This window comes from Stegodyphus dumicola, chromosome 9 (genome assembly GCF_044657685.1).
Source record: "Stegodyphus dumicola isolate Sdum_Otavi_A_Nest chromosome 9, ASM4465768v1".
NCBI classification, from domain to species: Eukaryota; Metazoa; Arthropoda; class Arachnida; order Araneae; family Eresidae; genus Stegodyphus; species Stegodyphus dumicola.
Genome location: NC_140776.1, coordinates 148,760,253 through 148,832,341, shown reverse-complemented (window position 1 = coordinate 148,832,341; position 72,089 = coordinate 148,760,253). Strand labels below are relative to the sequence as shown.

At 32.0% G+C, this 72,089-nt stretch overlaps 1 protein-coding gene across 3 annotated transcripts; it reads right to left on the bottom strand.

Annotated features, from left to right (window-relative positions):
- Nucleotides 1-24,201: 24,201 nt before the first annotated feature.
- Rap1 (RAS oncogene family member Rap1) lies at nucleotides 24,202-68,325 on the bottom strand. Of its 3 annotated transcripts, XM_035361647.2 has the most exons (9): nucleotides 68,187-68,279; nucleotides 67,991-68,052; nucleotides 67,362-67,448; nucleotides 52,752-52,820; nucleotides 46,928-46,984; nucleotides 44,023-44,163; nucleotides 36,933-37,076; nucleotides 31,321-31,414; nucleotides 24,202-25,428 (listed from the first exon to the last, which is right to left on the bottom strand). In XM_035361647.2, exons 3-8 carry the CDS (start codon nucleotides 67,416-67,418, stop codon nucleotides 31,325-31,327), a joined length of 558 nt encoding a protein of 185 aa, XP_035217538.1. In that variant the 5' UTR covers nucleotides 67,419-67,448; nucleotides 67,991-68,052; nucleotides 68,187-68,279; the 3' UTR covers nucleotides 24,202-25,428; nucleotides 31,321-31,324. The 3 variants fall into 3 exon arrangements, with proteins under 3 accessions (XP_035217538.1, XP_035217548.1, XP_035217557.1); XM_035361657.2 differs by lacking the exon at nucleotides 67,991-68,052 and having other exon boundaries at nucleotides 68,187-68,325; XM_035361666.2 differs by lacking the exons at nucleotides 67,991-68,052; nucleotides 68,187-68,279 and adding an exon at nucleotides 67,575-67,884.
- Nucleotides 68,326-72,089: the final 3,764 nt, after the last annotated feature.

Here is a 72,089-nt window from a genome sequence, read left to right as displayed (position 1 = left end):
TACAAACCCGGTCGCGGACACTTAGCCGACACTTAGCCGGTGGGACACTTAACCGACACCAGTTAGCCGACAAGACATTTAGACCGCAGGGACACTTAGCCGACAGGACATTTAAACGACACGGACACTTAGCCGACAGAACATTTAAACGACACGGACACTTAGCCGACAGGACATTTAAACGACACCGACACTTAGCCGACAGGACATTTAAACGACACGGACACTTAGCCGACAGGACATTTAAACGACACCGACACTTAGCCGACAGGACATTTAAACGACACGGACACTTATCCGACAGGTCATTTAGCCGACATGGACACTTAACCGACAACACACTTAGCCGACAAGGACAGTTAGCCGACAGGACATTTAGCTGACAGCACAGTTAGCCGACAAGGACACTTAGCCGACAGGACATTTAGCCGACACAAAGAATTAACGTCAGGACATTTAGCTACGGGACACTTAACTGTCAACGCATTAATCAACAGTACACTAAGCCGACAGTGACGTTTAGCTGACACGTACCCAATAATTATTTAAACTTACTATCAATTACAAAATTTCTCGACTTATCCATAAGTTCAATATTTAAGTTATTTTTTTTCACCTATCAGTAAAATTCATTTTTCGATTCTTCAAGGTCTCATATTTGCTTTTAATTCTTGTGTAATTTAGCATTGTTTTTTATGTATACTCTTTGGTGTATATTGGCCAAATTGAAAAAGTGCTGAAATTTCTCATCAGGGAATATGAATTAAATTTCGAAAGGAAGAAAGAATTTTTTTTTTTTTTTTTTTGATAAGTACGGCGGTCACTTAATTACATTTTAATATGATCTTAAAAAATTATCCGTAAAGTTTCTTCATTTAATCAACTGCATTCTTTTGAACACCTTCAATCATTAATAATTTTTCTTGTTTACTTAATGACATTAATTTTCCAATCTCGCTCTTCCAAATGCTTTCAAATTTCTAATACCTTTACGTTTCATTACTATTTTACTCATCACATCATGTTACATTTTTTCCCTCACAAAAGGCTTCTCCCACTAATGAAATTTCCTTTCCCTGTCATGAAAAATCTGAATAATGCAATAAAAATTATTGTTATTCTTCAATTATACTTTTTTATAGAAACATAGGTGAGGGTTAGTTTAGCAAACATACTTTATTTTGTTATTAAAAACAATTAAAAAAAGAGAATTTTTAAGACAAGCAAAGGCATAAATTATTTGTGACCTCTATAATTTGCAGTTCATGCCACCATTCTTGAGATAGAAATTCTGTAACCTTTTATTGACCGCGCCCAGTGGCGTAGCTAGGGTGGGGCAACAGGGGACATCTGTGCCGCGCCAAATTGATGTTACGAAATTTTAGAATGAAATGTTTTCCGTTCTTGGCACAGAGAAAGGGGCGCAAAATCTTCAGTTGTCCCCGGGCGCAGAAAACCCTAGCTACGCCTCTGACTGCGCCTCTCGCTTAAATACTTACTTAGGTTAATGTTTACAGCACTAAATTGGTGCGTAATGTTTAATTCAGAAGTAAAATATTCTTTAAGGTTTTCTTTTATTCAGAACTGAAGCTGCAGAAGGAGAGGGGCAGAAACCAAGTTTGCGGCCACCTAACAGAAGTAGTTTGGTTTCTGTAATTACGGCAAAGCCAAAGGGCTATCTGGCTAAAGGGAGGTATGCCATCATGGAGGACTTTCTAATGAAAACTGACTCGTATGCACGCTACACATGGGGAAAACCACGAAAACACTCATGCAGCCTGTCTGTTCGCTGGATTCGAAATTCGGAACCACCTGCTAGGGTTCATGACTTTAAAGCTCGCCTCTGCTGAGCCTAACAAAAATAGGGTGACCATTTTACTCGTTATATATTTATATAACGAGTCTCTTCCAATGAAAATTGCGGTTTTAGGCTAGAACTTTATAAATGCATTCAGAAAAATTGGCACCAAAAATTTTCCCATTATTATGTAGCTAAACCGAAAAGGGAAACAGAAAGAGGGGGAAAAAATAAAATTAATGAAAAATGAAATGAAAATTTATACATTTTTAACAGATATTACGAAAAGTTATATTTTATAAGAACAACATTAATTTAAGATATTATACTGAAAATTAGACATCGCGACTTTCAAAACATAGTACATAATATTACGTATTTACATGACTGGATCTAGCTAAATCCAGCATCGATAGATAGTACCACATTACGGTGACTTTTCAGGATGTGACGCTTTGCTCCGCCTACTTAGTTTGTGGCCCCCTCCTTCTGCAGCTTCAGTTCTGAATAAAAGAAAACTTTAAAGAATATTTTACTTCTAAATTAAACATTATGGACCAATTTACTGCTGTAAACATTAACCTATGTAAGTATTTTAAACGAGATGAGTGGTCAAAAAAATGTTACAGAATTTCTATCTCAAGCATGGTGGCATGAACAGCAAATTGTAGAGGTCAAAAAAAAAAATTTATATTCTTGGTTTTCTTAAAAATCCCTTTTTACTTCCTTGTACGAAGTAAAAAGGAAGTATTGTAATTGCGAAAAGTTTAAGGCAACATATTTCAACGAAAATATCCATTTTGACCGCTATCGAATGCAATTTAACGATGTTTTTGCGTGATATCTGTACGTAAGGACAGAATAAAAGACTCTTTTCCTTCAAAAAAATTATAAAACTGCTTTAAAATTAATTCTGAAAAGAATTTTTCGTGGAGTCTGTACGAACGTATGTACGTACGTATCTCGCATAACTCAAAAACGAGTAGCCTCAGAACGTTGAAATTTTGTATATAGTACTGCTATAACATGTAGATGTGCACCTCGTATTTTGATTGCAATCGGCCTCACCAAACGTATATAAATATATTTATATATATATTCACTCTATTACCCGGCTCAGTGATCTGTTTCTTTACGCTTATACGTTTGTAAATTGTACATTTTTTGCTTTAAAAATGATTGAATTATGTTGTTTTTATCTTCCGGTTAAGGATTTTATGCCTTTAGTAAATATGTGTGCAATATTTTTAGAATTATCAGTAATTTTAAAGTTGTTTAATTGCCGCTAAGCCTATTTTTAATGGCGGCCATTGATGTTTACATTTGAAACAGGAGATTAGTGGATTTGTTGCCAATCTAGAGAAACTTAGCTTCGCAACAACAAAGATAACGCATTCATTTATTATTGCCAATTAAATCATGCTTAATTCTTTCTGGAATTTTTTCGAGGAAATAAGCGTTTGAGATTTATTTCGTAATTTTTAATATAGATATTTTGAGTTTTTATGTATTTTTGCCTTCTCGCGAAGTGAGAAGAACTGAATTAATTGAATGAGAAATACTCAATCGTCTCTGAAAAACTGTTTCTTTTTTGTTTTGTTTTCTTAATTTCTTTTATACATAGTTCTAGCTTTGTTATAGTATTTGAATAGAACATGTGGCAACGATTAGATAATTCTTAAATGATATACATTTTGTGCATTCTGAGTTATAATATGAATGAAATATAATACTGTTAAGTAAACCTAGCGCCAGAGTGTCGCTATGGTAAACAAAGTGAATTTTAAAGAATGCATTTATTCTATTATGCGCTGTCGGCGAAGTAGGTTTAATTCAATCTAATAAGTTTAAATAAAATGCAAGAAAAAATGCGTATAATTTAATATTTCGTACAAGGAAGTCATGTGGTGTACACATCATATTTTTTTAATTGTTTTTAATAACAAAATAAAATGTATTTGCTAAACTAACCCTTACCACCATATGTTTATATAAAAAATTATAATTGAAGAATAACAATAATTTTTATTGCATTATTCAGATTTTTCATGACAGGGAAAGGAAATTTCATTAGTGGGAGAAGCCTTTTGTAAGGGAAAGAATGTAACATGATGTGATGAGTAAAATAGTAATGAAACGTAAAGGTATTAGAAATTTGAAAGCATTTGGAAGAGCGAGATTGGAAAATTAATATCATTAAGTAAACAAGAAAAATTTTTAATGATGTGAAGGTGTTCAAAATAACCCATATGAGACATATGAGATATATGATATATACCCATATGAGACATATGAGCACATATGAGACCTTTAAGAATCGAAAAATGAATTTTACCGATAGGTGAAAAAAAAAATAACTTAAATATTGAACTTATGGTTCAGTCGAAAAATTTTGTAATTGACAGTAAGTTTAAATAATTATTGGGTGCGTATCAGCTAAACCAAGGATGTCAAACTCGCGGCCCGCGGGCCGCATGAGGCCCAGAACAAATATTTTTGCGGCCTGGCCAATATATCGGCAAATAATAATATATAATAATAAAATAACATATCGACGAAGAAAAAAATGAAATGTTTACTGCTAAGTAATTAACGATAATTTATTCAGTGTTGTTAGATTACTCACAGCGACCTGACACACGCACTACTTAAATTACAAATGCCTGTGAGTAGCTTGCGTTCAGCTACCTTCGGCTTTTGGGGGACACGTGCACTCAGAACTTGTACGCATCCCCCGATAGCCGAATGTGGCCGAACTCATGGTCTCAGTTTTCCAATCATAGTTTTGTACGATATGCAATGCATGCACATGCATGCACATGCATGCACTTTGCTTTATTATTAATTATTACTTAATTCATATTGTTACGGTTAGTTATTTATTTAGTTAGTTTTTTTATTTAGAATTGTAATTAGATTTGCTTCATGTTGCCTTAGCAACGCAGACGATTTTTGAAAAGACAGCTGCATTGGAAGGTTAAAAATAGTACAGCGCGTGCATTTAATACCTAATAAATAAACATCTCGTAATTGCTGTTGCCATGCACAAAAATCCAGATATTTATAGATGTTTCCAGTATATTCGAGAAATTAATTATAAAGCTTATAAAAGCCGAGAACAAACAACTCATCTCAGTAGTAGCTGTAGTTCTAGCGAACTGTTTGTTTACTTAATGCTGTGATTGATTTGTAGCGATTTCGCTGTGAGATAGATTTAGTTTCTCTGTTTTGAATTGATTTTTGCTAAACGTTTGACATTTTGTGATATTGTTAGAATATTTTTGAAGAAATATTTCAGCATTTTGATTTATCTCTTGTGGAAAGAATAAATTTTTGTTAACTTTTTAACGTTATACTATTAATGTACCAAAGTTATATAAAATTAAACGTCATTACGAACAACAAAAATCGAAATATAACAATTACGAAGGATTAATGAGAGAAGAAAAGTTGAAAGAGCTCAAGTTAGGAGTGAAAAAGCAACAGTCCATGTTTAGTAAAGTATTGCAAGAAAGTGAAGCGGCGGTACATGCAAGCTACATCTTGTCCGAGTTGATAGCTAAACATTCGAAGCCTTTTACTGACGGTGATTTCATCAAGTAATGCCTAATGAAAGCTGGAGAAATTGTTTGTCCTAGAAATGTGAAGGCTTTTCAATCAATTTCATTGTCTCGAAATACAGTTGCGGAAAGAGTTACTGATTTAGCCGCGAATTTAAGTGATCAGATCAAAGCAAAATCATCTAGTTTCGAAAGTTTCTCCATTGCCTGTGACGAGAGCACGGACATTAGTGGCAAAGCTCAATTAGCAGTGTTTCTTCGTTCTTGTGACAAGAATTTTAACATTTTTGAGGAATTACTGGAACTAATACCGATGCCTGGTACTACCACAGGAGAAGATATATTTACTTGTGTTTTTGGACTTCTGCAGAAATACAGTCTACCTTTGGCAAAATTAAATTCTGTAGTTACAGATGGCGCTCCATCAATGACCGGGAAAAACAAGGGCTTCATAGCATTACTAGGAAAAAAACTTAGTGAAATTCACGGTTCAAACATTCATCATATGCATTGTATTATACATCAAGAAGTTCTATGCACGAAAGTAATAAATATGGAGAATGTTTTGTCATATATAAAAAAAGTTATAAATTTTATAAGATCTCGAGGTTTAAATCAGCGTCAATTCACTGCTTTCTTAAGTGAGTTAGATAGTGAATATTCGGGTTTGTCCTACTATACCGAGGTACGTTGGTTATCTTGTTCCAAGATTCTCAAACAATTCTGGGATTTGAAAGAAGAAATATGTCAGTTTTTAAAAACGAAAAATCAAGACGGAAGTTTGTTTTACGATCCAATATGGATACAAGATTTATCTTTCTTGGTTGATATAACCAAACACTTAACCGATTTAAATTTATCGTTACAAAGAAAAGATCATATCATTACGAACATGTTTGACATAATTAAAGCATTCAAATGTCAACTAGTTCTTTGGGAAAAACAACTTAAAAATGAAGATTTGACGCACTTCCCGACGTGCAGCATGAAGAAATCAAGTTTAGATGATACTTGTTCATATCCAAAAATACGCAGAAAAAATTGCAAATTTAACAACTGAATTTGAAACGAGGTTTAATGATTTTAGTTCCCTCGAAGACAATTTTTTTTTTTTTTTTTCCTTCCCCGATTTTCTCAATAAGTATTGACTCAGTACCCAGCCATATGCAAATGGAGGTGATCGAGATTCAATGCAACTCAAATTTGAAAGCAAAATTCATTGAAGTGGGCGTGCCTGAATTTTACAAATATTTACCAGGTTTGAAAATACTCGAAAATTCGCATATGAAATTATTTCCATGTTTGGTAGCACTTATCGTTGCGAGCAGTTATTTTCAGTCATGAAAGGTAATAAGTCTCCTATTAGAAACCGTATTAATGATGCTCACCTTGGGTCAGCGTTGAAAGTTATCACTGCAAACAAAATTTCTCCCGAAATAGGAAAGATAATAGCAGAGAAGAGATGTCAAGTATCAGGACGTAAACATTAAATTTTTCTTGTTCTTTTCTATATGAATATATATATATGTTTATTATTGTATTATTCGAAATAAATCTACGTTTCTATGAATATTGTTTTCTTTTCTTTTTTTTTTTTTTTTTTTTTTTTTTTTTTTTTGCGGCTTGCCTAAAGTTAAACCTTGTTTGTTTGGCCCAAGTGTACGTATGAGTTTGACATCCCTGAGCTAAACGTCTCTGTCGGCTTAGTGTTCTGTTGACTAAATGCGTTGACAGTTAAGTGTTTCATAGCTAAATATCCTGACGTTAATTCTTTGTGTCGGGTAAATGTCTCGTCGGCTAAGTGTCCTTGTCGGCTAACTGTCCTTGTCGGTTAAATGGCTTGTCGGCTAAGTGTCCGTGTCGGCTAAATGTCCTGTAGACTAAGTGTTTTTGTCGGCTAATTGTCCATGTCGGCTAAATGTCCTGTCGGCTAAGTGTCCGTGTCGGCTAAATGTCCTATCGGCTTAAGTGTCCGTGTCGGCTAAATGTCCTGTCGGCTAAGTGTCCGTGTCGGCTTCAGAGTGCTAACAGTCTCGCACGCTGGAGATAAAAATCTACTTTATTTCAAGAAGTTTTCCCACACAAATCGTACAGTTTGCTAATAAAAAGTGTGTAAAATTTACAAAATATGGAATAAAAATACCATTGCCAAACATTAAAAACATATTATTGTTATGTAAGATCATATTCTAAGGTTGAAAAAAGCAGGCGATTGCATGTGACGTCACTGTATGTCGAAGTTGTTCGTTAACGTCAGCATTTTAAATAAATAGTTGCTGTTTGCAACTTTTCTGGTTCATGTTAGTATAATTGTCACGATATATTATTGCCAGATTAATTATTTTATTAATATTGAGAAAATGTTGTCGAAAATGCTTATTTTTCTCGACTTGACACTTCCTTTTAATGATCTCAGAAATAACAAAAATTAGCTCAAAAATCAGACAAAAAAATCAAATACGCCATCTTGTAGAAGCAGGGTTCGTAGCGGTCCTTACAAGTGCTTATAAGTCCTTATATTTGAAAATAAAATATAAAGGCCCTTATAGGTGCTTACTTTTTCTTTAAAGCCCTTATTTTTTTTTTTTTTTTTTTTGTTGTTGTTGTTGTTTTTAGTGCTTATTTTTTGCTTTTAGTGCTTTTTTTTAATGAACGCGCATTTTTCTCCCCGTACCAAATCCTAAACTAAATAAACAACTTTTCTTCCTTATATGGAACGTCAGATGGTGAATCATACTCCCGAAAATAGCTTTTCCCCCTTTCCCTGCATTAACGTAACCTATGGTGCGCGCGAGAGTACAGACAGGTGCACGTTGTTCTGTTGCCTCCCACCCAAATACTACGTTATGCTTATATTATGAGCATATGTCTGAATATTTATAATAATATAGTTGCAGTAGCTGCTGAAGTTTAGATAAACTTCCAAAAATGGGTTTATTTTTACACAGATTAGCTTTCTAAGGAATAATATTCGGAATGGCTTAAATAAAAGGAAAGTAATCGAATAGTCAGAATATTTTTTTTTCCAATACATTATACAGTACGGAGGTTGGGAGGTTCTCCCGTTTCTCCGCAAAATCTCTAATATTGAAGCAGCGAGCTTTTTTTTTTTTTTTTTGTCGCTGTCCAATCTGGATTGAATAGGACTAAATGTTTTGCGGTCTACCCAACCCAGGCGAAGATTCTATTCGGGAAATTTAACGGTCTGTTCAAAATTCGAATCAAAAACACCCCAGATTAGTAAGTCTCTTTCTTTTCCTTTATTTAGTTCTTTATTCTCCGCATACCGGCAGCTGTTGATTCCGATGGCGTAATATCACGTATGGATGAATTACGCCGCATGTATTGCGCAATCGAGATAAGCAAAATACTTTCTTATAGGATATTTTAGAAACCTTGTTGCGCAGTAATGTTTGCGGTATTTTGCAGAGATAATTAATTTTGATGTTCGGTCTGAGATTTATTTATGAACACACAAGAGTTTTACTGTTCTTTCTAAGCAGAATATTTCTCAGTTCCGTTGGTCTATTTTTATATGATGCACATATCGAAATGTCAAAATCATTTATTTAGCCGAGAAATCTAAAGAACAGCTACAATCCCCCCCCTCCTCTTTTTCCAGTTACCCTCGACTATACGGAATATTCGGCAATTTCCGAGTATACAGGTTAGTTAAGCTTTTACTGTTAAAGGATGACTACATGAAGCAATTTCCCGTCTCCTGATTTCAGAAATGTTCCTCTTTTTTACTTAAATTACTTTGCTTGGAATATATGTTAAGGGAAAACTGTTATGCAATGAAAATTTAGAAAATGTTCAAAATTTTTATTTAAGTTAAATTATTTAAATATTAATATGAGTGGGAAAATAAATTGTATTTATTATTAGGTGCCAAGCGAATACAATTAATATGTCTTATTATTAGTATTTATTTTCTATATTTTGAACTGAAATTTCATCATTAAATCTTGTAATATAGTTTAGTTCTGCAGAGTTTTTTTTTTTTTTTTTTCTCTCATTGTAAACTAATCCTGTAAATTGAACTGTCATTTAAAATTTAAAAAAAAAGTTAATTGTTTTCCATGGTTGAGGTATTGCTCATTCTTTTAATAAATATTGCATTGCTCATATTTTAAATTGCAAGTCTAATTTTTCTTTTAAGGTTTATGCAGTTGTGTATAATGTAATTAGACAGGTGCTTATTTTTTTCTTAAAATGTGCTTGAAAAGTGCTTATTTAAAAAAATAATAATTTAATTAAAAAATTAAAATGTGGCTATGAACCCTGAGAGGGAAAGATTCTCTTTCGAATAACACAAAACATTATGCCAATACATTTTATTTTTACCTCGTAACCTCGTCATAAACGTCCAAATGTTTTACCTTCATTTGTCACGTTTACATTACCTTTTAATGCTTTACAATATGTTTTACTATTTTAAAACTTTTACTATTTCTGATTTTTTTCCAAGCAGGTAAACTTCTCTTTTTGCTTTGGTTCAAGCGACGTTGATCTCGCTTTTTTGCAACTTTGGGCTAATATATAAATTGTAACTGTTGAAATACATTTTTTTTACATTTTCTCCAAAATTTAAAGGGCAAAGTTTACATTGTTTATACACTTTAAATGCTTTTAATTTCTTAAAAAATTGGAATATTTGAATTCGGTTTTTTGCATACGATGTAGTTACGCATATGGAACATTACAAGAGTAAAAAATCAAATTCAATATTTTGATTGATTTTTAGCTATTTTAAAGTCCACTTTCCCCTTAATGTCCGCCCTCCCCCTCCCCACACACACATATTTCATTTCCGTTTAGGATGTTTCGATTCTGCACTAAACCTATATTACGGACTAGTGCTGAATTATTCGGCATATAAGCCTAATTCAAGATCAAATTAATAAGTTATGTTTCCAAAATTCGAAGTAATTACGTTTGAAACAAAGATTATCTATCTAAATCAGCTTTCAATTCTACGCGGAGAAATCTGACAAAGAATTCGAATGAGAGCTGGGTCCAAGCGCAGCCTCAAATTACGTGGAGAAAATAAATGCTGTGCGATGACGATACGTGTTAGACCGCAAATAGGGTGGTGGGAAGACAAAGGCCTTGAAGTACCAAACTTCAGCAACAAGAAAAAATTTTTAATACTTTATGGCTCTGGAATTCTACGAACATTTTCATCAGCAGATTTCTTAATCATTGATAGGTGTGCATTTAAACAGGCAACTAATGTGTTGAGAATAACTTCGAACGTAGATAGAAAAGAATCGCAACTTTCAGTAAATAGTACATGTACAGAAAAACAAATGATTACAGTTTGCGAAAATTGGATGATTTATTGAAGCGATAAAGCTTCACAAAGTGAAAAAGTCAGTAACGCGTTTGTCCACCTCTTGCCCTTTCGCAAGCAGTTATTCGGCTTGGCATCGATTGATAGAGGTTGCGGATATCCTCCTGATAGATATCGTGCCAAATTCTATCCAACTGGCGCGTTAGATCGTCAACATCCCGAGCTGGTCGAAGGGCCCTGCCCATAATGCTCCAAACGTGCTCAATAGGAGAGAGAGATCCGACGACCTTTCTGGCCAAGGTAATGTTCGGCAGGCACTAAGGCAAGCAGTAGAAACATGTGCAGTGTGGGAGCGGGCATTATCTTGCTGAAATGTAAGCCCATGGTGGCGTGACATGAAGGGCAACACAACGGGCCTTAGAACTTCGTCGACGCACCGCTGTGCTGTAAGGTTGCGACGAATGACAACCAAAGGGGTCCTAATATGAAATGAAATGGCACCCCAGACCATCACTCCTGGTTGTCGGCCTGTCTGCCGGAAGACAGTCAGGTTGGTATATCACACCGCTGTCCGGGGCGTCTCCAGACTCGCCTTCGCTGGTCATCGGGGCTCAGTTCAAAACGGGACTCATCACTGAAGACTATTCTACTTTAGTCAGTGACATTCCAGTGCGAATAAGTCTGATACCTCTGCAAAGGGGCTTGACGTTGTACTGGGGTCAATGGTAGTCGGCGCGTCACTTCAGCCCCCCTATCTGTGAGCCGTCTATGAATGGCCCTTGCGATCACTGAAGCACTAGTTGCACGTACAATCGATGATAATGATGCATCTGGGGCTGTGAGTGCCGCTCTGACGATTGCTCGGTTTTCACGTTCTGTCGTTTCTCTAGGTCTACCGCTTCCTTCTTGAGGCTGCGTGCGGCCATGGTTTACCCATTCCTGTCAACATCGTCTAATAGTGGTATGGTTCTTGCTCAAATGTCGAGCTATTCGCCGATAAGACCAGCCGGCTTCTTTGAGCCCAACTACACGACTTCTCTCAAATTCTGACATCTGCGCATATCGTTCGAACACCTGTATGCGAGGCATAGTTACTGTCTACCAGAGTGGAATGAAATTCGCGAAAAATTTATGACCTGGAATTGTAATTTCTCCTCTTAAATATACCGCCAGTTGCGCAGATCAGATGCGCTGTAGCAACAACCGTTCATTCATTGGCAGAACATGTAAAATTTTGCATTTTCCGTCGAAACCTGTATGCATATCAATTTGTGTCCAATTTGCTTTATATCTTCTCGGTGCGTCGTGGAGCGTCTTCTTCTTTTTTTTTTTTTTTTTTTTTTTTTTTTTTTTCCTAACAGTGTATTTTTACTTAAAAAATATTTCTTAGAATAATTACTTTTAATGAGACCTATAAAAAATACCTTTTTTTTTTTAAGTACCAGTTTAAGTCTTATACCAATTTCGATCCTCACTTTTTAAATAAGAGTATGTTGCCATCAATCGTTATCGATATGCATTAATTTTAAAGAAAAAATACAACAAATTTTTTAAAAAATGCATGTTAACACTTGACATTTGATCGGGAATTCTAAAGATATGCTGCTTTTAAATATTTTGCGATTTTGCTGTTACTTTTACGTGGCATAACCGCGAAGAAAGTTATGATTAATAAATAAAGTTAAAAAGACAAAGTTAATAAGAAGACCAAAAATCATCATACTCAGAAAACTGAACATTGGTATGATGAACTGCGAAAAGGGTGAATAACATTAATGGCAATACTTAAAACTGATTGGGAATTCTAAACATATGCTGTATTTAAATTTTTTTTTGCGATTTTGCTGTTGAATTTTATGCGGCATGATTGTAAAGAGAGTGTTTAATAATAAAGTAAAAAAAAACTTAAAGGTTTCATTTTTTTTACGCTATTAGCTCGCAGTTTGCTACTATGCTGTTGCCCTCACTTCTGCTAAATCTTCTTTTTTAGCTTTATTATTAAGCATAATTTTCCTCGCACTTACACCGTATACGATTCTACAGGAAAACTACAAGAATTTTAAAACCAGTAGAGCAGCATACGTTTAAAATTCCAGATGCAGTTTTAAGTGTTGGCATACGGTTTTCTATTCTTCCTCCCTCCAAGATTTTCTCAGTAAGACGGCTCACAAAACTTTTTTTTTTATCTTTTATTAACGTTTGGTGTATTAAATTTATTTAATAAACATTATGTATGACTTTGGTCACATAAAATTCAATTCAACAGCAAAATCATAAAATAAACAGCATATCTTTAGAATTTTTTATAGACAGTCTCGTACGCTGGTGATAAAAATGTTTTATTCCATCAGTGCTGCCACTGCTCGCTTTGAATTCATTGAGTTTGAAAAGCAAATATTCTTTAAAATTTTACAACATATCAAAGAGATAATAACATAAATTCGAAATTCAAATTTGGTACAGGTGCGAAGCTTCGGAAGGAAGACTACGTTATTTAAAACTGAATGGCTCTAAGTACCATTGTTTTTTTCACAGTACGAGAAATATACTACACACATTTACACAGATTTTTCATCATCTAATTTCTTTAAATACAATACAGGTCGATATTTGGTGGCAACAATTTCAAAAGTGATTCATACATTTAAAGTGATGAACTGCCAAATCCCGTTTCCACACTAATAGCCCATGTGGGCTAAAAAGTTGTGTTGGTCATCTTGTTAAGAACTTGTTAATTACTAAGATATTAATATAAAAAATCATATGCTATTTTTAACCATATTGTTAAAAAGAACATTTTGTTTTCTGACTACAGTAAGGATGTTGATTTTATAGACTACAGAAAAAGAGGTTACTGTTCGCAAAATTAACGATTCTTGCTATGACAACAGTCTGATTTCTTTCCCCTATCTAAATGCAAGTGTAATAAAATAATTACCTAAATACATTTTTGGCTAATTTAATGTACATAATTGTTATACAGGTATTGAAACACTTTTAAAAACTGTACTGAAAGTGCTTGTTTTTAAGTTGAAAACTGATTGTAAGCTAGAAGGACATCATAAACTTATGCAAGAAAACTCTATAATGGCCGATTTCCAAAATCTTGTCTCCCAGTTTCTACCCATGTATTGAATCAGTAAGAAAATCTACCCCAGATCAAGACTTATAGATATTACTAGAGTTCAGAGTGAACAGAAGCTTCAACATAACCCTTCTTGTTACAGATATAAATAAGCAAAAGTTATATTATGCTGCTCAAAATTGCTTAATAAAGAGTTTAAAAAATACGGTGGCAAAAACTGTAAAAGTTGCCACGAGTACAAAACCGCAAAAACATTAAAAAAAAATAAAAATAACCTATTTGGATCCTCCTCAAGTTATAAAATTTTAACTGCCAGAAGAAACTCTCACTCTGATCAATAATATATGTTTAAAGTAAAGATGATACAAAGTGGTGCACGAAATGTCATATACTTTTTCTCATTATTAAACATTTCTTTACTATCAAATATTAAAAAGTGAACGCAAACTTAAATCAGATTTTTTTCTGTTAACAGATACTGCATAAGACACTACACAACAATACTGTTCTTAATGTTTCCTGCCACTAATTGTAATACAGTAATAATTTATTTTTTATATTACACTTTTTATTTCTAATGTTATAGGTTATTATTTTAATGCTCCTAATAATATTTGATTATAGCACTTTTTCCTTTATTTTATATTTGTATATAACAAAATTACTTACATTTTTATTATTAAAATCATTTATATTTTTCTAGTTTATGTATAAAACTAATAAATAGGGTAAAAAAAAATAACTATTTCTGTACCTTTTCTGAAAAATTCCTAATATCAGTATTCCAATACATTTTAAAAAATACTGAATGCCAGTAATGTATTTTTAGTCCAGTATAGGAATTACTATATAGACAGGAAGATTTCTTGAAAGCAAAATAAACATTTATATTCTTAAATGATTCCCATTTCAAAAACTTTCTTCACGATTAGAAGCATTTAAAGCAATTATGAGGAAATTCACTATAATAATAAAACATTGGAACTTTGTTCTGAAGCTATTTTAGAATAAACAGCAAAAATTCAAAAGGACTTCCATCCCACATCCCAATTTTATTTTCTTTAGCATTAGAAATTCTTCTCCCTTAACGAGGAATTCTACAGGGGCTGGACAAAAATATGGACACACCCAAAATAAAAACATATTTCTGTGACTAATATAGTGTAGGAAAACTGTTGGCATTCAAAACAACTTGCAGTCATCTCGAAATGGATAACAAAGGTCTTGTATGCTTTGCAAGGGAATCTTATACCATTCTCCCTGTAAAACACTGCCAAATGCGATCAATGATGATGGCGTAGATAGTGCTCATGCAGATTTCTCTCCAAAACAGCACAAAAAGAATCAATAATATTGATATTTGGTGATTGTGGTGGTCATGGGAGATGTGAAATTTTACCCTCATGATCAGAAAAGAATCCTGAACGATGTGACCTGAATGAACAGGTTTGTCATCTTCGGGTTTGTCAGCATCACCACTGGGGAACAAAATTTATACCACGGGTTGGATGTGATCATCCAGCATGGTCACATAAACCTTGACGGTAATGTGACCTTGCACAGTTATGATGGGTGCCATAGGGTGCTCAAACTAGGGCAAACCCCCCACCATGTTTCACTCTCAGCAGCAAACAGTCATGGCATTCGCCAGACATAAACTTGCCCAGATGTCAGAAGCAAGATTCATCCAACTCAATGACGGGCTTATGTTGCTCTACAGTCCAAGTTTTATGACTCTGGCACCACTTTCTCCTCTTACAAACATGTTAAATACTGACATGTGGCTTTTGAACTGCAGCTCACCCAAAAACACTCTGCTTGTAAAGTTATACTTTCATATTTGGTACTGACAAGGTTTGTGAGGCCAGCATTCAATTCAGCAGTAACTTTTCCGGCTATAGTCCTTTTATTTTTCATCACAATCCTCTTCAATGATCATGTATCATGATCTTTCGTCCACGCTGTGATTTAGAGGATGCGGTTTTCCTGTTCGAGATAAAAATACTGAGTCTCTTTAAACATCAAACACTTCAGCTACCTTGATTCTATGGAAGCACCTACTAACAATTTGTCCATGTTCCAATTCATTTAGCTCCGACATGATGCACTCACAACTGGACAGAATACTGTCTCAATAATGAATGACACTTGCAACGTATTGAGGAAGTTGCACAGATGGGGTTAGTGAGCAAACACATCAGTGCCACCAACAGCTTTTGAAAGAATAAACATATAAACTTTAACATGCACTTTATGAGGTGTTCTCACACTTTTATCCAACCCCTCTACCTTATTAATATCATTACGATCATAATTTAGTTTATTTATAATTTTCAGCAGCATTTTCATTGTAATAAAAAAGGTATAGCAAAAATATTAGCTGTAGAAATCTCATGATTTTTATACTTTATCTAGATTAAAACTATTTTTCCATCTTTTTAACTCTGCAGAGTTTAAAATCTCATTGTTATTTACATGCCTACACAACTAACCCCTATAAAATGATGTTTCAAGCAAAAAATGCAGCCTCCAAAAATGTGCCACCCAGGCAGACCGTCACTTTAGCTATGCCAGTGTTTACAATACAGCTTATACTTTCTGTATTTTTTGTGTATACACACGTTTAAAAATGTCTGCCCTTTCATCAAGCAAAATGAGAAAATCACAATGACAAAATGGCACGCACGACAAATGCACTACATTTCCTTGAAAAGATACTTCCTTATTATTATGGTCCAAGTTAGACACAGCTTGATTCCAGGATTATTGCCAAATTCATGTTTACTTCTCACATTTTATGGCTGCCATATTTCCATAATTGCTTTTAATATGGCATAAGAAACATTTTCTCATCCAAACTTGGAAGAGCACTACAGTCTTTTGTGTATGAGCAGCTGTTGTTGAATCAGCAAAACAAAATATATGGTCAACATTAAAATGTCTCTAACCTGCACTTTTCCCATTTCTATATACTCTCCAACAATCTGAATAAATTGTTGATCCCTCCTATACAAAGTCACTCCTCTAAAAAATTTAAGCAAGAAGGAATTCACCAGTTTTTCAGCATAACCCACTAAATATGTAGTCCCTATATGAACATGATTTTATTTAAGTAAATAATTTTTCGGAGCCAAATATTTGCTTATTTGATTGCTGTATCTCACATAGAATATAACTTTTCCACTTTCATAAAACTGTTCCAGTCAATAGTTGTATTTTTGTAAAGGCTATTGCTGCCCAGATGGGATAGTAGTTAGTGAACTCTGGCAGCCACACTGAAGGGCTTGTTTCGAAGCCCAAAGAAGACATCGATGTTTGTAAGTATATAGTGAACCAAGAGGCATTCAAAATATATGACAAGATGAAATTCTCTTGAAAGCTTCAGAAGTGGATGACAGACACTTCAACCACCCTCAAGTGTGTTCTCCCTTAAAATTCTAAATCGGGGTGGAAGCTTTAGTTAGCTTAACAACAATCCCTCAATCACCTGTGGTACTACAGAAATGCTGGCCTAGCTTCTACCTGTAAAGGCTAAGTTGCTTATTCCAACACCTAACTGATATTCATTATTCTGCCCAACAGTAAACAAATTGTTGTGCTATTACAAACAATATTCTGAAATTACTGAACTAGCTGCCACAATGTATGCTTTTCTTTCAAATTTCATGTTGCGTCTTCAAGTAAATTTTCACGTTGCACCTCCAAATGCTTTCATTGACATGGAAATTTTATTGAATGGCCTTTTCGTATTTTTTTAAAGAAAGATTTTGGTAAATCAATCATTTTTAGCACTTTTTTTAAAGAGTACAAAGAACACTCAGAGCTCTTCCTTGTGAGGACAGTTATCAGCAAAATCTATGAATATGAAAACATTTGTGTGCAAAAGAATTCATAATCAAGGAATTTTCACTTTCTACATTTAGATTTTCACAATTTTCTAATTATATATAATTTCATCTTCTTGATAAATTCTGCAGTAGTTAAATAACCATAAATGTGACCAAATGCTGCAAATTTTTCTGAAAAGACTTTCTGAAACATCCTGTTTAAATCGATGAGCTCTTCTGATCATGAGCAAACTATAAATGATCATTACTAGAACAGGTAGCTATTTGAACATGCTCTGCATTAGCATTTTATCAATCATCTTAGTGCCATCACAAGCAGGGTGTAAAGATCGTGACTTGTAAAGATCATGACTTGTGAAGATCGTGACTTAAAGAGAACGTGAAATATAAATAATAGGACAAGAACTTGCATTTTACGGTGTGGCAACAAGAAGAGGATTCGAAAGATTTTTATATATATTTTGTTTTAGAGAGTTTAAGATTTTTTAATATTTTAATAGTTGTAAGAGTTTTAACTGCAGTAGTTAACAGTTTAAAATTTTGATAGCTTAGAGCTGCAGTATTTATTTTTTTTTTTTTGGTTCTGTTTTAAAATTTAAATAAAAGTATTTTGTTTATTCTGAAAAATTAGCTTTATTCTTCCTACAAGATTCAATATTCATTATATTGAAATGAGGAAAGGATTTTTACTGGCGCAGTCGACAGGATCGGAGTTTCCCCGCGTATAATTACGAACCAAAATAACTCAGGTGAGAGCTCAATTTACCTTGGAAACGTAAAATAGTTAATTAAGATTATGAAAAGTTAATTATTGTTTCCGTCATGGAATCTTAGTTTATTTACTTGTCAAAGTAATGAATACGCCAGTGTTCAAATGTAATTTTCAAAGTAATGAATACGCCAGTGTTCAAATGTAATTTTCAAAGTAATGAATACGCCAGTGTTCAAATGTAATTTCGTTTGACTCGCCAGAGTAGGTGAACAACACATTAAGCATTGATTCTACTGATTGATTTTCGTGTCGAATAAAATTAAATTCATTGTGAATTATATTTAAATAGAAAAAGAAAAGAAAAAAAATAGCTTTTCATAAAACTAAGAGTCTATTGGCTGAATAAAATCGAGACATGGCTTTTATGGGACGTGGGAAAAAAGAGGATTTGCTGGCTTTAGCTGCTGAATTAGAAATTCAAGTAGATCCAAGTATGAAAATCGTGGCGATAAAAAATGAAATAATTCAAAGTGATACATATGATGAAGCATTTGCTAAAGAAGTGTTTTTAACGATTATTGAAGAGAGGAAAAGAAAAGAAGAGGAACAGCGAAGAAAGGAGAAAGAAGAGATTGAGGAACAGCGAAGAAAGGAAAAAGAAGAGATTGAGGAACAGCGAAGAAAGGAGAAAGAAGAGATTGAGGAACAGCGAAGAAAGGAAAAAGAAGAGATTGAGGAACAGCGAAGAAAGGAGAAAGAAGAGCTTGAGGAAAGGCGAAGGAAAGAAGAATTAGAAGCACAGCAGAAAAGAGAGCAAATGGAGTTTGAATTGAGGAAACTCGAAATTGAATCTCGTGTTCGACTAACACAAACTCCACCAACAAATGAAAATGGACATCATAATTTTGATTTAATTAAGCTTATTCCCAAATTCAATTTAAGACACGATGATATTGTGATTTATTTATCCTTATTTGAAAGACAAGCTAAAAGGACAAAGATTAATCCTAAAGATTGGGTTTCATGTTTATTGACTTTAATGCCATCTGAAATCATTCAATTAATTGGTAGGGAATCTGAAGAAAATTTTGAAGATTATGAGTACATTAAGGCCATTTTATTAAAGAGATTTAAATTAAATCCTGAAAGCTTTAGAAAAAAATTTGTGATGCACCAAAAGAGCGCTGAAAAATCATGGAGAGATTTTTGCTACGAAATTACAAGTTATTTTGAAGAATGGATCAATGGTCTTGAAATCACAAATTTTGCCGCGTTAAAAGACTTGATTATTACTGACCAAATTAAGAAAAGAGTACCCTATGAAGTAAGAGACCATCTTCTGGACGACTGGGCAAAGTTCGTTTCTCCAACCAAATTAGCTGATAAACTTGACGAATATGACAGTGTTCGTAATATCTCAAAACGGACTGGTGGTAATCCATCAGCAGACAGAACTAATAAAAAATGGCAACCTCATTCTCCTCTTCCAGAAAGAGCTTTCAGAAATAAATCGATGTCCGCTGAAAACACGCCAAGAGTGTACCCATCCCGTAAGAGTGACGAACCACAAAAGCCTAGTTTCAAACTAACTTGCTATAATTGTGGAAAAGAAGGTCGGTCATACATCTAAGTTATGTACCAAAAATCGGATACCAAGAAGTGCTTCTGTAACAGCACAAAACAACTTAATACAAACACAAGCACCCCTTACAGAAAAAGAAAAACCAGAAGTGCTAACTGCCAAGATCTCTATTCCTGTCTCAAAATCAGTAGACGTATCTAGAAACATAGATGAATTAAAACTGGTCAAAGTTAAATGTGGAGATATTATTCTAAATGGAATCGTAGACACGGGAACACAAATTTCAGTAGTCCGTGAGAAATTGGTTGACAACATACCTTGCGAAGGAGAAAGTAAAATAGAGATATCTTCTGCTTTTGGTGAAAACGAAATTACTCCACTAAAGATTTTCCAGATGAAAATTGACGATGATTTTCACGGTAGTGTGTCCATTAAGTGTGCTGTTTCAAAAAAGCTAGTTACCGACTTGCTATTGAGTTCTTCAGCTTATGAAACACTCTGTGGAAATATCGAACTGTGGAACTGTGATCGTCATTGGGATGCATCCCCCTTAGAGTACAAAGAGACAGATGATAAACCCTCACCAGTTGAAGACATTACTACAAATTTGGCTGTTGTTAATCAGATTTCCCAAGAAAACATAGAGTCTCTGAAAACAACGAACAAGGTAAGACTAGAATTCAAGACACATCAAGAACAAGACGAAACTCTGAAAAAATGCTTTGAATGGGCAAATAAAAATCAAAATTCATATACTTTCGATGATGGCATATTACTTCATTCCGAATATATCTGTGGTGAAAACATTAAGCAAGTTGTATTACCTTTAGAAAAAAGAAGGGAAGTCCTAAGAATGGCACATGAAATCCCTCTTGCCGGCCACCTCGGTGAGAAAAAGACAATTCAACGAATCAAGTACTCATTCTTTTGGCCTACTATTAAGCAAGATGTTAAAAAATTCTGTGAAAGTTGTAAAGAATGCCAATTGAGGAGAACAGTTACGTACAAAGATCGAATCCCAATTCAACCTATTGTTAGGCCGTAAACACCCTTTGAAGTATGGAGCGTGGATTGTATCGGGCCATTAGAACCTCCATCCAGGAGAGGTCGTCGGTTTGTGATATGTGCAGTTGACCTATGCACCAGATGGGCAGAAGCCACCCCCGTCAAAGACATAAGTGCGAAAACAACATGCAACGTTTTGATGAGGTTTTTTACTCAAACTGGATTTCCAAAAGTGATTTGTTCCGACCAGGGAACTAATTTCACAGCCAAACTCACCCGAGCCTTTGAGAACTTACTTGGTGTGTCTCCACGATTCTCCACTCCAGGGCACCCCGAGAGTATGGGTGCTGTCGAGCGTTGGAATAGAACCTTAAAAGAGATGATGAACAAAAATATCCAAGAACATGGCAGAAACTGGGATTTGAATCTTCCCTATCTCCTGTTTGCCTACAGAGAAGTGCCACATAGCACCACTGGTTTGTCTCCCTTCCAGATGGTATATGGAAGAATACCACCAGGACCATTATCTTTGCTGAAAGAAATATGGACAGGTGAACGTAGCATTCCAGTTACAGCTTCCCGTTCAATTGAAAATTATCTACAAGACCTTTTAGAAAAATTAAGAAAAGCTCATGACATTGCATCAGCAAATTCCAAAATATCTCAAGAAGAGTACACTTCAAGATACAATTTACGTTCTCAAGAAAAGACTTTCAATGTTGGGGACAAAGTCCTCGTGTTAATGCCATCATCATCACATAAATTGCTCAACACATGGCAAGGACCAGCTACCGTGATCAAACTTACCAGGCCACACTCTGCCAAAATCGAAATGGAAAACGGAAGTATTAGGGAACTCCATATAAATAAGTTAAGGCCATATATTGCTCGTGTAGATCACGTTGGTATCATTTTTGACCAAGATGAAGAGTTTGGAGATATCCACTATGCACCAGCAGATCTTATGAATAAATCTGCTGATGATATCTGGACCCATTTACAAAATTCGAAAGGTGACTTAAAATATTACCAACGGGAAGGACTATTTAAAGTACTAAAATCTTATGTAGATGTTTTCAGTAGCAAACCTGGTCAAGCCAATGTTGATGGTCATGACATCAAGGTTACAGAAGGATGTAATCCGAAAAGATTGAGGCCCTACTGTGTTCCTGTTTCACTTCAAGAGGAAGTCGATCGTCAAGTTAAAGAACTGTTAGAATGGGATCTTATAGAACCCAGTGACAGTAACTGGGCACATCCTATAGTATGTGTTGCAAAAAAGAATGGCAGCGTTAGACTGTGCATAGACTTCAGGCTTTTAAATAGCTTCACAATTCCGGACGCCTATCCGATGAAGATTGCTAAAGATTTACTATTCGAAATAGGGAAAGCCAAATTCATAACAGTTCTCGATTTAACCAAGGGATATTGGCAAATTCCTATGAAAGAAGAAGCTAAACCCTACATAGCATTTATCACTCATTCCGGCCATTACCAATGGAAAGTTCTCCCTTTCGGTTTGAAAAATGCTGGAAGTACCTTCCAAAAATCGATGGATAAGGTGCTTGCAAACCATAAGAACTACTGCCGTTCATATATTGATGATGTGGCAATATTTTCTGAAACTTGGGATGGCCACCTCTATCACATCGACCAAGTGTTTCAGACACTGAGAAGCGCAGGTCTAACCGCAAATGTAGAAAAGTGTTATTTCGGAAAGAGCCACGTGAAGTTTCTAGGACATGTAATAGGTTCTGGCACTCACTCTCCAGATCCTGAGAAAGTAGAAGTCATCAGAAATCTGTCTAAGCCTACCACTAAAAAAGAAGTCAGGAGTCTTTTAGGGCTAGCAAGCTACTATAGGGATTATATCCCAAATTTTTCTGAGATTGTTTTACCTCTAACAAACCTTACAAAGAAGAGTGTTCCAAATAATATTCCATGGGACTCTGAAAAAGAAGCAGCTTTTAACAAACTTAAAGAAGAGTTGATTAAAATGCCATCTCTGCATACTCCGGACATCAGCAAGCCCTTTCAACTCTATACGGATGCATCTGCTTTCGCAATTGGAGCGTGTTTAGCTCAAAACGACGAACATGGCAAAGAAATGCCCATAGCATTTTTCAGCAAGAAATTAACGCCCTGTCAACAACGATGGTCAACCATCGAACGAGAAGCATTTTGTGTCATCGAAGCCTTGAAAAAATTTGACACATGGATTTTCGGTGCCAAAGTGCAGATTGTGTCTGATCACAATCCCCTCACCTACTTGACCCAAAGCGCCCCTCATGGTGCTAAACTGTCTCGTTGGGCCTTAGCGTTACAACGGTATAACATGACTGTGACATACCGCAAAGGAAGTTCACATGGGAATGCTGATGCTTTGTCAAGGTTAGCTGTTAACTCTTTCTCTCTCAATGAACTCTGAGCAACATTGTCTCTACGGTGACGAATGTGCTTCTTGTGGGGAGACTTGTAAAGATCGTGACTTGTAAAGATCATGACTTGTGAAGATCGTGACTTAAAGAGAACGTGAAATATAAATAATAGGACAAGAACTTGCATTTTACGGTGTGGCAACAAGAAGAGGATTCGAAAGATTTTTATATATATTTTGTTTTAGAGAGTTTAAGATTTTTTAATATTTTAATAGTTGTAAGAGTTTTAACTGCAGTAGTTAACAGTTTAAAATTTTGATAGCTTAGAGCTGCAGTATTTATTTTTTTTTTTTTTTTTTGGTTCTGTTTTAAAATTTAAATAAAAGTATTTTGTTTATTCTGAAAAATTAGCTTTATTCTTCCTACAAGATTCAATATTCATTATATTGAAATGAGGAAAGGATTTTTACTCAGGGCCATAATAATAATAATGAAGTGCCAGGAAAAATCATCTGTACACAATTACTGAAAAATGAAATTTGCATTATTTACCAATAACAGAAATGCGGAGAATAACCTTGATTTCGCTTTGTGATTATTTGCTAAAGTGTGCCAGATGATCTGCATTTGTGCTTGATGTTCATTAAAGTGTTTTCACACAGTGTTTTCCGAATTACCCACTCTCACATGAATAAATACAAAATATGAAGTTACATACAAATTATAAGAAATTTAAGGAATAAAAGAAAGATGGCACAAATATGATGTAAATTGGCTGGCAGGAATACAAATAAAAACCAGAAATCTCCTGCTTGAAATGAGGAGTTGCCATGTTTGATACTTTAACCTATTCATCTGTTTTACAACCTGTGAAATAATGTATGTTTAAAGGGTGACCTGAAATTTTGTGTAAGTTGTTAAATAAGAAAAGTACCAGTAACAATGCCATTTTTTTATTTAAAAAATCACACTGAAACTCATTTAATGTTAATTTAACACATTTATTTTAAAATGAAGACATCCAACAAGATAAATTTCATCCATTTCATTACAACTGAATGAGGATAAACATTGAAAAATTTCTTTTATAATAATTAAATGATATATTTTTTTTTCCTTATAATGAGTCAATCTTGAAATGCCATTTTCATTTGGAATAGAATGTTCAACTTTGAGAGGTTATGATGAGAATTTGGACTGATAAGCATAGGCACCTCAACACAATTAGAAATACAGATGTAAAAAAGTTATTACGTCAGTTTAAAAGCTCTGCTTGAACATTAAGGACAAGTTAAAAACTTCTCTGAATTCTGAAGCATTGGCCAAAACAACACTGCAAGTTACATAATATATTTGTTTTAAAACTATGCTAAGTTGAATACAAATCAATGATAGAACATGATGAAATAAGTTACAAAACGCTGTGCACAAATACATGAAGAGCTGAGGGGAAAACAGCAATAACTCTCAAAATACTTGGGGTAAAACACCAAACTTTAAAAGAAACAAACATTAAAATTACATTGGAAGGAATGTAAATTAGTTGCACCTGAATATTATTTTAGAACTTTATATTAATTTCTGAAGTAATCTCAAATTCACAGACTCTCAAAAGCCCCTCCAATGAACTAGATGAACACATTTTGATGAAGATTGCAGTTTACCCCCCGATGTGACGAAATACTCATTCTAATAAATGTGATTCAAAATTTATATGAAAATATGAAATATCTTTTTTTTTCACTACTATATCAATCCCACAGAGTATATATATATATATATATATATATATATATATATGCATATATATAACACTTTACAAAGCGTAACCTTTGTCATTCCGGCCCGCGCTTCTACCAAACAAAATGTTGGGACACCGATTCACATTCTTGTACCTTTTTGTTTTAATTATGAAAGAAATTACTGAAGAAAACTTTTCAGAAGATTCTGGAAGTGCTGCGAATGGAGGAACATGGTATTTTAATTGTTACAGTAATATGCAGCCTGGACCCCAGTATATGTAATAATAATGCTTGAACAGAATGTACAAAATTCTCCGCAATACACATGCTCCACGGTGATCAAACAATTTTCTGTAGTGAAGTCACGTTCGAGACATAAATTGAAGGGGGCCTGTACAGCATCACTACCAGTTAGTCACTACCTGTTAAAAGAAACGTTATTATATATTGAGATACAAGGGTGCAAAATGCTGAAATGGCAAAGCACTTAAAACTAGTTTTCAATCAATAAAACATAAGGTTAAAAAAAAAAGTATAATAAAATGTTATATTACCTAGACTGAAATGGCAAAGAAAGCAAAAAAGATTTAGATTTTTAAGAAAATTCTGACCATAAAATGAAAAAAGGAAAGGGGTCAATTTTTAGTTTCAGACAGATGTGATTAGATCATTTTGCATATTTTGAAATGAAAAAAATTATCACTTTTTATAAAAAATGGAGGCTTAACATGAACAGGAAGAATCTCTTTCATTAAAACCGTTTTAACTTGCTCTCTCTAAAGTTTCAAACTATCACACCAATTATTTGATAGATCTAATACCAAATTTCACATTACAAAAATAAAATTAAAAAAAAAAAAAAAAAAGCTTAAAACACTAATTCAAGTAAATATCAATATTCAAGATATAAAAACCCATGTCCATTTAAAATCTTTCAGAAAAATAAGAAGAGATATCACAATGTCATCCACCACTTTTACTAAATCCTTTTAAAAAACTGTCTCAAATTCAATCTATAATCAAGAACAAAATAATACATTATTCCAAGCATATTTTTTCACATTAAATTAGCAGAACAAAATTTCTTTACTTTTTACTCTGAATCTAATACTAAAAGAATTCAAGTATTTCATAAACACAATCTGAATAACTACCATTTAAAGAAATTTTTTCTTCCTATAAATGATGAACCTATTTTACCAATCAGTTTATCATTTAATGAACCCTTATAAGTTTTCAAGACTAAGCAGTTATATGTTATGAAACCTCGTTACTGATAGTCTAAATATATAGTTACGAATTGTGCAGCTGCGGTAAGATAGCTTCCCTGCAAGGCAGGTTTGAGGTTGCCACACAATGACAAGGAAATGCAGGGTTGCCATATTTGACTAAAAATCTTCCATTTGATAACATTTGACTAAAAAATTGGCGATATGCCACAGGTGGATGGAGAACTTTATAGAACGAGTTCTTGCAATTTGGCCCAGAATGTTCTCAAACGCAGGCCAAAAGCTATATAAACCCTGCCAGTACACAGAGTAGCAGTGTGTCGCAAGTCTATCGAGTTGATCGTTAGTCTATTGTCGAGTTGATCATTGAGTGTATCGCAGGTTAGTACATCAAGACCGTTGCATCATTGAGGCTGTCAAGTGCATTGTGAGTTGTTGCTTGGAGTCTTGAGAGCACGTCGAGTTCCGAAAATGAATGAATCGAGTCAGGATTGTACTCTAGTGCTTTGCCATGAAGCTGTCTTCACTCATACAGCCTGATAACATGAAAGCTGTGTTGCTGATTGTTTCAGCACGTTTGTTGTACTTTCTCAATGACTGTAAACGTGTTTCTGGAGCTGTCCTGAGTAATACTGCCTAATAAATTGCGTTTTGATACTTCATAGTGTTGTTGTCAATCGCTTCAATTCCACGAATCCGTAAAAAATGCAATAATATACAAAAAAAATCTTTCCCAAATATAGAACGATATCATAGTAAGTAACAGTCTTTCATTTTAAAAAAATATTAAGGTTACCTAACTGAATACAGGATGATAATAATAACTGAATACAGATTTTCTAATACTTTTTAAAAAAGACTGATTAAACTATGAATATGAGTATTATACACTGCAAAACCTTAATGTCCTCAAGCATTGAAATAAAATTATTATTCAATACATAAACCAATAGATATAATAATTCCTTTGCAAATTGAATCAATAAATTCAAAGTATTTTCTGTGCAAGATATCAGTCATATGCATTAAGGAAGGGGGGATCAAATATTTTAGTTACTGCATATCATGAAAGTTTAAAAAGATGAATATATTAAACTAAGAATGTTACAATAACGTAGTTGCTTGTATAATGAATTTAACTTTGATAAAGTCTACAGTTTTACACCTTCGATTAAAAAGTAAATTATTTCACCCTCCCCCAAATACAATGTCCAAATATTTGCTTTTTAAGTTTCATCAGGTATGAAAACCCATCAGTCGATGAACTTTCTCTTTACCAAGAACATTACCAGGATGCACTATAGGAGAAGACCAATATTACATGCAGAAGAAGGGATAGAGTATGCATGTGTGTGATTATGGCAAAGCCTCAAGGGCTATCTGCCTAAGGGGAGGGATGCCTTCATGGAGGACTTTCTAAGGAGAACTGGCTCATATACATGTTACACATGGGGAAAACCACGAAAACACCCATGCAGCCAGCCCGTTCGTGGGATTCGAACCTTGGACCGAACTACCAGTGTTCAGCGACTTTACCGCTCGGTAAACTAATATAGTAGCTAGCTCCACTAAGCACCAGACAACGTACTCATACTGGGCTTCAAAAGCTGTGGTACTATAAAAAGTATTTTTCTAGGTGACGGTTTTACATGTAGAAAAATTTACGCAGATATCATGTTCAATATGTATCTGCTTATGATAGTGTAATCTCACTACCAGGCATAAACACTTTATACTTTTCCTATAAAAATACATGTGAAATGACTTGCAAAATTTATTAATGAACGATAATTTAATTCTGTTGTTAAAATAACATCAAACTTTTTGCTCTTTTATTTTTTATTTAAGCAAGCATCTGTTATGAAATAATACATTCAATATAGTATTCCAACATTAGTGAACAAGATGAAAAATTAATTTTCCCTTGAAACTAGTTTGGAGCTATTCCTACACATGACACTGACTGCTGTAAGAGATCTAGCCTACAGAAGTGATTTTAAATTAACTACTCAAGCACACAAGACTAATCGCTGTTGTTAAACTGTTTACAATGCCTCTGATACACACATTTTATCTGCACTGACAAAATAAATTTTCTTTTATGCCCTGCCTGAAATGACTGAAAGAACTTGCACACACATACACAAGAGAAGAAGAAGGGACAAAAGAACGATGAATAATTAACTTCCATTAAAATATAATAATTAATTTCCATTATTTTGTTTGGTATTGTGTCATGATAACAAACTTTTTTTTAAATTTTTCAAATATTTTTTTGTTTAAGGTATAAAAATGTTAGATTTCATTTGAAATTCAAGATAAAAGGATAGGCTTCAAATCCTTCATCCCTGGACAAATAAACCCACAAAATATTACTAAAACCCATATTTAAAATAATAAAAAATTCCTCTTTTCAAAATTAACTTTCAAAGATAGTAAATACTGACAGATTTATTTTCATTTAATGATATTCATGAATAAACTCTATTTGTTTTATGCATGTAAAATTTGAAATAAAAACTAAATTTTTCAATATGATTAGAAAAATCAAAAAGCATTTAGGTTTCTTGCCTAAAAGTCACATGCTGACCTTCAATGAATTTTTATTTTTATCAAATATTGACTTTCCAATCATCTTACATGTACTAATTTTAGGGAAAACTTCAATTAGAGAAAAATACTTCAAAATTAAATACTAATTTTCATTCATTTTTTAATTTATCTTAATACAAGATTTAAATTGATGATCTACAATCCGGAAAAACCGATAATCCGGAATCGCTGAAGTCCCGACGAGTCCGGATTAAAGACTTTTGACTGTATTATACACCAAGCCTGCAGCACTGACAATGCTCAGAATGGATCTACCATTTTTATATTATATCTAGGCCTTTTGTACATGACAAACTGCAGTAATAGTAAAATAATGCAACACCTTTAAATATTGTTAATAACACTCACATAATAATATTTTATGACAGCTTCTCTTTTATAATACACAGGAAATACAATCTTATATTCAGCGAATCAGATAACTAGTATAAAAAGTAACCTCATTTAAGTATTTCGGGCATGATTTTAGATATTGTATTCAAATCTTAAAAGCATAATTCACTAATTATTAAATATTTTTAATTATAATTTTCAACAGAAAAAAGTCATTTTCTTAATTGCAATAATAATACCTTTTTTTAGAGCCAAAGCATGCTTTTGCACCAAAAATTAATTTTCAATTAGGTTGATTTAATTCATAAAAAGCAGAGAAAACACCAAGATTTTTTTTAAAAAGTCCAACCATATAAATTTATGCTTCACATAAAGTATTCTTCCAGTGTTAATTTTTGTTCCACATTATGCAAATTCTGAATCATTACACAAAATAAAATATTTCACAGGTAACAATATTAACTTGGTACAATCATCGAGTTTTAAATATTGGGTGCCATTAAATGTGATCATATCTGTGAGAAGAAATTTAAAAGTAGTGAGAAGTAGTAATAATATAGTGAGAAGAAATTTAAAAGGCATCTAATTAATTTTGTACATATATACAAGGAAAAAAACAGCTAACTTTTGCAAGATTTTTAATTAGGAAAAGCCTCAACATAACCCTTAACATATGCATAAAATTCATTGTTGATGCACTTCAAAATATAAATTAATTTCAATTTTGTTTAATTTTGTTAGAATAATTTGTAGCTACATAATATTTTATTTAATTTTTCAAAAGTGACAAAAATGGGAAATTTTACATGAAACTAATGACAATTTCGTGACATTTACGATATGCCAAAATCTGTTTTGAAATCAATAATAAATGACGCATCCAAGACATTCTTGTATATCAAAGGGTTAACAGTGTTGTCTGCAACTGTTACACAAAAGTACATTTATGCACTATACTCTAAATTATTACACCCAGCAATTATAATTAGGACTACAGCATTAGCTAAATAGTTCTAGAAATTAATTTCCAAATTTAATATTTTTTTTTTTTTTTTTTTTTTTTTTGAAAGTTTCACATATAATAGGTTTGATCCATTCCAGAACGCGATTAGAAATTGATTGAAACAATCTGATTTATTCCAGAAAGTATTATTATTAGATACTTTTCCGTTTCGCTGCCGCAAATCTCGCCAAGCAGACTTTATTGGCGACAACATACAATATACACAAACAAAAAATGTTAGCAAATGTTAGTTCTAAGAATTTTTTATTTTGAAGGTATAAACATTTTAATATCGTTTAAAATTTTGTAAAAAGCCAATAAGTAAAGACAATAAATTTCTAAAAAGGCATTAGTTTAAGAATGTACTATGCTTTCATGGTTCAACATCCTGATTTGCCGGTTCATATCACTTGACCCCAAGTGATCTCATCTCACATAAACTACGTTACAAAAGACCAATTCTCTCAGTAATTATGTACATTAATTTTTTAAATGCAAGAATTATTTCAATTTGTACAAATAGCTTACTCAGAAATTAAGTAAAACTGCAGTGCTTTACTTTGCTAGTGCATTCTCATTAGAATTGATGAATTTAACCCTTGACTTTGCCTTTTCTATATTTTCACCTTCGGGTGAGCGGTATGATTGCATCCTAATTGACTTAATTACCACGAATGGCCTTAGGGCATAAAATTGAACTATCTGGTAAAAATTCTATGTAATTGTATGCCAGTATTGAAAGAAACAATCAATCTGATAAGAAATGGCTGCAACTTGTTTTGAAAGTGAGGTGTAAAAGGTTACCAGCGAGGATATTCTGTTTGGCATCAATTGTACCATTACTGGCGACTTTATCACTTGCGCCGGCAAAACGGAAAGGTACCTATTATTATTATTTAAGAGCACTTCCAACAATATAATGCTAATGACAGTAAATGATGAATTTTTCATTATTTGTACACAAAAACAAGAGGACCTCAGGAATTAGATAACTATTGCTGCAATTACGTTAAGAGCCATCTACAGTTTCATAGATTAATACTTTAATCACATGAAAGCATGAATACATTTTAAATTAATGTATAAAACTGATAATGTAAAATTTTATGAAAATAACTGCAGTTAAAAATACTCACATATTTACAAAATTGAACACGTCTTTTTCTTTTTGATATGCTGCTTTTTTTCTGGATTTTTTCTATTGATTTGCCGAACCAGATCATAAAATATCTGAAATTAAAAGTAAAATGCAATAGTCTAATTTAAGAACAGCTTTTTATAACTACAGTACATAAAATACATTAATAAAAACAATACACAATATTATTATCAAAAACTATCTTTTTGGATTTTCTTATGAATTGTAGTAAATAAAATTCTAAAAATATGAGGCTATGAAATGTTAAAAAAGCACAAACATTCAACCTTAATGAGCATAATGAGAAAAGTCAAATTTAGTTTAATCTTTTATATTATGAAGGATTTTTAGATTCATTCATATTTAAAAGCAGTTTAAACAAGTTATATATAAAAAAAAATTTAATTTTAATTCCTACAGGTCAACAAAGAAAAATTTTTTAAATACAAAAAAAAATTAATATGTGAAAAAACTATTATCAAGTGTCATTTGCTACAAATTTATAAAAATGTATTGGAACTTGAGTGGATGAATAAAAAGTATTTTATTAACGAATGAAAATTAATTAATAATTAGTTAAATAAAATTTTTTAAGTTAATTCCTACTTAGGTTAACAAAAAGAAATTTTTTAAATACAAAAAATTAATTAAAAATTCTAGAACTTTAAATATGTGAAAAAAATTATTAACATCAAGTGTCATCCACTACAAGTTCAAAAAAATGTATTTGAACCTGAGTGTATGAATAAAAAGTATTTTATTAACGACTGAAAATTTGAATAAAATATAGGAAGAGTGTGAGCTAATAGTAGGAATTTAAAAAAGGCAAGAAAAGTACAATGCAAAAGTTTTTTTAAATATTTAGTACTTGAAACATGAAAGAATCATAATTTTATACAGTAAAATATTAATACTCTATATAAATGCCCATCATATTTCAATTTTTTCCTAGTAATCAAATGAATGAATCAATTCTATTTTTAGTTTCAAGTTATTATAAAATCCACTACAATCTGTATTTGATAATGTAACAGACAGTGTCAAGAAAAATTAGCCACATATAGACTTATATCATTTTCAGTCACCAAGCAGATTTTATGCATTCATCATTACAAGATACTAGTCAAAGTATGCTCATTCATTTCCACAAGAAATACCTAAAAATCTGCATTTAGACATAGGAAATTAAAATTGACCATACTGATCACACCATTTCAATGTAACCGGCAGATAAAAACATTAATTCCTCTTACATATAGTAATAATTCAGAAAAACATTCTTTTATGATATTTGATGAATGCAACAATCATTCTATACTTAGCACATTTGTATCAGGTGACCCAAAAGTCTGTAACATTTGAAAATTCAAAAACTCACTGAATAATGTAGGTAGATATAAAAACTGACATACATGCTTGAAATGTTGTGGAGTTTTACTGAAAGCAAGAAAAAAAAAGTGCTTAAAACAGCCAACAGATGGCACTTCATATAACAAAAGCAATAATTAGCATAACGATTGAATTTTAGCAAAGACCATGTTCTTTATAACAAAATTTCAACATGTCTGCCATCAATAATCAACAATATCTGTACTTGAGGAACAACACTGTGAATAGCACAGTGCAGAACTGCCATCGGATGTTGCTTTTAGGACCCCTTATGATGTCAGACAATCGCTGCAAACTTGCAATTTCAGGTAACCCCACAACCAATAATCATATGGGTTTGAGAGTTGAGACCTGAGATGCCAAGCATGATGGAAGTGGCGGCTCAGCACGCGATCCTCACCAAACGATGTGTGCAATAGATCTTTCACACTTGTAGCAATATGGGATGGATGCCATCCTGCATAAAAGTCATACCTTCCAACAGGTGTTTATCAACCACACTAGGGATGATGCGATTCTCTAAAGTATCAGCATACCTCGCAACTGTCACACTGGCAGTTTGAATAGCAAAAACCATGCATTTCATCAAAGAAAAAGTATTAGATCACAACTTATTTGATAAATCCACATCCAACCATAACCAAAACCCAGAGGTGAGGCTAGAAAAGTGACAAAAGTCATGAAGGGACTGATTCTTTCTCTCACTACAGCTCATTTCATACAGCATTCTCATGCAGAGCCACTTACATTTTGCTGCCCAGTGCCATATGTTGGCTTCCCCCCCCCCAATATAAAATCCATGCCATTTCAAGCATGTGCTCAATTTTTACCTCTCTACCTACATTATTCCGTAAAGTACTGAATTTTCAACTGTTAACTGACTTTTGAGTCACCCATTATATTCAGTTAAACTGCAATCAAGTTTAAAAAATTTGAACAATTAAATATTTAATACTAGCATTAAAAACTTATACTAAAATAACTAGATCAAGCAAAAGAATCATTAAAATGTAGAAAGTAAACTGCTGGACACCGTAAATGCAACACCCTAAAGGAAGCATACAAATAACATGAAATTTACAACATGCATTAGCGAAGGTGAGATATGCAAATGATTAGAATTTCAGTGCAGACACACATCAAGTGCGCCTGTGGCGCCACTTCAAAGCGCTCTTAAAGGCTTGGAGTTTTCGATGATTTCAAGTTCAGCAATTGTGTTTTTCTTGTGGTTTTTTCAAAAAAGTGATCAATTATGCCTCGTAGTAAACTGCGATCATCATTTGATCAAGTATCCGAGTTCGACAGAGGAATGATAGTGGCCTACCGAGAGTGTGGATTATCTTTCAGGGAAATCGGTAATCGTGTTGGATGAAACCAAACAACTGTAATTTGGATACGTGACTGTTGGATGCAGGAGGGCACAACGGACCAATGTGTTCGATCACATCCACCTCAGTGTCCCACTTCACGTGATGACAGGAACATTGTGTGCATGGCAGTAACAGACCGCTCAGTCACATCACTAACCATAGTACAGCACATTCAGTCTGTAACACATCATACAGTGTCTGCGTGTACCATTCGACGCCATTTACAGCAAAGTGGTCTGTCCGTAAGACGTCCATTGCTTCGTCTACCCTTGATGCAGAACCACAGACGTCTCTGCCACTAATAGTGCGATGAAAAAAGGATGTGGACGGCAGAATGGAATGAAATTGTCTTCATTGACAAGTCACGATTCTATCTGCAACATCACGATGATCGGATTCGAGTCTCGAGACACTGTGGAGCAAAGCATGATACTATGGGAAAAAGCTCAGCTGAGTTATTCTTAAGCTGAAAGTTAATGACACTGTTGGACAAATTATTTTTTGTGCAGATGAGAACTTTGGAATTCCAAATGAAAGGTATGCAGAAATTAATGGATGAAGCAGTTGAATGTTTAGATAGTACAAGGGGAAAACAGAAGAAATATTACAATATGAGGCAAACAGAAGTAAATTATCAAATCGGAGACTAGGTGCTAAAAATAAAACACACCCAATCATCGGCAAGTGATGAGAGAGTTGCCAAATTTTGTCCCACGTTTCAGGAAAGATATTTAGTCGAAAGAGTTACAGAAGCCATAGTCTACTTGAAAAGTAGAGATGGGGAACAAGTAATGGCAAATGTGGATCAAATTAAACCTAATTATAATAGGGAAAAAACGAAGATATTTAAAAGTATTCTGCAAGAAAATCAAGATGCCACCAGCAGCAGCAGCAACACCCAGCAAAATCAAATGGAAGCTGAAATGCCGGAGCCAAAAAGAAGGCAACGAACAGGTACAACGCATGAACAAACCAAAAAACCAAACAGAAACAAGAAAGCCAAAGGAGCCAACAGGCAGCGATTCCAGGAAACAATGGCAGCCGTCAGACGAGCTACAAGAGACAGGAAAACAACGGAAAGAAGCCACAAAGTCCAGAGAGGATTCCATATTAAGTCATCTAAGAAATAAAGGTCTAGCCGACCAAACTGCAGAAGCGCCAAGGAAAATCCAATGTGGCCAACTGCATGATTGAAAGAGGGAAGTTCGAGCGGAAAGTTCAGCAAAACGAAAACAAGGGATTCAACCACCAGATCCAAAGCTTCACAAGAAATGGCCAAGGTTCTGGGAGGTAGCAAGAAAAAAGAAGCTCAACGACGACTTGAAGGAAGTGAGGCTAAAGTGAGGTTATTTTAGTTCCTTTAATGAGCGAAATGGCTCGGAAGTTAAACTACACTTTTCTATGTTTATATCAATGTATTTTAGTCCAAGATACTGCTATCAGAAAATGCAAGTGCAAATGTTCAAAGAATTTCAAAGCAGCTTGTGAATCAGAATTTAAAGCAACTTGTGAATTTTGGTATAAAATGCAAGTTGAATTTTATTGTAAATAGTTATTTAATGTATTTTATCTTATTGTGGAAAAGTATTTGAAAATATTGTATAAATGAAATGCAATTGTAAACTTGCAAATCAAGAAACTTAAAAGTAAATTTAGTTGTGTGCTTGAGTAAGTTAGGCTCTCTAGACAACAATTAAAAGTTTAAACCACGCTCTCTTTAGCAAATTAGGTGCAGTTTTATAAACAGGGAGTCCTTGAGGTCTCGTGTATTAAATTCTATTAACTGGAAGATTGTAGTTAGTCGGTAGTGTTTGTAAACACATTTACAAAAGATACTGTTTTCATTCATACACTCCAATTTCTCTGCAGAGCATGGCAGAAGAGATTTAATTGTGGAATAAATGTGTAGCATGAAAGTACAAAGCAAATTAATGAAAAGATGTGAAAAGTTTATATCATGTTTGTAGAACTTTTTCTCAAGTCTTAGGATGTGAGCAGCTGAAATTTTGTGCTTGCCAAGAAGAAAAACAAGATTCTGGAAAATACAAATTCTGAATTTTTAATTACTCAAAAATCTAATCTGATTGTAAAAGTTGGGTTCTGGTAAGGTTAGGTAGTTTAGACAGTTAGAATTTAAGCTCTTAATGAGGTTGTTAAGGACCTCTTTTTCGTGTACTTAAATTCCGGCAGGGAAGGATGTTAGGTTTACCCATTAACTAATAGTTCATTTTAAGCGAAAAGCCTTTCCTATCACTCTCTTTTCAACCACGCTTTATGCCAGAATGTAAATGAGTTAGCGAGATTTTTTTTCAGTTTAAGGTAGAAAGAAGTGCTATTTAAGCAAAAATTTTTTGAATTAGTTTTTAGACCGTGTCTGCCTATTTCAGGCAGCATTGATATGTTCTTGCCTTTAGGCTTAGTTAAGTTAGACAAGAGCTCTTCCTGCGCATTAAAAGTACTTTATAAGCCGTTTGGCTAACCTACACACCTTGAAATTGTTATTTGTTAAGTATTTCTGTTAAGCCAGAAGTGTTGGCTTCTTGTAACCCAAGTTGATTCATTTGTTAATTTTACGATTAAATAAAGTACATTTATACATCCTTCTTCTGATCTCTGTTAAGTTTACAAGGCTAGAAGATAATTCTTCAAAAGACCTTTTAAAGTTCATTTTCTCAAAGCATCATAGACTAGATAAGTTCTTTCATAAAAAAAATTAAAACAATAAACTATTCAAATCAATATGCAAATGAAATATTAAAAAACTGAGATAATTCTGATAATCACTAAACACTGCATGTACACATGTATGTATAATTCCTTAAAATATCTATAAAATATACTTTTCTCCCACCTCACAAACATTTATCTTTGCTTTAGCAGATGATTCCAAGAATGCACAGTTATTGAACGACCTGGCTAGATTAGCACCTTGATCTTTGCCCACAACACGTTCGTCTTCCAAATCGCATTTGTTACCCACTAGTATCATCGGTACCTGCAAAGCAAAAAAGTTCAATCAGAGCTACTCATGAAAATTATATTGTAAAGATCAAGTAGAAGAAATATTTTTATAAATTTCCTTTAAATATTATTTTTTTAAATTGATGTTTAACTTAATGCACTTGGCCCAAATTTGTGCACACTGCTGTTTTACCCTCAAGAGACTATATAGGTACATTTTAAAACTGGTCTTACCTCTCTGGCATGATCAAAACTGAAACCTCTTTAAACCGGATGTAGTAGTTATCACTACTGGCTTTAAATATTTATAACAGGCAAATATTTTCATTCCACACTGATATTTGCCTTTTGATGAAAGGTAGTATATTTCTGGTTTCAGTAATGTCTTAAAATGAAATCCACTAACAAATAATGCAAGCAATAAGATGACAGATTTCAATAAAATAATCAGTAGTGTAATCCAATGGCTTTCAAGTGCATGGTCACAGCAAGACAGAGTCCCCAAAATGGTAAATAGCAACAGTAAGAAAAGTTTAAAAAGATTTTCAGAATAAAATATTCAGAACAACAGTAACTGCCAAAAATTTATAAGCATAAACAGCCTTTTAATGATGCTGAAGTGGACAGACACTGAAGGATAAGTTTAAGAGACAGGAGTTCTGAAGATATTTTATCTTATGGTTTTTGGCTTTTACACGATTGGTAATTTTTTCTTTTTATAATGTGAATAAAGTGTGAATGCATTTTGGCAATAAAGATGCCTATTATAATACCAAAACACACACATTGTCGGTGTAATGCTAGTTTTAAAGGTGAATAAAATATTAAAGAAGCTAACAAAGCTTAGATTTATGGCATTGTGGCTATGGTGGTATATTTATGAAATCAGAAGTACATCTCCCTTGAGCTCTTCAAAAGCTGCTTATCTAATAATATAGTTTATGTTTACTATCTTTTCAAAATTAATTAATGATTCAGAGACCTTTTCGAGCACGATTTTAACTTGCCAAAACCTTTGAGGACAGTTAGAATTTGAAGATTTTTAATCTCAAATGAAAATTAATTTTATGACTGAAGTTACCTTGAAATATTTTGAAAAGAGAATTTTGATTAATGATCAGACAAGCAGTTGAAAAACTGAAAAAACACAAATATGTGCTGCTGCTTCTAACAGGAAAATTATTATGCAATGTTTTTTAACAAAATTGCTGTCAATGAAAACTGCAACATTGTAAAAAATAAGAACAAAATCAAGACTTTTAAAAATTCTTAACATTTTTTAAGTGTAAAAATATGTTACTTAAAAAAGTGCACAAAATATTTGTATTCGCTTATTCTTACTGTGTTAACATTTTCTGAATAGCTCGTATAAATTTAAACTTCCACAGCAATCAATATTTCTTCATTCTCAAAATATACAGGCTGAAAACTAACAACACACACCTAAAAATTATTTGACATTAGCTTTCAAAGGACAAAAAAGTTTTTGCATAAAACATTATAAATAAATAACAAGATGTCATTCAACAAACTCGATCAAATTTCAAATATGCATTTAACTCTAACATGCATTATTTTGCAGTAAAATGTGAAAACAAATAGTTTTGTTCAATGTATAAGTCCATTTACATTTTTTACAAAAATAAGATCTAAAAATATACATGCTTAAAACGAGAAATTTAAATATTTTAAAACCTTGCATTTTTCTAGAATTTCTTTCACATTATATATTCAGATATTTTCTCACACTGCATGTTTAAAACCATATCGTTTTCAAGTTACCCTAAACGGATAATACCTATCACTGAAAAATAACCATAGAATAAACTTATGCGAACATAGGATCAGCACCCGTTGATTTCAAATACATAATTAGTTTTTCTACATCAAGGCAATTTGTTTTAGATGAAACATTTCTGAATATACATATATAAATATATTATTGTTAGTGATGTACTGATTTTTCTTAAATTGACTTTTTTTATATTTAGCTTGTATTTATTTATACAATATTAATAACTGAATCAAGCACAGCTTTGTTACAGAAAAACAATAATTCTCACAGATTTCATGGTGTGATTTCAATTACAAAGGCAGAATTTCTTTTTCTTTGTTTTTTTAATAATATAATTTTCATCAATGCTATTGTTCTATACCAGAGGTCAGTTTGGCTGCATTTATCAATTCTAACACAAACTGCCTTCAGCCAGTTAAGCTTTAATAAACTTGTTTTTGCTATTTTAATTTATCAAAGTGGCATCAGTGATAATACTAGTTTATTTAAGTGAGCCATTATGACTTAAAATATATTTCTTCACTTTTTCTCAATGCTTTAGGACATTAAAGATTTTAAAAATTTTCTTAAATATTAAAAATCCTTTCTTGAATCAAATTTAATAAAAATCAAGGTAAGTATTTTCTACAACACTATATAATTAGAATTGCCATAGCAGTTCACCAGCAGGTGAAGCACTTTATTTCTAACTTCTGTGACTTCCACTCCTCAAGGTTCAGTACCCAAATAACATTAGGATATGAATTATGCCCATTCATACTTAGAATACTTTCATGACTATCTTACATATTTTCAGAATTTCACCAAGTTTTATACTAATGCTGCAAACCAAACAGATCAATTTTTTTTTGTAAAGGCTGCATCACAAAGTTAGCCAATGCTTGCTTTCTTCAGTATCTTAGATCAGGCGTCAGCAACCTACAACATGTGTGTCAGATTTGGCATGCGGTACAATCGTGACCCTCAGGCACTCTACACCACTCTTACAAAGTTATCAGGCAAAGATAAATCACCCTATCTCTTCTCTCTGCGATCAGGAAAATTTAGTTGTCAAAATTTTGTCACAGTGTTTAATTCCTGGAATGAACCCTGTTGTTAAAATAGTTAGTTTCATAGTTTCTTGTTCTTCATTGGTGCACTCTTTAAAAGTATTTCTAGTTCTTCATTGGTACATTCTTTAAACCTCTTTGCAAAGAAATGGAAAGCGAATATGTTGATCTCCCCTAAAACAACCATGTTTAATGTGTTTAATGACTTAGTTGAGGTAATGTCTTGAATAAGTTTGTGTCATGCATGGAATACCCTCAAGTTTTTCTTAATGAGAAGAATCAATATTTCCCTAAACTGAACAATAAAGAATGGTTATGCAAACTGATGTTTCGAACTGATATGACTAAACACCTCAATGAACTAAAGATTGCAAAGAAATAGCCAAACAGTGCTTGAACATTTTGAATACCAGAAAGGCTTTGCTACAAAATTTAATATATTTTACTGTGATATTAATTAAAGTGCCTAATAATACTTCCTAAACATAAAGCTCTTCCAAATATATCAACCTGAGATAATGGTAAACTTCAAAGCTATGTTGCTTCAGGATGAATGTTCCAAAAGATGCAGACTTTGAAGCTTGTATGCCTATATTTTCCTTCCTAATCAAACTAGATCTGATAGACCCATTAACAAACCCATCCGATTTGTCAATTTTTGAGTGGATGGAAGTTAATAATTTTGAAATTGAACTTCCTAAACTAACATCTTGAGAATTAGGGAAAGCAAAATTTATGGAATTACGAAAAAATCTGGACAATAACTCTAATACCAAACCTACAGCTATTTTAAACAGCTGAATGTCAATGTCAGATGAATTTGATTATTTGGAGAAAATTGCATGTGCGCTGCTTTTGGTTCCACATATCTATATGAACAAATCTTTCCTCGTAGGAAAAATATTTTAAGTCCATAAAGAAGTTATTTAACAACTAAATATTCAGAACCATGTGTTAAATTGAAAGCCACAAATTATAACCCTAATATTGCTATATTAAATAGAATGGTACAGGCACAAGGTTCGCACTAAAATTGAATTTTTATTTAAGTATATTGAAGGAATATTTATATTTTATGTTGCTTATTTTTTATTTTAATAAATATGTTTAAAAGATACATAATATATGTAAAATTTTAATTTTTTATTTATGATAAATTAATACTTATATTTTTGGTTTATTTTATGTTTACAAATATCTTTAAATGATAAATAATTAATATATAATAAAATTCTAAATCTCTAATCTTGTCCCTAAATCTGCATGCACTGCTGCAGGAATCAAATTGTTTCAAATGTACTTGTTTCAAATTTACTGTACAGCATCCAAAATCATATTAGTAGATTGGTTTGGCACAACACAACTACAAAGTTGCCAATCTCTTAGATCTTCCAAATAAAAATGTTTGAGCAGTTTTTAAAGAAACAACAGAGATAAACAAAACAGAATGTATTCTTAAATTGATGGAAGAGCTAAGATAAAAGCACATTTCAGAAACCCTGTGCAATGAATCACCCCAAAATTTTCAAACAAGTTCAAGCACTGCCAAATTATGTAATACAAAGACAGCAGTGCAGTTTATCCATATATTAAAAATAAATGTCTCACTTATTTTCATAATGTAGTTTTAAATGATAATTATTATGTTTAGCATGGTGTGAAAGGAAAATTAGAAATTTCCTGCATCATAATAGACTTGGTATTCATAATTTATGACACTATTAATAAAACAAAGCATGTTTCTTAATTATGTATAAAATTACAGTTAAATTTAAAATATAATTCCTCCAAAATTATCTCTGTGCAAAGCTATATTTCATTTTACATTAGTTACAGTAATGCTCCTAAGTTACATGATAATTGGGAATTATGAAAAGTATGTAAAATGGAATCTAATTTAACTGCGAATAAATGCTTATGAATTTTAGTCAAGATAATAGGATCAAAGGATTAAAACACATTTATTTAGAAGAAAGTATGTAATGAATATTTTTATGTATAAAATACAAAACAGTATTAAAATAGATATACTACATAAAACAGCTACTTTGATGCTAACTGCTTTGTAAAATATAAACTTGTATGCTAACACATCTAAAACATTTGTCGACTTAAATTAGGGGGAAATAAAACATATAAAACTCTGTTCTTTGATTTTTATGTTTTAAAGGATAAAACCATGCACTGTGCTTATAAATGTAAAAGTGCACTGCCTATAAATACATATAACAAAAGAACTACTTTTGAAGATGAAAGAGCAGTTTTAAAGCATTTAGCACTTAAATTATGTTTTGATACATATTTCTTCAAAATTGGTTTTTAATATACATGCAGAGTAATGTTTTGTTTATCCCCATTTTCTGAATTACAGTTTCAAATGAAAATCATTTATAAACATAACTATGTAAAATACAAAAAATAAAGGACCACATGACTTCGCATTAAAGCTGGGTTACACTAATTTTTTTTTTCCTCCCTTAAGTTATTACGGCGACTTACAATGGTATCCACAAAAGGAAGGGATAAGCCATGCATGACTTTTAATGGAAACGGGCCCGCATCCCTGTTACACACAGGGAAAATCAAGAAAACACCCATGCAAACAGCCCATTTGCCTGGATTTGAATCCTGGACCACATTACAAAGTTATAATGTACTAGCATATACTTTAATTTAAAATTTGATTACTGCCACGCAGTGAAGTCACTTTACTTCAAAATGTGTAATATCGCAGAAAATAAATTACTTCAGTCAGAGTAATATTTATTTATCAAAGTAATATTTATATATTAGAGTGATATCAGAGTTATTAAGTTTCATTCTACGGGTTCGTAGATTTGGAGTGATTGATGACAACACTTGATGAAGAATCAAAACACAATTATCCATCGTCAGTATTACACATGGCAGTTCCAAAGATGCAATCAGCAACACAGTCTTCAGGCTATAACGGTGAAGACAATTTCATGGCAAAGCACTAAAGTACATCTTCCAACTCGGTTCGGTTGCTCTCAAGCTAATCTTTGAATTCAAAGCACTACTACTGAACTCAACACACTCAAAGATACTCTTCACAATAAATTCGAGATACACTGCTACTCTGCCTACAGGCAAGGTATTTAGAGCTTTTGACCTGTCTTCGAGAACATTCTGGGGAAATATACTAACATTGCCTGTTTCACAAAAGACTACATGTAATGGAAAAAGAAATGATTAGCATTTCTGAGCCTTCGAGGAAAGAAAATTGACTTAAAAAAACTAATCTCTGATAAAAGAAGAAGTAATCCTTTCTTGCTGAACACAATTTTATGACTAGAGGACTAAAGGTAATACATAGTTTCTTGCAATGGATATAACGATAAAGGTGCAATATCTTTGCAGAAAGTTGTTCAAGTATGGCAACTCATATGAGGCCTATGGGAAGGGATGCCTTCCTGGAGTACTTTCTCTAAAAAACTAGTTTATATTTATGTTACACATGCGGGAATCTACAAAAACCAGTCATGCAGTTAGCTGGATTCAAAGCCAGTTGTTTTTGCAGAAAGGTAGAAAAATCTGAGTCAATGCAATGCTAAATAACGGGTCAAGCTCCCCCCCTCCCCCCCCAAAAAAAAAGAATAGTTACTGGGTACAAGTAAATTTCAATCATTTTTGACAAGCTTATATAAATAAACAAATTACAAACTAAAGATTAAATATACTATTTTTGGTGATAATAATAAAGCATTCCTTCATCAGTCACACATCTGTATATGTAGAGAAATCTTAATATGGATATGAGCTCTAGTTACTCTAGTATTCCTTGGAGAATCTTATTTTATTTGAGAAATGAAGTTTTGCCCCAATGATTCTTTTATATGAAGTATTTATGCATCTAAACATAACTAACAGTTACAATTTATAATAACAGTGCAATGAAATGAGGGGAGAGAAATCAGCACACATCTAAAAACATAAAATAGAGGAGGAATGCAAAATTTACATCTAAGCCAATTAAGTACAGTGGCTAAATTGCCAAAAAATGCAATGCCTAAAATATCAACACATGAATTCCCACAATCAATATATTTAATTTTCTAACAAAAATGTCATTCTAAAATCGCATTTTTTAATACATATAAAAAAAGAAAACCTACATCATCTGTGTCCTTTACTCTTAATATTTGTTCCCTTAAATCTTGCAAGTCATTGAACGTGGATTGAGCTGTTATAGAATAGACAAGTACAAATCCCTGGCCGTTTTTCATATACAAGTCCCGCATGGCAGTGAACTGTTCCTATAAGTACAACATAAAAATATTTTAGTTATACAGAAAATAGGTACAAATAAAATGGTGCAACTTATTTTTCTTAATTCATTTTTCAAATTGACTACAAAAATTAACTGTCAAATCAAATTATGAAAATTTATAAACTATGATTAAAATAAACTTGAATTGAAAAATATTTTACACAAAAAAAATATATATATATATATATACAATAATTTAATTATACTCTATATAGGTCCATTTGGTAAATATGCTCTTAAATCTGTGAGTAATAACTTTATTGACATCTTTTAAAAATCAATCAATGTTGCAAAAAAGTTGTGAAAAGTATTGTTAACATTTTGATACATAGTTCTTCAGCAAAACAGCAAAACCCCCTTCACAAGAAAAAAGGCAGTATAACAATTTTGTAACTAAAAGCTGAATAATTCACTACACACTGGTAGTATGTGCTTGAATCATGGGAATTCCTAGAATTAAATTGTAAATTGCACAAAAAAGCATGAAATTAAACAAAAAAAGGCAATCTTAGTTTAGGACAGATTAGTCTTTTTCTCTTTTACAGACATTCAGGATTAGGTTGTTCCTCAAAAGCAAAAATCTTTTTGCATACGAAGATAAAAGTACTTATGTCTGATTGCCCTGAAATCAATACTTTTATTCAAAACATATGCAAAACTAAGGTTACATTTGCATGTTTATCTTCAACATTACCTCAAAAAAGTGTTTGCAAGGCATGTTCAGCACGAGAAGAGTTAAAAATCTAGCATTAAAAAAAAAGAAAAACTAAAAATAAGGTACTGCATAGAGAATGAGATATTTTCAATAAAATTATAGTATAAAATTTATCTTAGTAATGGTTAAATACTTTAAAAATCTACTAGATTCAATTAACTCTCGTACTGATCACTGAAATATTTCCTTACTGACATTACTGCAAATACAGACACAAGCATTACATTAAAACAGTGATACTTGTCAGATGCTCTTTACAAGTAATTTTACTAGCAGTAAATTAGAATCTGACAGAATGAAATGTTTAAATATCATTCGATGGAATATTATACAGAAATTCAAAATATTGCCGCCCAGACGGTATAGTGGTTACGGAAGCCTGACTGACCAAAGGGCCCGTGTTCGAATCCTGGAGAAGGCAAAGACGTAAAATTGTCTGTCCCTTCATAAGATGGTAGCGGTGGCCGCCTGTCAGAGCCTCCACAATAAAATGGACACCCCTTCTGACTTTAGCAGTGGCCAATGCCGTTATACGCAAGTGCCCGCTATTGGGAGGTGGGAATATTAAAAAAAAAATGGCTGCCAGTAAAAGCTCTGACCTTAGCAATATTTTAACTTGGTTTTGAGTGGTTTCAAAATTTGTTTTGAGCTATATATATAGTAATCTCAACAAATTAAAATCATTTAAAATAATTACCAGTCTAAAAAATTAACTATGAATATGTTTGAGTTACAAAGCATAACTTATATAAATTTCTTGCACGTGTCAAATTTTAATTTTCAGATAAAAAAATAATTAAAAATTTGAAATGTTTTTTCTTTTGTTTCAGCATTATTCATGTATATTTTTATAAATATTTAGGATGCAGTCTGGGCATCTAAAGAAAACAAAAAAGAAAATTTAAATAAAAAACTCAATTTTAGCCAGGAGGAGAAAGGAAAAATAAATCTAGGTTTGATTTCAATAAACTGCTTCCTATATTCAAACACTATTGATAGTTCAACTCATAAAATTCCATCTAGTAGCTGAACCACTGGGTATCCTTTTTCTAATAGTTTCATCTAGAACGGCAATTCTCTGTGGAAAGTTACTGAAAAAGTTTATAATATCACTTAGGTTGGGAAAAAATACTTGGAACTTGCTGATGACTGGTTGCCAGCCCAACAATCAAACTCGGCTAATGTGTGTAGCAATGCACAAATTTTGTATTCTTGTAAAAAAATGTTAAACAACAGCTTGATCAGCAGCACGTTGACCACTCATTATTACACTTGCACCATCGTAGCTCTGTGATACAAATTTATCAAGTTCATCTACTACTTTTTCTAAATTTGCTTGGATACATTCAACTATAGATTTTGTATATTTTACTAATCTGATAGTGAATTTCAATGTTTTCATGTCTTTAGCAATAAGAAAGTGAATCACCAACTGTATTTAACAGTTGCCAGGATTCTTAATCGTCGGAGACATGGTAAATACTCAAAAATAAACGTCAGCACAGTCGACAGTACCCGTAATGGTGTCTGTGACCTGATAACAAATGTAGGTAAACAGCACACATGTGCAGAATGCCAGCCGCAATGGTGCTGATGCATCGGAATTTCAAAATGGTACTTACTTTAAAAACATGCTTGATACAAAGTTGGGCAAATTAATACATCATAGTCTCTGACAGGTTTTAAATAAAACTCAAAGAGGAATTACATCAGTTTTATTAAAAATCTATGCTAATCTAACACTTTTTAACCTTGTATAATATCATAATAATTATTGAATTTTCTATATCAAAAAGGACTCAGAACTGTTTGGACATAACAGTTTTCTGTTTCTTAAAACTAGGACAAGGAACAAAATATTAAGATCCCCATCCAGAAAAGAATATTAACTCAAGTCGTAAAAATCATCGGAACAGTGACAAAATTTATATACATGTTCTCCTTTACATTCTGAAAATTGCACAATTAAAACATTAACAGAATGCACAAATATAATTTATTAACAGAAATCAAATAACACAAAACTGTTACTTACTGTGCCTGCAGTGTCAAGGATTTCTAACATACATTGCTGACCATCAACTTCTACTTGCTACAGAATAAATAAGAAATTTTTAAGAAAAAAAAAAAAAAAAATCTAAGTAACAAAAGCAATGCAAGAAATCTCATTTACAATATAATGCTGCTTAAATAAGTATTATTTCAGATATGAAATCTTAACCATAAATCATTTTCTCAAAATAAAATTCAAGAACAATGCTTATAAAATTATCAGTATTGATACACAATATTAAAAAATTTCTAAAATACAATCAAACTTCCATTAGTGGGCATCCACTTTAATGGACAATTCCTGAAAACACAGACCCTTGAAAAAGGCCAATAATGTGTTTTACTCCTTGATCACAAACATTCCTGACAGCAGAGGAAACTGCTGATCTAAAATTTTTGTCAGAGATCAGTAATCTGAACCAAAAGAAAAAAATGCCTAAAAGAAGTCTTCTATGACACAATTATTCCAATGAGAGAAGCACAGAATTCAGATTATAGATAGGAATACTATGAAATCTGAATCAAGCAGAAGGCTGGAAAATTACAGAGTTGTAAATAATGTACGGAAATTTATAAACAGAATTAGTTAACTAACTGAAGTATTTGTTAATAGTTGTTGATCTTGAGTTCTGTAAATTATGGTGTATATGACAAGAGCCTTTTATGGTCTTCCACTGATTTTGGACAATTCTTATCAAGTGTGTGGTGCAACAGTCTATTCTTAGAAGATACATGATTCTATTCTTAGAAGATACATGATATTGTTCTGTTATCAGGTTATTCAAAAATGTATATATGTATGCATGCATGTATGTATGTACATACACTCCTGAATCTTGTCCCAATAACAGAAGAGTACCCAAGATACCACGTATCATTAAGCACAGATATTTATTTCCACCCTTTCACTGAATTCATTAATATATTGATGAAAATAACGACGTATCTACATTGCTGGCCATTAAAATTACAACACCATGAAGGAAAGCACATATAAAAATTATATTTATTGTATGTAAACAGTATGGTCTGAAGAAAATTTGAAAGCATTTTGCTGTTTACAGGGATGCAAAATTAACAGAAATAGTTGCCACACCTGGCAGCTAAAACGGCCCTTACCCGGTAAGGCATGGAATCAAACTGGGCTTGGATGAAAGAAACGGGCAACTTATTCCATTCTGCTTATGCCACACTTCATCAACCGTATTCTGGAAAGAGGTGGCGGGCCAGTCTCTCAGCTACCAATGACCGGATGTTTTCAATGGGTGACAGATCTGGATACTGTGCAGGCCAGGGCAGCAATTGGTCAAGGAAATTCAGAACATGGCGTGCAACTTGTGGTCTTGCATTATCTTGTTGGAAGATGGCATTTGACAGGCCTCAAAGATGGGACACAACAACTGGACATAAGATGTCAGAAATGTACTAATCTGCGCTCAAATTACTGTTGATCCAAACTAGAGATGTACGTGTCACGCACCCAATGGCTGTCCAAACCATCACAACGAATGTCGATGCACAATACAAGCAGATACTGGATGTGCTGCAAACATGCCCTTGTCCTGACTAATGGTCCGTGATATGATTATACGGTTTTGCACGGCTGACCTCATAATATGTCTGCCCTCTCAGCCATTAGTTATGGGTGAGCATCGAGATCCTGCATGCTGTTCAGTATGACCCTCAGCAACTCATTGATTTTATACTCACATGACGTGGCTTGAAATCGACCAGCGCAACAGGCAATGTCACTAAACAGGCAACGATCCTACTTCTATCAAATTCTGACACTTGCTGGTAAGCCTTTCTTCTTATTATTCGAGGCAAACTCCGACCTTACAAAGTTCTTTCCAAATCAGAAAGCACTATACAACTTTTCTTTTATGCAATGCTTCAGAGATATCATTTCTCTCTCCTGCATTGCTTTCAAATACGCTGAAACACTAATCATTTGCATATCCCAACCTTTTCTTCCTTTCATGCGATTTTGACGTTTGTCATATCATTCCTTCCTGGTGTTGCAATTTTAACGAGCAGCAGTGTACATGGTTTCATTCAAAATTTAATTGAATATTCATCATGACATCTAAATCCAAAAGACTGGTGTTAGAAAAAAATAATAAACAATGAAGGGGGGAAAAAAGATAAACCAAGTATATAAAACATTTTTAATTAGAAAAATTACAAATTGGAGAACTATTCAAATGTAAAGAAATACAAAAACCTAAAGACTGTTATAGTAATAAATGCAAAAGCTATGAAATAAAGATTATTAATTCAACTGTCTTTAAATGGTTTCATTCTTCAAGAGCAAACAATGTGGATATTTGCCACAACAACAAGCCAAAAATGTCACCAAACTGCTAGAAAAATTAAAACTGCTTGGAGGCATGACTTCAAAAAAGATTTGTTCAGTGATGTTGCATAGCAATGACTAGTGATTGTAAAAAACCACTTGCAACAGAAAATGTACAAAAAATGCCAAGCCGCATAATAAATCTTAGTTCACATGACTGAATTTGAAGCCTAGATTTCAACCAACAGTCTGAAGAAATAGGTGACAAATTTTGACAAAATTTGACTAAAAAATTTTGAAAAAGAAATGAAGGTTTTATTGAAGTGCTACATCTCAAGCAGATACAATTTAAATAGAAAAAATAAAAATATCCCCAATCCCCCAAAAATTACTTATACACCAGCCCTCATGCCACAGAACAGCTGAAGCATTCAAAATAATGTAAAAAATTTGTTACTGTGCAAGCTTACTAAAACTTGTCTTTTCTGCCTGTGCAAAGAAAAGAAAACTGATGAACTGTTTGCAAAACTATCAGTCAAAAAATCTACCATCAAAATCGAAATGTCATTTGAAAAGTGCTCCCGGAAGGGAATTTTACAAATTACTTTGGAGATCAATGATGATGATGATGGTTTAAAAACTACAGTATAAAGTCCATAATATGGACGTACATTGTCCGGAATGATCTATAATCCGCACCTCAAAGTCACAAACTTACGCATGCGCGTAAAGCCAGTAAAGCGTTTACACATGCACGCTTCCAATAGTGAAGAAAGACAGAGAGGTTATTGAAAACGAAAGAATTTTTTATTCACAAGTTAGTCGGTATTCTCAACACAACAATTACAGGACTTGAACAGTGGAACTTTGTAACTGTACAAGAAATTATGTCTGTTTATAGAATTGAAGAGTATTAGCACAAAAAAAACGAAGCAACTTAAACAACTTACATTGAAAGAAATGTTTAATAAAGTAAACAAATAAATATTAAGTTTTTTTTTGTAAATTTTGATACCCTTTAGATCATAATTGCTCTTATTTCATAAATTACGGTTTCCTATTTTTAATTGTATAATTTCTGCATACCATCTTACCAGATTTAATTGATGATCTATAATCCGGAAAAAACTCCTAATCCAGACTTTGTACTGTATATATATATATATATATATATATATTTGTACTTAAACCATAAAATTCAGTTCAACAGCAATATCATAAAATAATTTTAAAATGAGCATATCTTTAGAATTCTCGATACACAGAGTCGCATGCTGGAGATAATTTTTTTTTTTTTTTCATACAGTGCTGCCATTGCTCGCTTTGAAATGTTGAGTTTGTTAAAGTTAAATTCGTTAAAGTTTTACAAAATCTAAAACAGATAATAAAACAAATTCCAAATTTGTGCTTGCAGATGCCCATTCAGGTGGAAACTTAAGTTATTCAAAATTTAATGGCTCTAGGTATCGCTGTTTTATCACAATGCGAGAAACATACATACATTTATGCAGATTCTTCATTATTTAATTTCTTGAAATATAATACAGAACTCTAATATTTGGTGGCAACAATTTGAAAAAAAGAACTGAAATTTCAACGCAAAATGCTAAAACGAAATTAATAGTATTTCTGGGCAAATTGCCCCTTTGGACTAAAAGACTATAGAAGACGTCTCCTTTTTTAGTTCAAACTTTTCATTGTAGAACTAAGCTGAATACATTGCCAGTTTAACTCACACACTGAAAAACTGAAAAATATATTTTGAAGAAGATTCTGAAACAAACTTAACAAATGCATTAAATAAATAAAAATACGCAGAAATATATCAATGCACTTGAAAACTATTTCTTACATCATGGAAACTGATATATTTCATTATAACCAAAAGCTAAAACTTTATTCAGAATGACTGTGCAAAAAAATATGTAAACAAAAATAAACTGCTGTGATGGATTGCTTTTAACAAATTTATGCAACATCTAACTGCATCTGATCCTGAAATGCTAGACTTCCTTTATTAAAATGACAGAATGCATTCTTTTCATTTGAATTTTTTTATTTTTATTCAAAATCAAATTTATTTACTTATAATTATTTTTTTCATTCTTATTTAAGTCACTTAAAAATCTCCTTCGCATAAAACAAATTCGTTTTACGAAACTGCATTCCTTTTTACCAAATACTGCCCCAGCAATACACAAAACACTTGGACCCAAGAATATCTGCTAATAAAAGATTTGACTATATGTCCAAACTTGTGTTTTCAGTACTTATCAAGTTTATTCAGACATTAATAAGAGACGGCACAGAAAATTTCTTAGTTTATGAAACTCAAGTCTGCTAAACAATTTTAAAATTGGAGACAAATATATATATATATATATATATTAATATGCTAATATTCTGGTAGGTATATAAAATTACAACTTTTTTACCAGTTTGTATAACCAGAAACAGCAATCAGAATATAGCTATGTATACAAACAGTAACAGCTAAACTTTTAAAACTGCACTATTGGTGAAATAGGATAAAATTTTAATAAGTAATGGTAAAATATACAAAACACATATTTTAAGGGTTTCATTTTTAATTGGCTCATATATGAATGACACTTCTCAAACAGAACAATGACTCAAGCATGCAATGGTTGAGCAATAGTTCCCCTTTATAATTTTTGGTAATGTCTATAGCAACGGTGCTCACATTAAGTAACGGTGTATAAGAAGCTATTACTCACACTTCTGAAACGTGGTCTCAGGTTCTGATTTGTTGTTTAAATTAAAATTATATAATATTAAAATTGTTAAATCATTGAAATCATATTTTGATTAAAACAAACCTGAATTCTTATGTTGAAATTATTTTTGGAAAAGCTTAAAAGCTTTTATTTAACAAAATACTTTTAAATACAATGAAAATACAATTAACAATTAGTATAAATAATATTTATTTTTGTAAACTTAATAATGTACCATATAATGCAATAAAATAAAAATATTAAACGGTTAAACATTACTTGAATATTCATATAAAACTCTACAAATGTCTGCACTACATTAAAACCATTCATATAAAATGAAATTTAATAATGTCAATAAAACAGATAAAAAGAGAAGCTACTCTTGATTGCATCATAAAGAATAAAAAAATTGACAAAAAGAAAATATGTTGATATGTTATGGATATGCTAATTTGGCCTTGTTGGCTATAAAAAAATAATAATCCTCTGTGGGCACTTAAAAAGAAAATGGAAGTGCAGAGAAAACTTATCAAACTTTAAAACTGAAAAGCAAGTATGGTTGGCAAAGTTAAATTAAAAAATTATAGCATGTAACCCTATATACCCAATACAATCAGAAAAGAGTAAACACAGAATACTTAAAATTCATCAATAAAATAAAATTGCTTTAGACATATTTTAGCAATGATGCATTCCTTGAACACATACAAATTTCATTTATTATAACACAATATCTTCACCTGAAATATTAGCAAGTATTTAACACTTACCTTACGGTAACTGTCTTCTATAGTGGGATCATATTTTTCTACAAATATGCCCTGCACGAACTGTACTGTCTGAAAGTAGAAAGTTCATTATGCAACCTCAGCTTAAAAAAAATACACATATACATTTGCATGTCTATAAAAGGAACATTTTTTACTTTGTACTTAAAAGATACATAAAAATATGCATTTTTATACGGCCAAATTTAATATCTGAAGAAAAAATAACTAATGAGGAAAAAATTACATAAAAAATTATCTTTAAAACATTTAAATGTAGAGAAAAAGAAATATTATATCTAAACTTGTCGTTACTTTAGTCTAGTTAAAATTATACAATCTCCTTAAAAATGTGACAATTATTAAGTTTATAGTTACACTTGAAAACAGTAACTTAAAAGATAACTAACACAAAATAACACGTAATGTACATAATAAAGAAAAATATTTGTTACCAACATCACAACATTTTTACCAACACAATTAAAAACTACCTCCCTTTTGAGTTACAAAGGTTATTTGAAAATGGCACAAAACATAAGGCTGCCACAAAACTCTGCCTACAGAAGGGATGCCTTCAAGGAGGATTTTCTAAAGGAAAGTTTACTGTCTTCATGTTACATGTATGGAAAAATACCATAGCTAACCTGTTCACCCTGAACTCCAGCTTTATGTTTCCTCTACTAGTAATAACCAGATGACAATTTTTACTGCATCACATGTAGTCATGCATGATAAATGAATGATAAGTTTAATATAAAACTTTATTTGCAATTTACAAAAAATTGAAAATTCAAGGAATTAAGCTTATGTTTCAACTCTATATACTTTTCATACAACCAATTACATTTACAATTTATTTGGCTTATATCTCCTCAATAAAAATATAATTTTGGATAAGTTTTTCTCACACCAACATGTTAAATTCACAGAAGCATATTAAGATTATAATATCAACACGCTAAACATATAAAACGTAAACATATATTAATAAGGAAAACGCTAAACATATATTAATAAGGAAAATCAGTAAAACATCTACACAAGCAGACTCCTTCTACACCTAAAAGAAAACACTGCACTTCTCTTCTTTTCTGGAAAGTTACAGGAAGCCGTAGAACTATCAAATATTTTCTTACCAACCTTCCACTATCAAGCGAGTCTGTTTCTAGGGAACTCGCATCCTTTATTTAATAAGTGCTATAACTTCATATATTGATTTCACTATTAATGTCCTAACCATTACTGAAAAGTCAGCTTCACTTAGTATTTTTCTTTATACATTTTATAAACATGAATGTAAGGTTAGACGAATTTTCAATAAAATTCAATTCTATTTATGCTAAAATGAAATTTTCAATAAAATTCAATTCTATTTATGCTAAAATGAAATTTTCAATAAAATTCGATTCTATTTATGCTAAAAATGAAGTCTATGGAAAATTTTCTTCACTGATGAATTTTTGAAAATGAATTAGAAATGAATTTGAACTAGTGCCTCCTCTAGAAACTAATATTACAGACTTTTAATTTTAATCACAACTTAAAAAATCATTATCACACTCCTTTCCAATGCTTTAATTAAAAAATTGCATTTTAAAACTGATAAACAATTATAAGATAACATCAGTAGCAGGCTAAAAAAACTTTTTGGTTCAGCCAATCAAATATATATAAACAACTTATATTGAAAAACTATTTGGGCCTACATAACATACAACAGGCTAATAATCATTGTTGAAAGACAGTTTCATTATTTTACTAGCATTCTGCATTATTTTACAATCATGCTGAATAAAACTGAATGCATAACATACACCTGATTAAATTTCACATCTCATCATTTCACTACGAAAAAAAATTTACCGAAATGTTAATGATTAAACTTTTTTTTTTTAATTATAGAGTTGAATCTAACATTTTCAGAATTTGGAAAATTAATAAAAAATAAGACTAAAAAAAGCCAAGAACAAAAATCTCAAAAACTGTTACACAAAATGGAATAGAAGCACTTCTCAGCAGGAGTGGATGTGACAGTAAGAACAAAAAGTCCAGCCATAAAACCTTTCAATGCCTTATATTGTCTGGAGCCTAGAAAGCAGAACTGAAACACACAAGAGCACCTTATGTCTAAGAAATCAGGCATTCAAACTGTGATGTAGGCAAAGTGCATAGATTAAAAAAACTAACAGAAGCAATCAGTATATCCTACTAATGAAATGAAATCTAAAGTAATAACTTTCATATACATGAACCCTAGCAATATACTTATAAAATTTTGCATACGATATTTTATAAATACATACTATAACATAGTTAATTGTCTACATACCTCACTTTGTCATTTAGAGCTTCCTTTATGCTGTGTTATCATTGTTCTAGGTGCATGTTAAGTACCATAAGAATTATTCATACTGACCTGAAGGTCTAAGCCACAATCAAAAAAAAAAAAAAAATAATAATGCTATCTTAACATATTAACAAGTCGAACAGATTTACATTTAAATTCTTTATTTTTTTAAGCCACTTATACTATTTCTGCAGCAAAATGTTTCATAGTTCTCTACTTTACATAAACAGAAATCATGCAAAAAGCAAAAGACTTTTGAAGTTTCTCTACTGATACATTGAATATCTAAAAATTCAGTAGATTTTCTCACAGCTCAAAATCCACAGCCTGTAGTTGGTCTACATATGTATGTATCAGCTGAACCTCAGAACTGAAATCATTAGACATTACTAATGTAACAAAAACTAAATATACATCAAAGTAATTAGCTACAATATCACTACAGAAAGATCTCGAATAGTGGTGCAAGATAACACAACATTTGATGTTTATATTTCTGTCATAAAGGCTCATACTGTTTATCTATTATTACCAGTTAAATCAAAAAATTAAAAATGTATTTGTTATGTAAAAACTTGACAGACTTTAGTTCAATAAAAGGTCATGGAAACCATAAAAATAAGTCAATTTACTAAGTACACTTTACCTAAAATGCATTAGCTTTGCTATACAGTATTAAAAAATAACCATAAAATACAACTATATTTTTAAGGATTTCTCCCTCTCCTACAGAAACTGATTATGAGCACTTCTGCACAGTTTTGTAAAATTTTCATTGACTACCTGCCTTTTTATACACATAATAAAAACTAGACCACATAGTACATATTAGTTCCACCAGCAGAGGCTTATCTATCATATTTGGGTGAAGTGTTCAAAGAATTAGAAAAACTGCTTAGGCTATGTAATCACATAAGCCTAAGGTGCATTCTATAAGAACTCTCCTTGACAGAAAATGAGCATGTTACTAATGTGAACTATGATTAGTCAGTTCACCTCCTATTGCATCCATAAGCACAAAGCCAAACAGATTCAGCTCTTTGCAGTTTGAAATGGGTATTAACGCCACACCAGTTTTTATAATTAAAGTTGCATATATGCTTAAAATACTTAGGTAGTATGAAAACAACTTTCCAAAGATTGAGTTGCTTTTAAATAAACAACTGATAATGGCACAGTATTTCAAGGGCTATCTGCCCAGTAGTCGAGTTGCCCTTGACAAGAATTTCCAAATTAATATCAATTTGTTTTTACATTTACACACATAGAAAACCATGAAAACTTTTCAGTCAATGTGAACCACTCTTATGCTTCACAGATTCAGCCACTCATACACTAAAAGGCTTCATGCAAAATGCATAAATAAAAGGGAAGAAATAGCATTTATAAAATGCAACAATACTTCCATACAATTTGTTTGTAATTCTTTGCATCAAGGGAAATAAGTGAGAACTAAATCAAATCAATTTTGCAGAGATCTGTACTAGAGCAAAAAAAATAGTATGAAGTAATGATACCATAATTTTGAAATTATGTTACCCAATGCCCAAGGAAGGAAAAACCAATACTTCCCGTTCAGCCTTATCCCCAACCCCTTTTTTTAATGTAGAGAAAAAAAAAATCTTGTCTTAAAAGTAAACAAAGAATTCCTGTTATAATCTGTGAAAATTTCAAAATTTGCAACCAATACATTTTTAAGATAGTGCAAACAGTAAAATTTTGAGATGTTTGATTTGTTTATTAAAAGAAGATGTATGTGAAAAATTGTTTTAACATTAAATTTAAAGCAGTGTAAACTAAATTTTAAAAACCACTGCTTTACAGTTAAATAAACATTTACACAGACTTAATAAATCTAATTAGGATCATTACCTTCATATCTATCCCCCCAAAGATAATATAATATTTATAATTGATGCAATAACTGAAGGAAATACAGCTAAATGTGAAAGTTCACTCAGATTTAAGGAAGTTTTGCAGCTTACGAGTTTTGTTTGCTCAGAAGAATTAAACTATAGAAAAATCATGACAGTTTAAGCAGTCAAACATACTTTGACAGCTTTTACATAAACCAATGCAAACTATTCTAATCTCAACTTTTAATGCTAGTCAAAGTCGACAGAGAAACTATTGATACACTTACCTAATAAATATAAATTATGATTTTCACTCATTTCAACATTTAAGTATTGACATGCTATATGTGACAATGCATGTTATTTTAAAAAGAAAAAAAGATAAATCCGGATAAAAACGAATATTCTAAATAAAAAAAAAAGCATAAATTTATTCTAATTAACTAAATAACTGAAAAATATGGGCCATTCCTTTATAGACATTGTCTCCATTACCTCCCTTGTTAAGCTAAGTCTATGGTAGAAGGATTTGCGAGTTTGTCAAAATTGCGATATCTGAAGTATATCTCAGTACACCTTCCCTTACACAGTCTTTTACTTATGTGAAGAAATGGATTGTAAATTCAGACATGTTATATTATGGCTGCCTTTCTCCTGTGATTTAGTAACGTGGCTTTTCATGAACAATGACGTAACACTAAATTTTATCAGCATTTACGAAAAACAGCCACAGACTTTAAAAATGCAACTGAAGATGCACAGAATCTTAACAATAGAAAAATTTAAAGTCTGCAGTTGGTGACAAAATTTAAAGATAGTTAAGAATTAACTAGTGCTCTGATTGCCACTCTCCAGAACCATCATCAAAAGCCACTTATTGGAAACCAACTGCAAACATATTTTATCTGGAGATCTTAACATGCACAATATATATTAGCACACAGCCTCTGCTTTTGACCCTAGAATCAAAAGGTACGGCACAAGCATTACACTGTTAATGCAGGTACTGGCCAAGTTAACTGATAAAGCTCTTAAGTTTTTTAAATGATTTTTGAATTTGAGATAAGGCTTCTGAGTAAGACTTTTGACATAAGATTATACGAAATGAAATTTTATGCAAGTTGTTTGATATTCAGTAAAAATATGCTTCTTAAACACGTAAATCATTTTCTTCATCAAAGCAAAAGAATTCCTGTGGAATTACAGCAAATATGCAAAGAAAAATCATACTAAAAGTTTTGTTTTTTTTTTAAACATTGGTTAGAGTTTATTCCTGGGAAGACATCAAACAAGCCACAGTTCATTCATCAAGCACAATTTGAGACGGGACGAAAAGGAAAATGCCTTTTTCATGAAAACTTATTTGCACATTTGTTCCTAATAATTGCAGTTTGATTATTTCTAATTATTGGCACCATCATTGAAAAGCCTTGAAAAAATACTGAAAAGGCAATCTATTATGTTGCCAAAATATATTTAGGTAGCAACCCATAATGTTGCCAAAAAATTTTTATGTGAATGTTCACACGGAGCATACACCAGGTGGCTTTTCACTTCTCTAGTATTACTTCATATTATGAAACCATTCATGAGAATTTTAGAGCTTTAGCATAACAGTGAACTACATACATTGAACTACATTGCAGTTTTCATTGTCTTGGTAAAATCATTGACTTAGCTTTATGTGTGCACACAGTATAATGTAGCTCACTTAAAGACCTAAGTGTGCACTTCTGACTTTTCATCTTGGTTGTTCACTTGCCTTAGTCCCTTGTTATATTTATCTCTTTTTCACAGCTGCATTAAATTGCAGGAATGCAGATTTCTATCAACAAATTAGGTAAATACAGTGCTAGGGTGATTGTAAAAGATGACTAAGTTACATTGCCAGAAGTTGCATGAATGTTGATAAAAATGTATCTTCATGCAAGAATATAATTTTAAACGCGGCTGTACATTGTTGGTTTAAACTATGACCTAAGGAACAAATCCCTGAATTTCTGGATCCTATTTTTTTAATTTTTTGTATGGAACTCGTAGAATTTTTTAGTATTAAACAGGCTATATGTTCACAAAACACACAATAAATCTAAAATAAAATATAATATTTTCTTGTTAATATATTCTACTTATATTAAAGTAGTATGTTCAATTACAGAATTAAAGAATGTAGTGACAAATTTCTAAAGTGTCAAAATGAATTTAAACCTTATAAGTTAACATGTGCTTGATATTTACGCTTTTACATTAATATTTACGATTATACATCTTCAGATATATTACCATTTTATTATTATAAACTAATGGATTTTAAAAATATTTTGCATATTTAGGTTTTATTTTGAAGGTTACTGAAAATTTACAAATGTGACTCATGCCTCCTCACAACATAAGCAGTAAAATTTCCATTTCTTAAAAATCTAAAGGGTAAAAACACAAAAATTACAGAAAATTTGCCTATCAATTCTGAACTCCGATTTCAATTTCTTATTCGCAGTCTGGAAAGTTATATTTCTTATTCTATATTAAAGCTTAAAACAGTAAATATCTTAAATTATAATAAAGAATAGAGTAACTATAGCATGACTGAAAAAAATGCCTACTGTAAATATGAAACTAAAATTTTAGTTAATATTTTTTTAATTTTAATCTTTTCTGTAATTTACTTAAATCTAAATCATTTTTGGAACTCCTTTGAATTACACACGTGGAGATTTAAAGTTCAAACAAACTATATGTTCTTTGAAAAAAATTCACACTTCCATACAAATATTTGTTATGCTTACAAATTAGTAAAAATTGCGGTATAGTAAAACCTCACATTACAAATGGCTCACTTCACAAACAAATTATAAACCAAAAACTGCCTCTGATAATGAACAATGTCAACTTAAGAACACTAAAATCAGCAACATACAATGTTCAAAGATGTTTTAAAGTAACCTGACACAAAATTAACATTCAGGAATGCCTGAAAACATTTTTAACCCCTTAGAAGCAGCATGCGGAGAACGGAGCGTAGTCACGGGACCAGACCCACTGAAATGGATCAGCGCCACCAACCCGCACATTTTCAGCAGTTAAGCCTAATTTTACAAAAAAAATCATATAAAATCAGCATTTTGATATGACTTTAATTTTTGAAGTTGCATATTTAATGTACTTTTTTTTAATGTGTATTAATATAAAGAATATCACATTAATAAATTAAACAGGCAAAATACTAAAATCATAATTATACACACAGAAATAAATGCTTTAAACATGAAAAAAAAGAATTTACAAACACGAAATTAAAAAAAAAAAAAAAAAAAAAAAAAAAGGTAAATAAGAATTACCTGTAGGTAATTAAATTCCAATTTAAAAATTCTGCTGTGCGTGAAATAATTCAAAACAAGGATCGACACACAGTCCTACATTACATATTTTGCACTCAAAATACATTGTTTGCTTTTGCTTTTCCTTGGTTTTAGCGCACACAACGCATCTTCTCCTACCTTTATTACATTCTCCGTCAACGTAAATTTTTGGAAAATGTCTTCCAGTTGGACGGAAAGGTGGAGCATCCAGCGATTTTGGACAAATTTTTAAGCTTTTGAGTAAGGTCTTTTAGCCATGTCTAACGGAATGAAACTGAAAATAACCGCAACACATGTCCCAAAACTTCTTCAAAAGACACCCAGAAATATTTCATCCTCAAACCCTGTGTAACACCAAGTTTATATTAGAAAACTTTGTTTTTCTAAATCGAAAAACTGTGTCCACTATGATGACCAGAAAGTGATCAAGGAAAGACTCCCTCATTGGCGAGATATCCATTACTGATCATGTCAATATATACATTATATATAATTACATGATATGTAAAGTAAATACATAATATATAATGATCATTCAAAGCATTATATATAATGACCAATTAAATCGAGTTAGAAAAACAAAAACACCGACTGTTTCCTGAGAAATGCGAACGAGTAAGACGCATTACGCGCCGAGAAAGCTGATGGTCTTTCTCTTTCCGTAATAATATTGCAATGTTACTTTTTAATTAACCGAGAAAGCTTATGTAAAGTTACGTATATGCGATGCTGGGCTGGTAGGAGCCGAATTGTTGTATCGCGTATGTGGGACACTGGGTTGGTAGGAGTACAGGCCCTGGTCCTGAACGGGTTAATTTTCCATTTTTTTAACATTAACAAAGCCTAAAAGCAAGTAACATAAACAGCATGAATTTGGCCTGAAGATTATTATGGCCAAAATGGGTCCTTAGCAGAAGACATTTACACTTTTTTTAACCTATTATACTGTGTCTACAGAAAAAAAAATGACAAGCTGTGAAGTTAACAATGAAAAAAGAGTAGAAATTACTAGACCTTAAAAAAATGAGTTCAACGAAAAAAATTAAAACTGCAGAACAGCAACAAAAGGTTATTGTGAAAAAAATGCCTTCAGAACTGCAAAATATAAGCAAAAGAGAGGTAAGATGCAGAGTTTTCATACAATGAAGTCACCTGATAAAGCAGTAGCAAATTACAACAAATCACATTGGGCAGAGTCATAGCTAGGGTTTCCAGCCTCTGGGAAAAGCTGAATATTTCACTCCCCCTCCTGTTTGTTAAAAATGGGAAATATTTAATTCTAAAATTTTGTAACATCAGTTTGGCTCCCCGTGGCTGTTGCATCCAGGAAGATGCCCTCCCAGCTCCTCTCTAGCTACACCCCTGACATTGGGCAAATTTTCAGTACAATGAGCAGTATTGAGTGGTACTTAGAGCCAAAGCAATGATAAAAGATGCCTTCCACACACATTTTTATGGAAGGGAATTGTGCATTCAAGCAATAACATCTCAACTATTTTCCATTTATGCATCCACTACTCTTTGTACATGTACAGCAAAATTAAGGATACTTTCCCATTATACGGGCCCCATAACAAAAAACAAAAAAAACTTAAAATGTGTAGCAACATGCCAAAGATATCATCAGTGTGATCAACTAAGTTATTTCAGTTTTATGAGTGAAACTGAGCAAATATTCATGTGTTATGATTTGTAGCCTTTTTTTTAGAACTGCACAACACATAATTTGATAAGATGACGTTCTTCATACACATTATTTGACTACAAGCATTTTTAATGGGGAAGAAGAAAATGGATTTCACAATCTGGGATTTGCTTAAGATGAGAAAGAGGCAGTCAAATTAATACAGGATAAAGGAATTCTTCATAGGTTAATATTTTGTTAAAAATAATCATGAAATGATGTTGTATTTTACCAATTACAATACACCAAAATGGCATTGCGACCTCCAGATCTTGCCGAGAAAAAAATATGTGCCAGATCTCGCACTTGATTTGAAGAATCATGCCTAAATTTCCTTACAACTATAAAATTTATCTACTGTTGGTGACATGAGCTAACCTCAGTTTTGAAATATAAGTTTTGTAATAATTGTTTGAGTTTTGTAATATGCAATTAAAAATGAAACATACAGTCATTGATAGGAGCAATTATATGCAGGAAGTTTATGCTTACACCATTATATAGAAATGAAGTTAAAACTGGGAAAAAATAACACAATCGTAATTATTGACAAAGTCGTTTTTACGAGAAGAAAGAGTAACGGACATGTTCTTCCTCAACAGTGGATTTTTGGAGGCATAGGCCGAGAATAGAAGAACCCTTTTTCGGTACTTTTCTGTTTTGCCGGCGCAAGCGATAAAGTCGCCAACAATGGTACAACCCATGCCAAACGGAATATTCTCCCTGGTAACCTTTTACGCCTCATTTTCAAAACAAGTCGCAGCTTTTTCTTATCAGATTGATTGTTTTTTTCAATACTGGCATATAATTACATAGAATTTTTATCAGATAGTTCAGTTTTATATCTAATGCCTTTTTCGGTAATTAAGACAATTAGGATGCAATCACAGCGCTTACCTGAAGCCGAAAATATAGAAGAAAAGGTAAAGTCAAGGGTTAAATTCATCCATTCTAATGAGAATGCATTAGCGAAGTAAAGCACTACAGTTTTTCATAATTTCTGAGTAAGCTATTCGTACGAATTGAAATATTTCTTGCATTTAAACATGTGTTCCAAATTAAGATTTAACTTGAAATTAATGTAGATAATTACTGAGAGCATAAGATTTTTGTAGAGTAGTTTACGCGAGATGAGATCGCTTGGGGTCACATGATATGAACCGGCGAATCAGTATGTTGAACCATGAAAGCATAGTAAATTCTTAATGTCTTTTTAAAAATTTATTGTCTTTATTTATTGGCTTTTTATAAAAATTTTAAGCGATATTAAGATGTTTATGCCTTCTTTTTTTAAAAGAATTCTTAGAACTAACATTTTTTAAAATATTTTTTATGTGTATACTCTATGTTGTCGCCAATAAAGTCTGCTTGGCGAGATTTGCGCCGGCGAAACGGAAGAGTACCCCTTTTTCTTGTAGATATTTCAGATTGCTTAGCTAAAGTTTTACTTGGTACGACTGAAAAAACAAAATGTCACAGATGGTAGTACAATTTTTTCTGGTTGCTGGAAAGCATACAAAACAGAGGATTTGAAAGAAGCATGATATGATCACATCGCAATACAATTGCGATATCACAGATACAATTGCATAGAACCAAACACTGGATGTCACATGGAAAGAGTTGAAAGACTGTAGGGCAATGCAAAATGGATTCCTAAATGCCAACATGGCACTTTAACGCCACCATCTTGAATCAGACTTACTGGAGTTAATGTGATGACGATTACATCAAAAAATAAAATTTTGCCCAAAATACTGCTTGTGCGCAAGACATCTTTACATTCATGATCCGTCCAAATCTAAATTGTATTTCATTTATAATGTATTTAAAATTTATTTTTACACTAAGATAAAATACGATGCAACTAATATTAATTACTGGTTACAAAATAAAAATGCCCTCTTCATGTCAATCACCAATTACTGAAAACACAACACAAAATAAAGATATGCAAATGATATGAATACAGTCAAAAGTCGTTAATTCGGACACCCATAATCCGGACCTCAAAGCTAAAAACTTTCTGCGCGTGCGCCGCGTTGACTCATGCGCATAGATGTTTACGCGTGCGCGTAAGACCTTTATGACTGCGCATATGCGTGTGTGCAAGTGCAGAACACGTTTTCGCGTGCACGTTTAATGTATAACGGACGGTATAAGCTAAAATTATCTAATTATCTACTTCAGTTAATGTTGATGATTGCGCTGTTCCTTAATCTTCGAACTAGATCTGGCTTATTACTTTTTTCAGACTGTAAGAGCAATTTTATAAAAGTAAACTTGAACTTTCGATTATGTCAAATAGAATTTCTGATGCTGGAGCTCCCAAAGGATCTACAAAACGAAAGTATGTTTCGATGTCCATCAAACAAAAAGTGGAATTGCTGCAAAAAATGGATAAAGACATGAAGAATGTGACAGAGAGGTTAGTGAAAATAAAAAAAATTCGATTGACAAGTTAGTCGGTATTCTCGCACAGCAATTAACAGGACTTGAACAGCGGAACTTTGTAACTGAACAAAAATTATGTCTGTTTATAGAATTAAAGAGAAAGTATTATCATATAAAACGAAGCAACTTAAACAACTTACATTGAAAGAAATGTTTAATAAAGTAAACAAATAAATATTAAGCTTTTTTTTTTGTAAATTTTGATACCCTTTAGATCATAATTGTTCTTTATTTCATAAATTACGGTTTCATATTTACAATTTTAGAATTTCTGCATGCCATCTTACAAGATTTAAACTGATGATCTATAATTCACAAAAATCGATAATCCGGAATCGCCGAAGTCCCGACGAGTCCGGATTAACGACTTTTGACTGTATTACGATAATGAATAGTTAGCTTTCTATCTGCTCATAAAGTATTAGAACAATTATTACTTATATTTGTATTTGTAAAATTATTTATAATTTTTGTTTGCATGATCATGAGAGTGATTTCATTAAAGGAAATAATTTAATGATCATAATATATATCTCATGACCAGATAGATAAAATCAAACTAGACTGTCAAAAAACAAGCAGAATCGATGAAAATGAATTAACTAGACTGTCAAAAAACAAGCAGAATCAACGAAAATGAATTAACTAGACCATTTACATTATTACCACATACATTAAAGCCTATGAACATGGAAAAACGTTTATCTGCATTTTTAATAATTGTACTACACATCTTGTAATAGCAAAATGTAACAAAGAGCTCTTTACATGTACTAAAATACAAGAAGAAACAAAATTCCCCAAAATAAAAAATAAAAAATAAAATTAGTTATTACTAGGTATGATTGACTAACTTTTTTTTCTAATGAAAAAGTTTGGTTTATTTTTTTTTTTAATCTTATAATGGTTATCTGAGAAAGAATCGACATTCTGGAGAGAACTTTCTAAGATTAGTAAAACTAATAAATATTACATCTGCATAAATAAAATAATCAAAAACAGCTCCAAGAAACTAAATTTGCATTTTCTAAAAAAGATCATGTTAGGCAGTTGTTTTACATGCAGAGTGAACCAGTCACGCATTCATAGCCCATAGCAGAGGAATTTTCAGAACTCATGCAAGAGTTCAAAGATCACACAAAAAAGTATTAATTAATGAAACCTAATTTCATTGATTTAAACCTAATTTGGCTAATCTTTATTCTACGGTACTGCCTGGATTTTTTTGTAAAAAAATCAAAAAAAAATCCATGCAGTACATTAAAAAAAAAATCGCCAAATCGGGAAGCCCTCCCCACGAAGTAGAACTCTAATGTTGACAATGTTAGCGAAACTACTGGTTACCATGATGGTATTTAACTTTTAGTTTCCCGATTTTTAAGTGAAACTAGATCGATGTGTACATGGGCCAAGTTTAAGGCAGTGCGTAATGCCTAGTTTGTGCAATTCTCTGATTTTTTTAAGTGAAAATAGACCAATGTGTACATGGACATGAGTTTGTGTACATCTTTGACTTCTTATTTTGTTTTTGTGTAGCAGCCGTCTTGAAATTGTGCCTTCCTGGCGCCGATCTTGGCGTCAAAAAAGAAGCGATTCGCCAAGGGTTACCATACAATAAATTTTTAACCTTAACTCCATGGATCTTTTTCATTGATTTAAATTTTAGTGCTCAATATTCAGTTCATGCACTACAATAAAAAATTTCATATCTTATGTATAAGTTTATGGCATTCAAAGGATTCATATATACACTTTTTCTACTTCACTGTTATAAAACTGCCACAACTTACAAACAGAAAAATAATATTTGACAAATGATAAATACATTAAACCAGTAGAAATTTTATAAAATACTTTGATAAAATCATGAAAATGAATTGTATAAAACAGACACCCAGCAAATAGAAAATACATATATATATAATGTTCAAAACTAATGTCCACTGCTCATATGATGTAGAACACACAATTTTGAAACAAATGCTAAATTTGTAGAACTGCAGAAAAAGAAATTCAAACAATTGGTTTTTTCAGCCATATTGTAACATAGGAACTCAGTTGAATAAAGATCAAATTCAAAAAAGACATATACATTGTTATAAATAAAGTAAAAAAAAAAAAAAAAAGATGGCATGTATGAAAGCGTAATAGAAAGATATCTAAGAGAAACGTTTAATTATTTGCCTCTGCAATCAATTTCTACAATTTTTATCAACTTAATGAAAGACATATTTAATTGCTATTAAATTACATCCTGATCGGCTTTCAAAATATGGCATTATAAAGTATGACATTACTATTACACACAAAAAACAGAAAGCAAACAATTCTTTACAACAGAGAATAAAAAATCTGAGTTTTTCAGGAAAATTTGATCACATGAAGTATTTTTCAAAGAAAATCTCCTTACATATACATACAGATGAAAATAAATAAAACTTTCCACCAAGAAATATTTCAACAAAAGACAAATTTATTATCAATATTAAAAAGCTTCTAGAATTTTCATTTTGCCTTACACAAATCATTCATAGCATACTATATTAAAACATCCCAGCATGCATTATACATGCATAAATTGATATTAAAATTGACAAAACTGTTTAAAATTCTTAAAAGTATAAAAAATTATTGGTACAAAATTTCCACATCATAACGCAAGTTAAATAATTGTATATTTCATAATGAAGCATGCAACATCATTTAAACATATGCTGAGACGTGATATAAACAAACTGATAAGAATCAAAACATAATTTGAATTATTTAACTATCATTAATATTAAAACTCTAAAATTACATATCATAATAGAGGCTGTATTATTGTAACACTAAAGTCATTTGTGCCAAATTGAATATGCATGAACTACTACATTTTTAAATAAAGTAATATTGTGAACACAGGCTTACCAAAGCACTTTTGCCGACACCTCCACTGCCTAATACTACAATTTTGTATTCTCGCATAGTGGGCGTGTTGAAAACTTATTTCAATACCTAAAAAATTAAAAAATTCGCTATATTTCCACATACCATAAAGATTAATTTTAAACTGTAGTGGCACATATAGCATAATACATACATTACCGAAGCTATATAAGCTATGTTAATCAAATTTCATACCTCATAATGCAACTGCAAAATAACACTGCCTTGAGCACTGTAAAAATGCAACTACTAAAGAAAGTTCGTTTAAAAACGGACTTATAATAAGTAGGTGTGGTTCCATGAAAGATGGAAACCACCCCGTATCACACATACATCCTGTGGCATTTTGGAAATGTAATCATCGTTCTCAAACACTTAAGATAACCCACAAGAACATTTATTAATGTGCATATGGTGAATGAATTAAAAATGCAATAACAGGATTAAAATATTATGTGCAATATATTTTGCAAGCTACGTGCAACATGAAGGGTTTTCTTGCTGTTTTAACACAAGAGATAAAAATAGAGGGAACGCAGAATGAAGAAAAATATTACAACATGTTTTTAAGAGACATTATCTACAAATAAGATTAAGTTCATGATACAGACCAAATGACTAGCAGAATTCTTTTTAAAATAAGCTTGAGATGTCAATCATGTGTGTTAGTCAGCTGTAAAAAAATTCCTTTTAGCCGCAAGCATACTTGTAAAGAACAAAGATACGATAATGCTTGAACTAAATGTATAGGAAACAAATCAATTTCAAAATCATAATTAATGCAAACCTGTTTAAATTTCAACTTACCCACAAGAAGAAAAAAATCCTAAAAAAAAGTCAATGCGATAATCAGCCTCACCGTAGATGGGCGATGGCTACTTCACTTCCGTAAATGGTGACGTAACTAGTGATTCCGGATGTGGAAAAATTTGTAACTAACTAAAAATTATAAATTAACTAACTTTCTATATTTACGTACAATAATATATTTTTTAAAAATAGAACATAGATTGTACGATTCAATTTAACATGATTCTTCGCTTCGGCAAATCGGTTTGTAACTGCAACAATTTTATCATAAAACGCAAAGCAAAGAATGAAAGGATTTAAATTATTAATTCAAGTTGTAAAAATGAACAAATATTACACATCATATGTATTTACCGTTATTTGAAGCTTATTCAGCTTACAACCGACCATTATGAATTAAATTATTTGCATTTAATAATAATTATTAATTTTTATTGATGATCAGCTAAGGTAAATTTCTGAAAATATTTAAGTGTTTAGATATAAAACACAAATTGTACTGAAGCAGCAAATAAGAATTTATTTAAAATGTGATAAAATATTCTAATTTAAAATGACAGTTGTATACTTGCATTAAAGGCGGCAGCACTGAATATCCAATTCATTCATTTCTTCTCAGGGGATTTTTAAAAGCTAAAATTTATATTGTTATGATACTAGGGACCCTAATTTCAGTAAACGCCCAAGAGCGATCCTAAATGTTAGTAATATGTAATTTTGTATATGTGTTATGCAAATTGTTGCTCAAATTCTTTATTGTATATTGTTCTTTTTTCCTCCTGATTGCATTTAGTTTTTACTAGTGGCACTAAGGCGTCGCACTTCGTATTTTGTTTCTCTTGTGTGTACATGTATTCTTCTGTGAAATAGTTGTTTAAAAAATAGTTAATTATGTATGGATTAGTAATTAGGTACTTAAGGAAAAAATATGTATTTAACTATTAGCAATTATGAATTTAAACTCTTACTCATTTAATTATTTAGCACATTCAGTTATATTTCTCATAATTCGAAACTGTTATCATGTTATTCGATGAGGGGTAGGGCTATGGCGCCCAGGCAGCCTGGTGGTTAAGCACCGCAGTTCAATGTTCTAAAGCTAAAATTTACAAAAATTTCGTATCATATTGTAAAAGTTAAAAATCTTGATATTTGAAATAAAGGGCTGATTATTTCCAAAAGGCAATTTGAAAATGCTTATTTCTCTTTAAAAGACAAGCAGAAAGAAACTGTATGAAAGGACATTGGTCAGTAAACGTTATTGTTACGGATTTTGGCAACCATTTCCTGAGGAATAACCATAATCAGTATAATCCTTGGTTTGGGTAAATCACCGCTCAGGGGGCATTTTCAAAATTTCCTCCACTAATATTTTCATTGCAAACAGCCTTCGTATTAACATTAATTTCGCTATTATCAGTAGTTGCAAATTTGTTAGAGGTTTTAACATCCACGTTATTCCTAAGGATTTTGCATGGCTGGGCGATCTTGAGAGATGAAATAAATCTGTCTGAGCAAGGTATTTTTTCCAGCCCACTTTTTTTTTTCTTTCAAACTGACCTTGGCTTCAGTAGAGGAGTTAAGTTTACCTAAATAAGCACCATATTTGACGATATAAAAAAAATACATCTTTAGATGTACCAGGTTCATTAGCATAAAAAGAAATAATAATATGATTCTCAACATCATGAACAGATGTTTTCCCTGATGCATAATTTTCCTTACCATTACAGTTAGTTACATTAGTATTAACTACATTTGAATCAATAATAGGACTATTAAGTGCCTTATAATTTTCCCTCTTACCTTTCAAATTGTTGAATATGGTTTCCATATCCTTAATTTGTCCTTCGAAGTACATCCGATAAGATATACAGTCCACTCCGAGTTTAGTTATGAGCAAAGATTCAAGCACACTACGAAGTTTTTCCACAAAGTCCAACGAACGTTTAAGAAAATTTACCGCATTGATGAAATCATCATGATCGAGTTCTTATTTGGGTCAACACGTTCTTTAGACTACCGTTCATGTCAATAGAATCCAAGTCACTACACGGTTCTTCTTCACTATTCGAATTTAAATCAAACTCATCTTTGCTTGCCATAATTTAACGCATTAAACACTAAATAAGAACAAGCAATCGAAAGTAAATCCACATAGTTCAGGAAGAAATTACGCTACAATCGTAGAAAAGCGAAACACATGCTCACTGAGGAGCCCTTGGAAAACACGTCCTTTTCCTACGGTACCCAACGGTCGAAAAAACCTGGTAACGACGATGTTTTGCTCTCGTTGATTCTAAACTAGATATTAAAAACAATATTATTGTTCGTTTATCTTTTCCCTTCAATTCAAAGTCTAAAGCTCTTATTTCTAAAAAAAGAAAGTGTGAGAGTAGTAAGCCACGGTACTCGGGTGACGGAAGTGACGTCACAGAAAAGGGAGAGTGGCCTCCGCCATTTTGAATTCCTCCGGAAGTGACGACACCAGCTCCATCTTGTATCACGTGATGGAATGACATTATCAAAGTTTCGTTTTTAGGGTGTGACAACGATCTTTTCAAAGTTTTTATTTTTTGTGGCAACGACACTATTTGTTTATGTTTGTGGAAACGAGCTCTTGAACCACGTGTATCGAATGACATCACTTTTAATTTATTGTTTCCATTTATTTAATATGCATTTATTGTCCCTTATTATTTTAACTAATACGTCATTACTTTTAATTATTTACTCATTTTTATACGATTCATATTAATTATTTAATCCGTCATTATTTTTAATTAGTTTTAATTGATTCATTATATTTTAATCCATTTTTAATGAATTTAGTATCATTTTACCTGAATTTTAAAAATAACTCCACGGCCGAGATTTGAATTCGCTATCTCTGGGGTGGGAGTCTGGCGTTTCACCGCTCGGCTACCCTTTCATGTTATCAAGCCTGTTATTTTTCCGTTTGGAGCGAAAATAAATGGACCTTATAAGAGATAGACTAACCCAATGGGCGGGGCGCGCGTCACCGACATGTCGGCAAGAAAGAGTAGGGACGATCTGGTTTACTTTAACACTGAAACTTATGGCGTTTGTATAACATAACTCTCTTTAATTATTAAATGTGATACATTATATAGTGATGAGCTTATGAAAGCCACAGTTTTTTTTTTCAAATAGGATTTAATATATCTCATTAAGGCACTTTTTACTACATTTCGCGCATTTTTTTCACACGTAAATCTTGTACAAACATCTTTACTTTGGTAAAACGGTAAAAATTCTAAGCACAAAATTTATGAACTTAATTTTGCGTACAAATAACGTAAAATTAAATAAGATTGATAGTATGAGATGCTTTGAAATAAATAAGGTAAAATTAAACAAGATCTGATAATTTTTTTAAAACATTTAATGACCATTTTCAGGCAGTGATCTTCAAAACTATAATAACATTACAAAACAATCATTTATTTGATTATATCATCATTAACTTATTAACATTAAAGTGGAATATTTATTTTAGTAATTTATAAAATTCGGAGCATAAAATTTTCTGAGTGTAATGAAGGGGGGAAAAAAAGTAAACTAAAATCTAGAAGCACTCAGATTTTATATTACGCCCAAAAGGAACCTTTTAAAATTCCTTTATAGAAATTGCGCTGCAGCACAATTTCTATAAAGGAATTTTATTTCATAATACATCATAGTGATAAACACTTTTGACTCCTTAAAAATTTTTATACCTTTAATATTAAAATTGTGTTTAACCGTAATAATTAATTTTGCTTGAATTTTATAATGATTATTTTTTTTAAATTTATTTTTAGTTCTCCATAAGGTTTTTTTTTTATTTACTGTTAATTTAATTTATTATTTCAAAGGGATGCATGAATACATGCATGT

Coding starts and splice junctions, on each gene's coding strand:
- Rap1 (XM_035361657.2), bottom strand. CDS start 67,418: ATGCGAGAATACAAAATTGTAGTATTAGGCAGTGGAGGTGTCGGCAAA. Junction 37,077..44,022: donor GAGTAAAGGACACAGATGAT/GTAGGTTTTCTT, acceptor TTTGCTTTGCAG/GTACCGATGATACTAGTGGG. Junction 31,415..36,932: donor CAAAGATAAATGTTTGTGAG/GTGGGAGAAAAG, acceptor TTTTAATTTCAG/ATATTTTATGATCTGGTTCG.